Source organism: Aegilops tauschii, chromosome 3 (assembly GCF_002575655.3).
Source record: "Aegilops tauschii subsp. strangulata cultivar AL8/78 chromosome 3, Aet v6.0, whole genome shotgun sequence".
Lineage (NCBI taxonomy): Eukaryota > Viridiplantae > Streptophyta > Magnoliopsida > Poales > Poaceae > Aegilops > Aegilops tauschii.
In genome coordinates this window covers 6880394-6951170 of record NC_053037.3, presented here as the reverse complement: position 1 = coordinate 6951170, position 70777 = coordinate 6880394, and the positions used below count along the sequence as shown (strand labels likewise).

Sequence of the window (70777 nt, the reverse complement as noted above, 5' to 3'; positions counted from 1 at the left end):
TTGACCGGTCATTAGATTTGGTAAATAAATGCTAGATCCACAACATGTAGAAATTACTTTTGCATGAGTATGTGATACAGGACTAAAATGCCTGTTAAGTAGCAGTATGGAGCATGCCAATATTTTGAAACAAGGTATATGTCTATATGATAACTTATTGCATAGAAGACCACAGGAAATCCCAACACGTTGATCATGCAAATTAAATTCTTTTTTCTTACCAAATCATCCAAATTAACAGAATTGAACTCAATTATCTATGTATGATCTTGACAACTTCAAAGATGACTAAAGGTCAGTACTAGCTTAGTGTTTGTACTCCACCGTTATCTGCAGAGAAGACCAGGGGTGTTTCCTCAGAGTGTCGGCTGCCGTCTTCAAGGGGATGTCGGATCCTGAAACTGTTGAAGCTTTCGCATCTCGGGAAGCACTAGTTTTGGCTGAAGACTTGCTGCTGAGGAAGATAACCATAGCTATTGACTGTCTGAGAGACTGAAAGTGACCACTGAGCTCAGGTCAACCAATCTACTGAGCTCAAGTCAATTATCTATTACATGATTACAAGTTAAGCTCCTGAAAAACATTCTTTCAGGCATATGATATACGAGCCGCGTCGGGGTCCGTCGTAGGGTGTGTGCGTGCGGGTGTGTGTTAGTTGGCGTCATGGGCGGGGGTGTGACCGCGTCGAGCGCGTGCGTCCGCGTCGGGTGCGCGGGCCGTGGAGCGCGGGACTTGGCGAGTGAGTGAGTGGGTGCGTCGGGAGCATGGCATGGGGCATCCGTGCACGCATGCATACAACCCATCTCCCTCCTGTACATTGTGGCGCGGTGTGTTGAATTCGAGTTCAAGAAAAGTTTGCGGTAGTCGCGGTGGGCGTTCGTGTGCCAGAACTCCACCGTGTGCTCCCTTTCTACTTCTTTCTCCTTTCCGTTTGTGCCAGAGAGAGGGTGAGTTCGATGAGGGAGCGAGGGCTAGGGCACGGGCTCAGCCCCAACATTTGGCATCAGAGTATGGGGGGGGGGGGGGGGGGGGGGGGGGGGTCTTGCCAGCGGCCATGTCGCCCTTGTCCCATCTGCGATGTTGCTGCCCGTCCTGCAGTTGACGCCGGTGAACCACACCTCATGGACGATCAAGGTGGAGGTGATCCTTGATGCCCAGGGGCTGTGGGGCGTGGTGGCGCCGGCGGACGGCGCGGCGATTGACGACAAGAAAAGCAAGACGGCACAGGCGTTGTTGCTTGGCACGTTGTCGGAGGACGTGCTGATGTAGGTCGCGACGAAGACGACGGCGAGGGACGCGTGGCACAGCGTCAAGGTCCGGTTCGTCGGCGCGGATCGTGTGAAGGCGGCGTGACTCTCAATCCTCCGTGGCGTTTTTGATCGGCTACGGATGAACGACAGGGAGGAGCTGGATGTGTATGCCGGGAGGGTCAGCGGCATGGCGGCTAAAGGCGTTCGAGGAACAGACGCGGCTGTGCACCCAGAGCAACGGCGGACGCGACGGCAACCAGCTCCTGCTCAAGGTGGCTCAGTGGGCGGCACGGCCGCGTCAGGAAGGAGGCGGCTTCGACCACAACGATGACGGCGATGGCAGCACAACATCGGGCGGTGGAGGAAAGCGTCGTGGCCGATGCTACAATTGCGGGCAGCGCGGTCACTTCCGCCGTGACTGCGCGATGTCGTTGTCGTGGCCTTGCCCTAGCTAGCCCTAGCTCCTCTCTCTCTCCCTCTCTTTCTCTCTCTTGTGCGCTCACACGACACAAGGAGAAGGAATACAGGAGGAAGAAGAAGCACCCGACGAGGGTTTTTTCTGGCGTACGAACGCCACCGCATGAACGGCAAAATTTTCCCGAGCTCGAACTCAACTCCCCGCCGTTACACCGAGCCCCGCAGGTGCTCTTATACCCTGGGCATATGCCGAGCACGACCCGCACGTCCCCCGCCCTGTCAGGCCATGACCTCGCGCGCTCTGGTCGCGCCCACTCCGCGCACACACGCGCCTGGGTCGCGTTGAGCCGGCGCTAGACATGACCCGATCAACACCACCTTGCTCGCTAACGACCTCCTACCTCTACGGTGCTTCTACTGCATGCACACACGCGCACCTACGCACCACACACACACACACCCCTACGCACACACCCGCCATGGACCCAGCGCGTTCGACACGGTCAGCGCGCGCCCACACACGCGCTCACTGCGTTCGATCGCCGCCGCGGCTTATTGTGGCCAACACTCTCCCTAGAGGAGGCCGTCGTCCTCGACGCCAGCGTTCGCCAGCAGCGCCTGCTCCGCCGCTGGTGCCCTCGGCAGCTGGGGACAGTCCCGCTTGAAGTGGGCGCGCTCGCCGCACTTGTAGCAGCGGCCACGCCTTTTGTCGTCGTTGCCCGATGCCACGCTCTGCCCGGCGTCGTCGTCGCGAGCTCCTCCCTGATGCCGTTCCTGCGCCTGCCACTGCCCCATGGTCAGCACAGTTGATCGCCGCCACGCTCGCCGCCGTCTTGTCCACGGCACCGAACCCGCTCGTCGAACGCGCACAGCCGCCCGAGCGCCTCGTCGAACGTCATCTCGTCGAGGTTGCAGAACTGCTCGATGCCGGCGACGACGGGGAACAGCCGATCGGGCACCGTGTCCAGAAGCTTCTTCATGAGCGCCGCATCACCCAGCGTCTCCCCGAGGTTCGCGAACCGCGCCGTCATCCCCACTAGCCTCCCGGCGTACGCATCCAGCGCCTCGCCGTCCGCCATGTTCAGGCGATCGAGCTCCCCGCGCAGCGTCGTCCGCCTCACCGCGCGCACTCGATCGGCGCCGACGAACATCACCTTCAGGGAGTCCCATACCTCCCTAGCGGTGAGCTTCGTCGCCACCTGCAGCAGCACGTCCTCCGGCAGCCCGCCGAGGATCATCGCGTGCGCCGTCTTGCATTTTTTCCATTCATCGCCGCGTCACCCGGTGCCACCGCCTCCCACAGGGTGTGGACGTCGAGGATCACCTGCGCCTTGATCGCCCACACGGTATAGTTGTCTGGCGTGAGCATCCGCGTCGCCATCGACACTGATCCGCCCGCGCCTCCGCCATGTGGCACAATCGCCATTGCCGCCGGCGAACTCCTCCCTGAGCTCTGATGCCAATTGTCGTTGCCGTGGCCTTGCCCTAGCTAGCCCTAGCTCCTCTCTCTCTCTCAGCTGCGCTCACACGACACAAGGAGAAGGAAGACAGGAGGAAGAAGAAGCACACGGCGAGGGATTTTCCGGCGCACGAACGCCACCGCACGAACGGCAAATTTTTTCCAAGCTTGAACTCGACTCCCCTCCGTTACACCGAGCCACGCGGGTGCTCTTATACCCTGGGCCTGGGGTATGATCAGGTTTACATGTGTATATGTGTTTACAAAAACTTTCAAATCCTTTTGTGTTGCAGAAAATGAATTTTGGAAAAGGGCACCAATGTGGCCGTGCTCCATTTGGAATTTTAGGCAGAGGCTGATTACCAGGAGCAGAAGTTGCAAACTGTGAAAACAGGAGGGTAGCGCGCGGCACACGTGTAACAAGGTTACCGGTGTGAGAAGGCCGGCTGGTGTGAACGGAAGAAATTGTAGTCTGGTCGAGGGCCCAATTAAGCCCGACCCGAAACTCTTTTTTTTTTAAATCATGGATTCGTTGGGAAAATATATAAGTTGCAAATAATTTTTTTAGATTTTTTTTAAACTTCTACATATGGCTTTTTATTGTCTTTTTAAGTGTGCAACATGGTGCCCAAGCACCATAACTTCGCTCTCACTTTCTTCTCGCTATCTCTGGTGCGCCGGTGACGACGGCCGGAGCAAGCCCGTCTCACCACTACCGTTGCTATCCCCTGTCCACATATCGCTGCTAGACAAGGTTGGATTCGACTGGAGCTACGACCCATGGTTCGCGGTGCTGCGGCCGTACCCGGTGGTTTTTGACTCGCCAGAATGCCCACGAGGAAGTTGTTGCAAAGGTAGGTGCCATTTTTTTTGTCGCAAAGGTTCGAGGTGCTGCGGCCATGGGCTGTGGCGATAAGGAGGCATCGTTGGTCGTTCCCTTTTTTTTTTGCCCCAGGTAGGTACCAATGTTACAGCCGGTGTTTGTTTTTTCTGGAACCATAGGTGATTTTTGCTGGAACCGGCTACTAATTTTTCTGGGGATCTGCAGTGGATGGTTCTTTTTTATGTCACCAGCGACGGATTTGTTGTGACCAGCGATATTTTTTGTTGGAACCGACGATGATATTTGATGCAACCGGTGGTGTGCCCGAGCCACAACAGCGCCATGGGGAGTGCCGGAATTTGATGCGATGAATTTTGTTGTGACCGGCGACAAAGTTTTCTGGAACCGGCAACAAATTTTGTCACAATCGGCCACCAGCGATTCTACAACCCGCGTGGGGGGAGACGCTGAGATGCTGCAACCAATGCCTTCAACAAGGCCACTGCGAGGCACAACCAATTAAGGCCAGACCTTGGGTTTCACCCTGAAAGCTAAGACTCTGAACTCGTCCTGTATTGCCGTCCCCTCTTGCCGATACTACGAGTCACGAATCACCAAGCAAATTCCTCGTCGCCTCGAAGACTTGATCCGCCGTTACTAGGCCTCTGACCCTCAACCATCATGACGTTCTCTGCCACCGTCTTCATCATGGAAATCGAAGTAGCGACATGTCCCATAATGTCAACAATTAACGAAGCTTCACGTCACGCCCTCCGGAAGCCACACGAGTTGAATAGGTACGCACACGACTGAATCCCGATCCAATAATCTGTAGTCGTCAAGCACCTAATGGAGATCTCCGGCGAAGCCTTCCGGAACTCATCAACGGCCAAATCAATGAGGGCCAGCATCAAGCAGGACACCATCTTGGCGCTAGAAGAACCCTAGGACCACCTCCATTGTGCAAGCACGCGTGGCCCCTCTGCCAAGCCTCGTGACCTTCAGATCTGGGTCGCAGCACACACAGAGGCAAGGGAGCTTCTGCCAACACCGATTCAGTAGTGAACCGACGCACATCCAAGCCCCACCACCGCATCCCACCACCACTCGCCGAGCCCCGCCGCCGCACGCCTCCTGAAGGCCGCAGCCATCGCAGCCACGGAGCACCGGCGAATCCCGTCGGGAACCACTGCCAAAGCCCCAGGGGAGCCGCGAGAAGGAGCCACGCGGGCTTCGTCCGGCGGCGGCGCGTGGAGAGGAGGAGAAGAAGCCGGCACGGTGGTTGCAGGCGTTCTGTTTTTCGTAGGATGTTCTTGTTGGACATATGCCATGAGGTCTTCCGAGAAAGGGTTTCCCCCGCTTTGTATTTCAAAGCAACTAACCGATACATCCAAGGATAGGTGTTGGGGCGGAAGCAGCACAATCACACCCAAAAGAAATGAAAGAGAAACAACAAGAGAAAAGAATGTCGACAACGGCGGATCGATGGAAACGAAGAAGCTTCACGACCACTGCACCCACCGAAGATCTCCCACCAAGCTCCAAGGGTCCGAAGCACCGGTACCAATCAGCACCTCCAAGAAGGACCGCGACGATGACGACGTGATACGTTTATAATTTATGAAGTATTCATGCTATTATGTTATCCATCTTGGATGTTTTATGGGCTTTACTATGCACTTTTATATTACTTTTGGGACTAACCTATTGACCCAGAGCCCAGTGCCAGTTTCTGTTTTTTCCCTTGTTTTAGTGTTTCGCAGAAAAGGAATATCAAACAGAGTCCAAACGGAATGAAACCTTCAGAAAAGTTATTTTTGGAAAGAAAGCAATATGGGAGACTTGGAGTGCATGTCAGGGGATCAACGAGGAGAGCACGAGGCAGGGGGGGCGCCCACCCCCTGGGCGCGCCCTCCACCCCCGTGGGCCCCTCGTGGCTCCCCTTACCGACTTCTTTCGCCTATATATTCCCATATACCCTAAAACCTTCGGAGAACAGAATAGATCGGGAGTTCCGCCGCCGCAAGCCTCTGTAGCCACCAAAAACCAATCGGGACCTTGTTCCGGCACCCTGCCAGAGGGGGGAACCCTCACCGGTGGCCATCTTCATCATCCCGGCGCTCTCCATGACGAGGAGGGAGTAGTTCACCCTCGGGGCTGAGGGTATGTACCAGTAGCTATGTGTTTGATCTCTCTCACTCTTGTTCTTGAGGTGATACGATCTTGATGTATCGCGAGCTTTGCTGTTATAGTTGGATCTTATGATATTTCTCCCCCTCTACTCTCTTGTAATGGATTGAGTTTTCCCTTTGAAGTTATCTTATCGGATTGAGTCTTTAATGATTTGAGAACACTTGATGTATGTCTTGCGTGGGATAACCGTGGTGACAATGGGTTATTCTATTGATTCACTTGATGTATGTTTTGGTGATCAACTTGCGGGTTCCGCCCATGAACCTATGCATAGGGGTTGGCACACGTTTTCGTCTTGACTCTCCGGTAGAAACTTTGGGGCACTCTTTGAGGTTCTATGTGTTGGTTGAATAGATGAATCTGAGATTGTGTGATGCATATCATATAATCATACCCACGGATACTTGAGGTGACATTGGAGTATCTAGGTGACATTAGGGTTTTGGTTGATGTGTGTCTTAAGGTGTTATTTTACTACGAACTCTAGGGCTGTTTGTGACACTTATAGGAATAGCCCAATGGATTGATCGGAAAGAATAACTTTGAGGTGGTTTCGTACCCTACCATAATCTCTTCGTTTGTTCTCCGCTATTAGTGACTTTGGAGTGACTCTTTGTTGCATGTTGAGGGATAGTTATATGATCCAATTATGTTATTATTATTGAGAGAACTTGCACTAGTGAAAGTATGAACCCTAGGCCTTGTTTCCTAGCATTGAAATACCATTACGCTCACTTTTATCATTAGTTACCTTGCTGTTTTTATAATTTCAGATTACAAAAACCTATATCTACCATCCATATTGCACTTGTATCACCATGTCTTCGCCGAACTAGTGCACCTATACAATTTACCATTATATTGGGTGTGTTGGGGACACAAGAGACTCTTTGTTATTTGGTTGCAGGGTTGTTTGAGAGAGACCATCTTCATCCTACGCCTCCCACGGATTGATAAACCTTAGGTCATCCACTTGAGGGAAATTTGCTACTGTCCTACAAACCTCTGCACTTGGAGGCCCAACAACGTCTGCAAGAAGAAGGTTGCGTAGTAGACATCAAGCAGTTTCTGGCGCCGTTACCGGGGAGGTGAGTGCTTGAAGGTATATATTTAGATCTTGCAATCGAATCTTTTTGTTTCTTGTTTTATCACTAGTTTAGTCTATAAAAGAAAATTACAAAAAAAATGGAATTGAGTTTGTCTCATACGCTTCATCTTTTTAATATCTTTCGTGAGTATGATGGAAAGGAAAATTGTGCCAAAATGTTAGAAGAAGAATGCATTAAAATATTTGGCACTGAATCTTTGAATGATGAGCATGATTGCAATGTTGCTAGTATGAACTCCTTGAATATCCATAGTACTAATGATGATTGCACTAGTCATGATGAAAATATCTCTTATAAGCATGTCGATTTTTGTGGAGTGTATTGGGTTTGCAAGTACACACCAAATAGGGAAGATAGATATTGCAAGAGGCATAAGCATTTAGAAACTAAATTTTTGCAAGAAAGGCTAGATGTTTGTGCTGAAAATTTATTTTTTCTTAGCCGTACTTGTGCACTTTGCAATGAACATGATCATTTCAGTACCCAATGCAAATTGTTTCATGATCATATCGTGTCCAAAAATTGCGATGACTTGATTTCCCTTGCACATCATAATGAACTTAGTTTGCTCTTGGGTTATGAAGAAATGAAACGTATAACTAAGGTCATTCCAGAATTTGCCCTTGATAGAGTTCTTCATTTTGATCTAGAAGAAATTTATATGTATTGTGCGGTGAATTGCATTGAAAATCCTTATATTGCCAACTACATAAAGAAAAGAAAACAAATAGAAGATGAAGAAAATACTAATGAAAGGGAAGAGACCTCCCAATATCCTCCTATTATTTCTTATGATGAATCAGGTAACGAGGAGGAGCCTTCTATTCAACCAATCTCATTAATAAGGAGCTCCAAAAAGAGGATTGAACCCACACATGATGTGGTGAAGAAGAAGAAAAGAAAAAGGAAGAGAGGTAAAAAGATATCTCTCCCAAATAATGTTGCTCCTATTATTGTTGTGCCTCATGAAAATGAATCAAAAATAGTTGTGGAAGATGATGCACTTGATGATGATCTCGTTATGCCTATTGCTTGTTGTGATGATTATGATTGGGAAGATAATTATACTTCTTATGATCTTGAAAATCTTTTTGGCACTTGATTGGAAGAATATGATAATTGCTATACTATTGGTGCTATCCATACTATTAACGATGAGAGTGATTATGCTTATAATATGAAAAGGCTCAAGCTTGGGGATGCTATGTTTGATGAAGATGATGTTTTTGAGAATATATTTGCTGCAATTAATGTTTGTCCCAAGCTTGGGAGGCTACGTTTAATGAAGATGATATTTTAAGTCTCCCAAGTTTTGATATGCAAATTTATAATGATGATAGCATGCCTCCTACTTATGATGATTATATTGATGAAAGTGGGTTTGGAAGAGTGTCAACTTTAGGAAGTAATGATCCCACTATTTTGGAGGATGTTGAATCTTATAATATTTATGAAAGTGGATTTGGAGAGGTCATGACTTTATTTAGTGATGTATCCACTATTTCGGAGGAGGTTTCAACTGATTATGATGAGAACAAAGTTGCTACTTATGATGATTATTGTGATGAAACTTATGCTATAAAAAGTAGTTATGATTATATTTATAAAACTTGTCATGATTATGATTACCCTTTTTCTGAACATTACTCTTTTAATGTGGAAACAATTTATAGTATTCAAGTCTCTTATGATACTCCCACTATTCCGAATGAGAAGAATTTTGCTTATGTGGAGAGTAGTAAATTTTTTATGCAATTAGATCATGAAAAGAATGTTTTAGGTGCTGGTTATATTGTTGAATTCATTCATGATGCTACTGAAAATTATTATGAGGGAGGAATATATGCTTGTAGGAATTGCAATAATATCAAGTTTCCTTTCTATGTGCTTAAGGTTTTGAAGTTATGCTTGTTTTGCCTTCCTATGCAAGTTGATTCTTGTTCCCATAAGTTGTTTGATCACAAAATCCCTATGCATAGGAAGTGGGTTAGACTTAAATGTGCTAGTCATGTTCTTCATGATGCTCTCTTTATGTTTCAATTCTTATCTTTTATGTGAGCATCATTGAAATCGTCATGCCTAGCTAGGGGCGTTAAACGTTAGCGCTTGTTGGGAGGCAAGCCAATTTTATTTTAGTTTCTTGCTTTTTGGTTCTGTTTAGTAATAAACAATCCATCTAGATTCTGTTTAGATGTGGTTTTATGTTTTAATTAGTGTTTGTGCCAAGTAGAACCTTTGGGAAGACTTGGGTGAAGTCTTTATGATCATGCTGTAAAAAACAGAAACTTTAGCGCTCACGAGATTAGCTAAAACGTTTTACTGGAGAGTGCTATTTAGTTGATTATTTTTGCATATGATTACTAGACAAATTCCTCAGGTCCACCAATTTATTTTAGAATTTTTGGAGTTCCAGAAGTTTGCGTTAGTTACAGATTACTACAGACTGTTCTTTTTTGATACATTCTGTTTTTCGTGTGTTGTTTGCTTATTTTGATGACTCTATGGCTAGTAAAATAGTTTATAAACCATGGAGAAGTTGGAATACAGTAGGTTTAACACCAATATAAATAAAGAATGAGTTCATTACAGTACCATGAAGTGGTGTTTTATTTTCTTTCGCTAAACGGAGCTCACAAGATTTTCTGTTAAGTTTTGTGTTGTGAAGTTTTCAAGTTTTGGGTAAAGATTCGATGGGCTATGGAATAAGGAGTGGCAAGAGCCTAAGCTTGGGGATGCCCAAGGCACCCCAAGGTAATATTCAAGGATAACCAAGAGCCTAATCTTGGGGATGCCCCGGAAGGCATCCCCTCTTTTGTCTTCGTTCATCGGTAACTTTACTTGAAGCTATATTTTTATTCACCACATGATATGTGTTTTGCTTGGAGCGTCGTTTATTTTCTTTAGCTCTGCTTGCTGTTTGAATAAAATACCAAGATCTGAAATTCTTAAATGAGAAAGAGTCTTCACATAGCTACATAATTATTTAACTACTCATTGATCTTCACTCATATCTTTTTGGAGTAGTTTGTCATTTACTCGTGTGCTTCACTTATATCCTATGAGTAAATGGTTGAATGATTTGAATGTCATAAATCTGAAATTATATATGTTTCATATGCTTTTCCCATGGGGAGTAATGCCTTTACATATAAGAAGTAGATGTGGTAAATTTATTGAAGGTTAGCAAACATTGTATTGGTCACTTGAACAATTCATGAAAGAATATTGACGGAAGAGAGATTTCACATATAAATATACTATCTTGGACATCTTCTATGATTGTGAGCCCCATTAATTATTTTCAAACCTGAGCAAATTAGTTAAAGTTGGACAAGGAAGACAACATAATGAGTTATGCTTGGGTATATTTCTATAGAAGTTATATTGTTATGGATCCTCTAACATGTGGTGCTTGCTATTTAGAATCCTTTGCTAGCCAAAATATCTGTACTAAGCGGGAATACTGCTTGTGCATCCAAATTCCTTGAACCAATTTTCTTCCATGAGTGTCCACCATATCTACCTATATGCGGTATTTACCTGTCGTTCCAAGTAAATTTGCATGTGCCAAACTCTAAACCTTCAAATAATAATCTGTTTTGTATGCCCGAATCGCTCATGTAGCGACTAGGGGCTAGCAGTATCTTCCATGCTAGGTGGGTTATTCTCACGATGAGTGGACTCCGCTCATCATTCACGAGAAAATGGCTGGTAACTGGGATGCCCAGTCCTATGATCAAAAGATCAAAAACAAAATCACAAGTAATTTAAACAAAACTCCCCCAGGATTGTTGAAAGTTGGACGGCACCCGTTGTTTCGGACAAGCCGTGGAGTATGATCATTGGTGGAGGGGGAGTAAAATCTTTACCTTTCTGCGTGGGAACCGCCTATGATGTATCTAGTATGGAAGATATTGGAAACTCTTGGTCGTTATGTTGACAATGAAAGCATACCTCTCAAAATTATTTTCGTCTCTATTTTGCTTCGAGCTCTGGCACCTCTGCAAATCCCTGCTTCCCTTTGCGAAGGGCCTATCTTTTACTTTTATGCAAGAGTCAGTAGTACTCCTTCTCATTCCAACCCAGTCTTTAGTTGGCAAGCATCATGTGATGGAAAGATCTAAGCATATATGGCCATTCAAATATATTTGAGTATGAATTATTATTGTTGACATTACCCTTGAGGTAAAAGGTTGGGAGGCGAAACATTAAGCCCCTATCTTTCTCTGTGTTCGATGGATGCTATTTGTTCTAAAAATATGCTTTGAGTGGTAGCAAGCATGGAAGAGTAAATGATAGTTGAGTATGTGAAGTTTGCTGAATCAAAGCTCTGACATAGACTCTTCCTGAAAATAAGATGAATTGTAATTGTTTGATGACTAATAACACGGTTTGTTAGTTTTCAAGAAAGTTTGTGATCTATACTTTAACATGTGAATAGCTTGTTACTTGTTCATGAAAAGTTCTATGAGTTGAACTACTATTATGACATATAAAGATGCTAGAAAAGGTGATTGAAATTATCATTGATCAAACTTATGCATCTGCTAGCATTCACACTTCATAAATTATTTCTTTTATCATTTACCTACTCGAGGACGAGCAGGAATTAAGCTTGGGGATGCTGATACGTCTCCAACGTATCTATAATTTATGAAGTATTCATGCTATTATATTATCCATCTTGGATGTTTTATGGGCTTTACTATGCACTTTTATATTACTTTTGGGACTAACCTATTGACCCACAGCCCAGTGCCAGTTTCTGTTTTTTCCCTTGTTTCAGTGTTTCGCAAAAAAGGAATATCAAACGGAGTCCAAACGGAATGAAACCTTCGGAAAAGTTATTTTTGGAAAGAAAGCAATACGAGAGACTTGGAGTGCACGTCAGGGGATCAACGAGGAGAGCACGAGGCAGGGGGCGCGCCCTCCACCCTCGTGGGTCCCTCGTGGCTCCCCTTACCGACTTCTTTCGCCTATATATTCCCATATACACTAAAACCTTCGGAGAACAGAATAGATCGGGAGTTTCGCCGCCGCAAGCCTATGTAGCCACCAAAAACCAATTGGGACCCTGTTCCGGCACCCTGCCAGAGGGGGGGAACCCTCACCGGTGGCCATCTTCATCATCCCGGCGCTCTCCATGACGAGGAGGGAGTAGTTCAGCCTCGGGGCTGAGGGTATGTACCAGTAGCTATGTGTTTGATCTCTCTCTCTCTCTCTCTCTCTCTCTCTCGTGTTCTTGAGGTGATACGATCTTCATGTATCGCGAGCTTTGCTGTTATAGTTGGATCTTATGATGTTTCTCCCCCTCTATTCTCTTGTAATGGATTGAGTTTTCCCTTTGAAGTTATCTTATCGGTTTGAGTCTTTAATGATTTGAGAACACTTGATGTATGTATTGCATGGGATAACCGTGGTGACAATGGGTTATTCTATTAATTCACTTGATGTATGTTTTGGTGATCAACTTGCAGGTTCCGCCCATGAACCTATGCATAGGGGTTGGCGCACGTTTTCGTCTTGACTCTCTGGTAGAAACTTTGGGGCACTCTTTGAGGTTCTATGTGTTGGTTGAATAGATGAATCTGAGATTGTGTGATGCATATCATATAATCATACCCACGGATACTTGAGGTGACATTGGAGTATCTAGGTGACATTAGGGTTTTGGTTGATGTGTGTCTTAAGGTGTTATTTTACTACGAACACTAGGGCTGTTTGTGAGACTTATAGGAATAGCCCAATGGATTGATCGGAAAGAATAACTTTGAGGTGGTTTCGTACCCTACCATAATCTCTTCGTTTGTTCTCCGCTATTAGTGACTTTGGAGTGACTCTTTGTTGCATGTTGAGGGATAGTTATATGATCCAATTATGTTATTATTGTTGAGAGAACTTGCACTAGTGAAAGTATGAACCCTAGGCCTTGTTTCCTAGCATTGAAATACCGTTTACGCTCACTTTTATCATTAGTTACCTTGCTGTTCTTATAATTTTAGATTACAAAAACCTGTATCTACCATCCATATTGCACTTGTATCACCATGTCTTCGCCGAACTAGTGCACCTATACAATTTACCACTGTATTGGGTGTGTTGGGGACACAAGAGACTCTTTGTTATTTGGTTGCAGGGTTGTTTGAGAGAGACCATCTTCATCCTACGCCTCCCACGGATTGATAAACCTTAGGTCGTCCACTTTGAGGGAAATTTGCTACTGTCCTACAAACCTCTGCACTTGGAGGCCCAACAACGTCTACAAGAAGAAGGTTGCGTAGTAGACATCACGACGCTGCTGCCAAGGGTTTCCCTCGGTACACGACGAAGCGAGAGGAAGGGTCGCCCCCGACGCCCTCCAAGAAGGTCCGACGGTACCCACCGGCGTCGCCGCGTCGGTGTCGGACAGGCCGACAGGGGTTTCCCCCGATCCTAACCTTCACCTCGGGTGCTCCAGAGCCTACCACCAAACCGACCACCATCTTGCGCCACCATGGTCAAGAAGCCTCCACGCCGTCTCACCACGGCACCACGAAGTGAGGTCTGCACAACAAGGGATAGGAGCCGGGACTAGGGGCTGCAGCACCGTCGGCACGCGGGAGGGCACAACCTCCACCGTCAACGACGGTAGCCGACCGGACACAATAGCAGGAGCATACCAGGCCCGTGGGCCCACAGGCCCGTGGGCCCACAGGCCCGGCCGGGAACTCCATGCCCGTAAAGCTCCCGCCATCGCGCTGCAGCAGGCACGCCGTCGGCATCGCCGCTCCCCGTCCGAGCTGCTCCTCCTCCTCACCACACAGACGACGACGAAGCCACGCCGGGGACCGGCCCGCTAGGACCCAGATGGGGCCGGGGACGCGCCGCCGGCCACCGCACGCCACCACGCCGCCCTGCTGCCAAGGGCAGCACCACCACCGCGCCTACCGCCGGCGACCGCCGTCGGGTCGCCGGGCTGCCGCCTAGCCGAGCATCACCGCTGCCGTCACCAGCCCCGGGAAGCCGACGAACGCGCGGGTACAAAAGGGCCCGCCGTCGCCGGCAGCACCCGGGCCAGCGCCGGGGCACCCGCCGGCGGCGGCGGGGGAGATCTCACAGGGGTGGGGGCCGAGGGAAGGGGAGGGGCGCGCCGCCCCGGCCACCTCCCGGGGCACGCAGGGGCGGGAACGGGAGGGGGAGGGAAAGAGGGGGGCGGGGCGGAATGTTCTGCTTGAATGTGTTAAACCTTTCAGTCAGATTATAGGAAGTAGAACCTGAAAATCTGTTACTATTTCAGCACATAATTGGGACCAAGTCAGTTGCTTGTTGAGTAACCCTGACCTTCTCAGCCAAATGTCTGCTCTTCTAGTGACATATAATTGTGTTAAGCTCACCTTGTATTCACTTGGTGTTCCTGCCATCTAAAAGAACCTATCACACTACCTGATCCAGCCCCCGGGGTTGGTGCCATCGAACCGTGGAAATTCCATTCGGGGTCCTGCCGGTGATGACTTTAAGAACTGTGTTCTCATCTCTCTTTCATACTCTCTGTAGTAATCCTCCCACTGAGTTCTGACTGGAGGTGATTGAAAGTTATGAAATGCTGGTGCGTGAGGTGTTCTGATTGGCGCGGTAGGGGTAGCCTATCCTAAATGAATTTCCTGCACTGAAATGTTGGCGAAACCTGGTGGAGCTGTTCGTCTAGTTGTGTTGAGAGGAGGAAGATTTGGTGGCACTTGTGCTGCCAACAACCGAGTGTTCTCCTACTCCATCTCAAGTCGTTTGTGTAGCGCTTGAGTGACAAGTCTGGAAACTTGATCTGCCCTTTCATGTGTTCCAGGGGATTTGGGACTGTTCCTTGTCCTTGGGTGGAGCTTGGGCTGTCTGGGCAGATGTGGATGCATTCGTCGTTCAGAATGATTTCAGCCAGGTTGATTGCGTGAAGATCTTTAAGGATGCCTTCGACCTCATGCAGCTCTGTTGTCTCCTCGTGGGTTTGGATCACTTGTCCGTTCATGGCGAGGAGATTAGCCACTTCTGCTTTGCCGAGACTTGGATCAGAGCACTCCATCTCGTTTGCAGTACTAGGAGAGGAATTTTACTGCCGGATCTACCCGTAACGCGAACCTAGTGTCCAGACCCGCCGCTACCGTAGATCGTGCCACCGTGCACAACACCACCTACTGTTGACCTGGGATTTCACACTTGAGAGGTGTGCTCAAGCAATCAGTCGAGCACCCACAGGTTACCGACGAATTTGTCTACCATCGCCCGCAACTCCAGAGCTCACCTTCCCCAACCCCTCCAATCACCACCACCAGCGCCACCACACAGCCGCCAGCACGTAGAAAGGGTGGGAAGGGAGGGAGAAAACACTACTATTCGTAGAGATCGGTCGCGCCGCTGAGAGAAAGCATGGCTCATGATACTGATTGTCACGCCTCGATCTGGATTCTGAAGTAGAGGGAGGGGGAAACTGGGGTTTGTCACTCGTACATGAGGGGAACGTAGCCCAGTGAGCTATATGTATTACAATATAGGATGTGTGTTTGTCCATAGAACTGAGATCAAAAAGCAGAATGCAAGAAAAGAGAGGCGGGCTAGCTTATAAGGGCGCCAGTTGACAACGGTACAGTTAAATTGGAAATGCTATGAGCCATCCGGTCGTCTTAATACGTACCGTCCGTTAGTTGAATCACTTGACACTATAACGTATTTGGTTTGGGGTAATTAGAGGTAGGGAATGGGAATTGAAGGGGTACGAGATTTCTAATCTCTTGTTTGGTTGGAGGGCTTGGGAATTCATAGGGCAATACGCATGGGACTTGAAACTTTAACTCCCATCGTTTATTAATAGGGGAGGGGGTGGGAGTTGGAAGGGAATCGTTTTCGTGAGCCAATCTTAACCCTTCATCCTAACTTCCCTCGTCTAGCCCCATGTCATTTTCCATAAACCGGACAAGGGAGTACAATTTCTCCTTAAATTTTCACACATAATTCCTACCATGCATGAAACAGAGGATTGGGAATAAAATGGCTCATCCCATGTCTAATCTCAACACAACTCCCTAATCTAAACTCCCATTCCCCTTAACAAATATTGCCAAACACGCTGCAGGAATCTGAATGTATTGGACTGACAATCTGGACGCCGGCCGCCGCGCCTCTAAATAAGGGTCCCTCGCTGTTGTCGAACGCAGGGTCCTGGGAGAAGAACGGAGGAGGCGGAGACTATGACCCAGCAGCCGCGGGACGCATTAGTTGCCACCGCACTGCACGTCGTTGTGTAGAGGGTTGTGGTCGCCCGACGGAGGCGGGAGGCCCGAGAGCTCGACCTCATCGTCAGAGCCAGTGTTGCCGGCCAGCGAGGCCATGAGGGGGGGTGTGAATGGCTGCAGTCACGAATGGATCATGGATCTTGGCGCCACTGGGGAAGAAGCACCGCTTACAGGGGAACATCGCGTCACCTGTGCCTCGCCTCGCCGGTTCCTTCCTTCCTCATGAAGCCAAACTAGCTTTGCGCTCAGACGAGTCGTCCTTTTATCGTCTCCACTGTAGGGTGTAGGCACATGTCCACAGATCAAAATTTCTTCTCAAGGAACCGGCAGGAACTCTGCATTTTCATATAGAGCCTCTTTTTGGCTCAAAAGATTTTTTTTCTTTTCGTGAGGATTTGAACCCTTGCTCTTTGTTTTGGATGTCCGCATTATAGAGCTCCATAATTGAATTGCACTGGGATTCAAAGTCAATGAGAAACTGGAATGACATGAATACGAATTCGCATGTTTGGTTGTGAACTGAATTGGGCCTTAAAATGCCTCTGATGTTTCAAACCTAATCTTTTTTGGATGACAAAATTTGGAATTGCATAGCTACATTGCCATGAAGATTATACTACCTTGTTCTACATTACTCAAAAATTGCAATCTGCTCGCATGTAACTATAATTGAATTAATATATAGCGGTATAGGATAATAATTATTCTAGAAATGAATCGCAACAACACAAATGGTCACACAATAATAACAATATTCTCTTCCGATAACATAACACAAATTCTAAACAATTATAAAAAGTGAAAAATTGCCTAGATCTCATGCGTTGTGTTCGATTCCATTGGGGTTTTCTCGTCTACAGCGAGAGAGGAGAGCAACGACTACCGAACGGTGGCACTAGCTGTCTCTGGTACCGACGCTTCGAGCTGTGAAGTTGCAATGACAAACCCTTAAATGATTATCCCGTTGCTCGACTCGAGTGAAGCTGCTTAGTCTCGCGAAGGATGAACTAAGGAAGAAAGCTGAACATATACAATGAATAGCAACCTGAACGAAAAGAAACACAGGTTTGGAACAATTGGGGAAGCTGGACAAAATGTACAGAAACATAACGTAGAGGAATGGTTGCACAAAGTATTACTAGAAGTCTATCAGTATATTGTGTCGTATTCACGGGATTTCTATTTTTCATCCGTATCAGTGGAAACAAGTTTCTGGATGACGATACACATTGACGGCTGTAGACGGATGCGCATGTGTGTATCCTTGTGAATTCCCCCCCCCCCCCCCCCCCCCCTCTCCTAATAAGCATGGGGTGTGGGTTATCCTTAGCAAGGTCGACCAATTCCTAGAGATAAGCGGATTTACCCTTGTATTGGGCAGCTACATGTATAATTGTTAGCTCTATTTCGGAGGTGGAATTTGACACGAAATTAGTCAATTGAAAAAGCTAACAAGTCCATGGTTGTGATCTGTATATGAAATAAGATTCGTTTTGACCTTCCACGAGGTGGTAAACAATGCCATGTGTAGTCAAAATTACCCGACAAATGATCGAGGATGTACGATGGGAGGTCACGTTTACCAGCCTCAAAGATTGTTACAAAATCCTGTCCATGTTAACACACACTACCCTGTGTTTTCTTGCGTTCATCCTATCGGTGGACTGAAGCGGATGATAGGCCATGGCATGCTATGGAGAAGATAAATTTTGTATAACATAAACCACACCAATGGACTAAATCTTGGTCACATTTATATCTCAAGAAAACATGCACCCTATAAACTAGGGCAGATCATAAGATCCATGTCTCTTAATAGCACCACAAAAAGATGAAACTACGTTTTTGTAAGCAGCTAGACATCACAATATAATTAGAATGAGCAAACGTAACCCAAATCCTGATCAATCAAGCAACATATTTGGAGTGGTAGCTAGCTGCAACATATTTAAATTGCTGCGTACACCCATTGGCATTGCAACCAAGACCCATCATTCCTTACCAGCAATGTACTAGTCCTCTCCTCACGTCAAAAAAAAAAAACAACGTACTAGTCCAGTTCAAACTGAGCTTAAGAAGACAGCATAGGACCACCTGTATGTTACGATCAGGATCACATCCTGTCAATGCGGACGTCGAGAGATACCTCCTTGGACGCCCCAGAACCAGCCAGATATGTAGGCGGCACCCCCAAGAAAGACGGCAGCTCCACCACGGCGACCTCGCCGGGCCTAGTGCTGCTCGTCACTGGCTTCATGTCCAACAGAATGCTGCCTTCTATGCTGCTCGGTGGTGGCGGACCATTTGCCCGAAGCTCGACCACATACTGCGGCCATGATGACGCTCCAGCTCTGATGCACATCACAGACACGACGGTGGCCATGCAGAGCGCGCCCATGACCAGGAGGAACACGCTGCCGTCCCCTTGCCCATGGAGCAGGCACCGCGGCTGCCGCTCCGACAGCCGGAGCTAGTGAACATTGCCATAATGGACCTTGTGCACTGGCATTTCATGCAGGGTACCCATGTGGCTCAGGAGTGCCAGCGGTGCACCGAAGAAGCCACAGCCAGGCTCCATGCAGAACCAGGGCGCGTGCTGGCATTTGCTCTGGTGGTCGTCGAGCTCGTTGTAGGGGACGTCGCTCCCGCAGCCATCGTGGCCGCACATCACCGTCAAGGACGAGACGACAGCGTCTATCGTGGGGCAGCGGCTAAAGCCACCGCCGTGCTCGCATGCCTGGCACTGTTCGCATCTGCCGCATGCTAAATGCCCGGCATTGCACTGCACAAAAAATTGTATCGGTTACCGACAGTGACATACCTCAGGGTGAATGGAACAAGAGATTGATGTATAGAATGAAAAATAACCTGGAAGACAGGGGGGCTTGATGGGGCGGGAGCAGACGCGGCAATTAAGGAAACTCATGTCCATCTTTATGGTAACTTCTCCGGCTGGCTTCACTTGGCCACTGCCGGGCAGCTCCACCCTCGCTTTCTTGGCGCTCCGATTGTCCTTCTCCATCGTTGACGGCGAACCCCTGTTCCTTCCCACATCCACTTCTGGAGGAGCCTGCACCCCGTCTGTAATCTGGCAAGAAATCATGGAGGGGAACACAATTACATCATGAACTGGAACCCACAACGACGTAGAGATATTCCTTCTGTGTAAGTCAAATAATACAGTCAGGGTAGTGGAGTGAAGAGCGTTGACAAACTTGTACAGAATACGGTTCAGAAGAAGGACCAGCAGACTGCAATTGCTCGCCACTTGTTGGAAAAATTATGCGTTCTTCTGTCAAGGAGTCTGGTGCTGCAACTGTAAAAGTAACATTAGTACACGCTAGAATTTTTCCTGAGATATATAAAACCAATGTTAAAATAAAAGATTTGTTTCGAATTCATCACGAGAGTGGAAATGCCAGTGCACAAGGTCCACGTTGGTTACATGCATCTCAACAGGGACAGGTCATGTTAATAAGTTTATTAAAGAGTGGAAATGTTTACGAAAAATCTGTTATAAGTTATAACCTGGCTATAGAAAATGCTTATGTACCTGATGATTGAGCTGATGTATTATGTAATACTACAGGTTCAACAATGACCGAGCTTGCCATGTTATTTTTTTCGAAAAGGGGGTTTGCCCCGGCCTCTGCATCAGATAGATGCATACGGCCAAAGATTGCCATGTTATGGGTTGTTCTAGCATTGCCAATCTCTGCTGAAACTGGATGCTTGTTATTCTCATCGGTGTCGGTGATAGCAAACTGATCGACCAGAGCATCAGTATTTGTCTCAGAATCAGCACATTTTCCCCCTTCAGCAATGTTACCATGTCCCATGTTGTTAAGCACAGGAGCATAGACAGAGTCTTTTAGATGATGTACCTAGTTGTATCAGAGCATGCTTAAAGTTATCATCTGTTGCAAAAATAATATGCAACTTCAGAAAAAGAAAAGTAAGTACTTTGAAAGAGGTCGCCCGGATATCATTTCATCTACTCCTTCGGTCCCCATTTACATGGTATAAACGTATTTCATGGGCCAACTTTGACAAACGAAATGTGTGTCACGTGTCATAAAAATTATAACATCAATTCATATTGAAATGTAGATTCCATTGGTATACTTTTTATGAAAACTATTATATATTGCTGGTGAAGGTTATGGTCTAAGTTTAATCATGGAAACTGAGGCTGAAATTTAGGGAGAGTAATAAACCTGGCCAGTCATTACATTTGGTAGAAAAAATGCTACTCATTGGATGAATGTTTGTTACAAGAATAAAAATATGTTTATAGAGCACGACATTATTTTAAAACATGACACGAAACTGGAAATAGTGTATTTCAAATAAATAGAGTATCACAATTTGCTTTCAAAGTTCAGGGCACAAGTCGCAATTACCTGCAAGCTACCAAAGGGATGTGAAGCTACCCATTTGTTATGTTTCGTAGTGACAACGCTCAAGCGTGGAAATCCATTTGGTACTTCGAAAGAAGCATGTTTCACAAGATCGATAAAAATGACCTGCATTTCAATGAAAATTATGGAAATAAATTTTGTAAATAAAGAAGTGACATTAGCACATTCAAGCGATTTGTTATCCCGTAATAATGAATAATTCTGTTAGTGTGGTGAAAATGTTTCTTACGCTCAGTATGTGCACGCAACCCTTTACATGGACAAACAATGCGTCAGACTCTTTGTATTCCCTGATTCCTTTGATTAGGCAGTCAGCAACCAAATTGCACCAATCCATCTGTTTGAGGTTATCAACCTGTCGAGCAGCTCCTAGAAAGGACCTGTTGACAGCCACGGATGTATTTGGTGCTAGATAAATCGCAAGTATCGCAATCATGAAGGCTATACAGAATGGTTCCCCCTCAGTCATGGCACACATTTCTGTTGCCACCATCTTCGCATTCTTCGCTCTATTATTGTGAGAATACTGATTGTAAAGAGCGTCATCGACACCGAGATCCTCTACAACTTTTATCGGGCCTGAAGGGATTCCAAGGACAAACTTCACAAGTGGCCTCACTGGAATTGATATGCCTCCTTCAAATTCAAGAGCTTCAGTGTCACAATTGAACTTATCAACCAACCATAGGGTAAGGCCCTTATGTATCTCAAAATCTGCCATGGACAAGAGGCTCTCAAACCCAATTTTCTGACGAAACCTCTTTGCTTGTCACTTAGAAGCTTCATAAATGGCGGAAGGAAGTGCGGCGGACATCTATACGATATGTTTTCGCCCTACAAGGTACGAGACTGATTAACTGAACTGGTTTAGGCATAACGTGAACTGAATAAACTATGGCCCAATATTTTTCCTCACAAAAAAAATATGGCGATGAGGATGGGATTCCAGCAATGTATGTACCTTCCTGGAAATCCTGGCAGATCCACTTTGTAGATTATCACCATCCATGGCACTCCCCCGCTTTCGGTTCATACTGGGATTAGTAGAACTAGCAAGCCCGGAACGCATGGCAGTGAAACTGTTAATCTTGGGAAGATAGTAAAAATTAAACAAAAATTCAAAACTTGATATGACATGGGGTATATGTCAGGATAATGAACGGGCAACATCCAAGACAGATACGGAAACTAGTTAGACGGCGAATACTGCTTACTAAGAAGGCGATCACGGATGCACCTAAACTAGGGTTTGAGATCGAGATGAGGGGAAATCGATCATGAAATCCCGCACGCAGGACGGGCTGTAGCGCCAGCACTCACCGGCAGGGTAGGCAGTGGGCACTGAACTGGATGATGAGCGGCACAACTGTGGGAGTGGGAATGAGAAGAGGTTGAAGAAGGTTGACGTTTCCTTAGAGCAAGTATAATAAGCCTAGTCAGCTGGCTATAACACATGCCAGGTCATTGAAATCCTAGCTGGAATGGTGAGAAAGAAGGATAGAGAGTGCAGTGGGCGCTTGATCAGTCGCCAGGCGCTAGCACAGGTTACTAGAAAAAGTGCTTGCATGCAGCGTGTGAACAAGTGCAGTCTTCTTTCCTCCCAATCAAATATGTTTCTCTATGTGTCTTCACATGCATATATTAAATACTATAGCCAATCTAATAGTCGGCTTATTATATGAGTGCACTTTTACAAAGGCTATATGTGACATGGCACTAGTATATAGCCAGCAGCAGGCTCTATTATTAGCCATGCTCTTAATAACGAAGCCAGATGAAGGGACGCGCCTCCGTGTTGGGTACGCATTCACACGACCTGTCACCTGTGTGTTGGGACTTCACACTCGAATTTACTACTAGTGCACACGTCTCAAGGTACACGTGTGCATGGCCGTCAAAGTTGTGCTGGTGAAGGTTATGGTCTAGTTTAATCAGACTAGCCATAATGGATAGTAACATATGTTTGCTCCGCTGTTTATGTTCTTGAGACTAGCCACAATGGAGAGTAACATACACTAGTAACATCACACATATCAAGGCAAGATGAGTAACATCACACATATCAAGGTAAGATGAGTATATAGCCTAATAAATGAGGTATTACATGTTACCACACATATGTTACTCCCCACTATAGAGGTAGTAACATAAACTAGTAACATGGTTACGGATGGATGTGTCAATTATGGTTGGAGATTAGGAAAAGAGTGGCCCAACGGTGAAAATCAGGGAAGTGATTGGTGGCACAATGTTTGGTATGACTAATCCGTAGCAATTTGTCCGTGAGTGTATCACTTTTTTTAATGTGGTGTTTGGGTGGATCTTTTTGACCATGTGATTGGAGGACGTCTTTTAATTAATACAAATACATGAGAAAGTTACATATATTGTTGGCCGTGTGTATTATGCCAGTGCTAAGAACGTTATATGTGCCATAGGCGACACTTTCCATTTGTCAACAAAGGCCCAAACCATCCAGACTTACCAAGGGACCCATTCATCAAGATATTTCACCGCGAAGCCTAGGTCAAGGTCAATGACCCAATCGATCGTGTATCAATTTTAAATTGAAGACCTGAGTTGAATGAGGGCTTTAAAACTAGGGAGCTTAAAAGTTGAAGATTTCATTGCCACAACCAACGATTGACTGGGACAAAATCAAGGCATTAAAATTGTATAGCTCAAATGAATGGGTCAGCTCTAAAATTAGGTAGCATAGTGTATTAAAAAAATGAATGGGAGAGCTCCTTGTGAAATTGTTGACCCGCTCAAAATTGGATGACCCAATTTCAAATTGGAGACCTCAATTGATTGTGAGGCCTTAAATACTAGGGAGCTTAGTGTTATAGTAGATATACAATCAAAGTTGTAAAATTTATCTAAAACTTGTGTATGTGGTCTTTTGGCTAATTGTCTTTTGCATGGTTCTTTTTAACATTGGCCAGAATGTGAAACATTGTATAAAGCCAATTAGCCGTTTGATACAAACCACTTCGCGGGCGATTGTGTGACATTTTTTGACAAATGTGGATTTTAACGACTCCAAATGAAGCATCAAAGGAACAAAAACACAATGAGTCTCTGTTCGACTAGAAATGCACACAATGACGCCAACGCATGCACATAATGAAACACATCAGCAAATAGCAAAGTCTTACAAGACCAAAGCTATGCCTAGACGGAGGAAAAGGACGGGGAAAAAACTCCGAGGAGACTGAAACAACGATCGGTAAACTACAATGGCGACCTTCTGCATCAATCATCTCTTGATATCATAAAACCGCTTCCATAACAGCAACTCCTCTGATAAGGGAACGGTAATAAAGCACTTTCAGCACGGGCTTGAACCATCAAAGGCCCAATGTCGGGTTTTTTTCTTCAAGATCAAGTCCAAGCGAATCGAAGCAATGCCTTCAATAAGGTAATAACACAAAAACACAGTTATTTTAATGTATAACCATATAGGGTCAGACCTACAGTATTCATCCCGGAGCTTGAGATCGGGTATTCAAGAATTACCATAGGATCCAAGTCATAAAATGATGTGGCTACAACTTTTCACAAGCCAAACAGGTACTCCCTCCGTCCCATAATGTAGGATGTTTTTTGACACTACACTAGTGTCAAAAAAAGACATACATTATGGGACGGAGGGAGTACATTCTTAGCACAATCTTAAACATAAGATGCCATGTAAGTGAAGGACACGCCTCGCACAAGCACATAGTCATGTTGTGACAAAGAGTTGGCCTCCACTAATGGCCTCGATAAGATCATCTCCGCACATGCAATGAAAATTGATGGTCGAGGAAGGTTAACGACGTTGCCAAAATTTCCAACTCGGGGCGGTCCAATATTCCCGCGTCGCCCCTCTCACTTAAACGTCCAAGACCCTCGGCCCCGTCGAGACAACCGCCGAGCGGCCCAGGACCACAGCGCCACCTGAGGACCGTCTCGTTGGGTCCCAGAGGCCTCCACCAGCATACCTGCAGACGATATCATGATCAACGATGACCCGCCACAAAAGACCGTCGGCCCGGCCGAAAAAGCCGCCGCTGCTACACAACCATGTCCTCTTCCTCAAGTCATCTGCCATATATCGCATCTCGCCTCAGGGTAGCCTCTTCAGTGCCTTAAGTGTCGAATTGCGGCAGTTGCATCGGCGCTCATGATTACAGCTAGCGGGTCGTGGGTCCAGTAATGCTAGCTCATTGTCCCGCTCGCGTGGCTAACTTGCTTCGTTCTGTTTTTGTGTGTGCTAGCTTTAGAAAAACCATCCAACTGATAACTAAAGAACACATCAACTACTAGCTAAAAATATAGCTCTCGATTTTTTTATAGATTTTGAAAAATTCACGAATTCACAAAATGTTCATGAATTTAGGGGGAAATCTGAATTCAAAAACCTCATGAATTTTAAAAAATGTCTATGAACACAAAAAAAATATTTGTGAATTAGTAAAACTATTCATGAAATTTTAAGATATTTACACATTTGTGGATTAAAATTGTTCATGATTTTTAAGAAAAACACAAATTTTAAAAATGTTTGCAGATTTAAAAAATTGAAAACTATTTGCAGATTTTTAAAATCTCTTGACTTTGAAGAAAGTTCATTTAATATGGGAAACAATTGGTGAATTTGAAAATGAAAATAGAAATGATGAAAAAAGTAAGGAAAGAAATAAAAAGCGAAGAAAAAAGAAGAAAGAACCGAAAGAAAAAACTGAAAACAATTGAATGGAAAACAAGGAAAAGATAAAAACACGCATGAAACCGGAAATTCATTTCGGCTCCTGGGAGCACATGCTCCCGGGCACAAAAATAATTTTTCAAATGTCAAAAAAATCAAGACCAAAAATTTATGTGTTGGTAGTCACATCCAAATGCTACCTGCAAATTTTGAGGCAAAAAAGTTAAGCATTTTGGCATGTTCAAAAAAACAAAATGAACACCAAATGTTACCAAAAAATGCCACCCTAAATTTGTTTTTTATCGAAAAAACACTGCCATTTTGTTTCGCATGAAAATTGTCAAGCATGCTTGTGACACTAACACTAACATCCACAAAAATATTCAGAATTTTCTAAAAATATTTAATATATTTTTCACATAACTGTTCACCGGGGAGCATGTGCTCCCAGGAGCCAAAACGCCCCTCCCGCATGAAACCTTCTAAAATCTTCACCAAACCAGTTGGGAGCTCAACCGTACCCCCCTTAGTTACATGGGCCGGCCCACTTAGGACCATCGCTACTGGACACTACATGTGTCACCAACAGAAGTATTAATAATTTGCCTCAATTTTCTCAAAAAAAAAGCCTCAAAAAAAGTACTAATAATTGGCTAAGAGGAAACGCCGACCTTCAGTGGATGGCTAGAGATAACCATTCAAAGTTCCTTCAGGTGGACGTAAAAAAAAGTCCCTTGAGGTGGGACCGGACACCTCGTCAGCAAGATCGATTCAAAAAAATAATGCTAGCGCACAATGGCTACACACATTTATCGCTCACCTTCAAAACAGTGGCGCAGCTAGGCAAGGTTGATGGGGGGGGGGGGGGGGGGGGGGGGGCAAATGAGAAACTACAATTTCTAGAGGGGGCCAGAGCTCTATTTTTTCCAATGTAGAACTCCATACAAAAATTTTCTTCACTAAATTACCCTAGGCTGGGGGGGCCACGGCACCTGCAGAGATGCACGTAGCTCCGCCAGTGCTTCAAAAGCTCCCTATGACCCCTTAGTACGGAGCACTCAAAGTTCCTCACACTGTCGAGCAAGACTTTGATATCGATTTGAGGGAGCAAACACATCTCAGACGTTCCTCCTCTGACTTGTCACTTTTGGGCCCGTCGGTGGAAGTCCTCGTTTCCTGCTCGGCAGCGGTCTCTACCGACGTTTGCATTGACCAACAAAGCATATATGCAACAATAATACACCACTAAAAGTTTATCTCGAATAAAACTTCAATGGTATGTTTTGCGGCATGCAATTTACATTTCATTAGCAAATTGAGGGCCAAAAGTGTGGGCGTGTGATATACTTTGACGCGGCTGTATTTTTTTTGACACGTGTTAGCAAAAGGGACCCAAACCACCATGCGCGATGCGCCCTCGCCGACCTGAACCATACACGCCGATCGATCGTCTTATTCCGCACGGGGACATACGTGGCTAGGGGCAAACCGTGCAGTACAGTAGGCTCGTGTGTCCTTCCGTCCTGAGGTGCATGCATGCATGCAGGAGATGAGATCCCGTCTCCTAGCTCGATCGTCGTCGGGTCGGGTGAAGACGAAGACGGGGGTAGTCGGCGCGCGGCGACGTGGCAATTCGAGGACCATGGAAGAATTCGGCGCGACCGCTGCTGCTGTAGCAAGCTGGCCTTCTGGGGGTACGTGCGTGCAGCTGGTGCGGCCGGTGGAACGCACCTTCGTGTCCCCCGTCCACGTGCATCATCCCGCTGGCCCGCCACTTGCCAGGATCAATCAGCCGCGCGTGTATATTACACGAGCTCGCTGGGAGCAACATGATATTCAAAGCTGATACCGTTGCCACTTTCAGGAGAGTCCGTCGAGGTCCATGGCGCCCATGGAGAACATCGTTGTCCAGATGGACGGCAAGCCGGGCTTCCCGGCGGATGTCGTCGGCGGTAGGACGATGGAGACGCCTTTCTCTGTGTCGCTGAGCGTCCCAGCCTCACCGTCGAGCGAGACGAAGCTCGGTGTCCACCACCTCGCCGTGCCGCTGAGGCAGGCCCGTCAACACTCGCTGCCGTCCCCGGCAGTCAGAGGCAGCGCCGAGGTGCCGGCCGTGCCACGGAGCAACACCGCGCGGAAGCGGGACCGGCGATTCGACCGCTTGAGGACCTTCTCCGGCCGCCTCGACCGCCAGCTCTCCACCCTCCGCGGCCTGTCGCAGGAACTGCCAGCTGCTGACCTCGAGCGTGGCAGCGCCAAGATCTCCGAGGAGGACACCGACGATGATCACGACGTCCCCACCGCCGGCCGCTACTTCGACGCCCTGGAAGGCGCCGAGCTCGACACCCTTCGGGTATGTCGCATTTTACCTTTTCCTGCAAGCAAAAACCAGAGGGTCTCGTTCCTCTGTTTCTAACAGCGGATTGAATGTGTGCAGTCGACGGAGGTGGCGGTGCTGCCCAAGGACGAGCTGTGGCCTTTCTTGCTTCGATTCCCCATCAGCGCGTTCGGGATGTGCCTCGGCGTCAGTAGCCAGGCGATGCTATGGAAGACGCTCGAGTCAGAGCCCTCCATGGCGTTCCTCCGCGTGTGCCCCGCCGCCAACCATGTCCTCTGGTGGATCTCCGTTGCCCTCACCGCCGTCGTCTCCATCGTCTACCTCCTCAAGGTCGTCTTCTACTTTGAGGCCGTCCGCCGCGAGTTCCACCATCCGGTCCGCGTCAACTTCTTCTTCGCTCCTTGGGTCGCCTGCCTCTTCCTCGTCAAGGGAGTGCCCCGCCCGGAGTGGGAGATCCACCATCTCTTCTGGTACTTTCTCATGGTGCCCATCCTATGCCTCGACCTCAAGATCTACGGCCAGTGGATGTCCAGCGGCGAGCGGCGCCTCTCGAAGGTGGCCAACCCGTCCAACCACCTCGCTGTTGTTGGCAACTTTGTTGGTGCGCTACTCGGCGCCAGGATGGGCCTCCGGGAGCTTCCCATCTTCTTCTTTGCTGTCGGGTTGGCCCACTATGCGGTGCTCTTCGTCACCCTCTACCAACGCCTCCCCACCAACAAGCAGCTCCCCAAGGAGCTCCACCCGGTCTTCTTCCTCTTCGTCGCAGCACCTAGTGTCGCGTCCATGGCATGGGCGAGGATCTCCGGCGAGTTCAACAACGGCGCCAAGCTCCTATACTTCGTCTCGCTCTTCCTCTATGTATCGTTGGTGGTGCGGGTCAACTTGTTCCGGGGGTTAAGGTTCTCGTTGGCTTGGTGGGCCTACACGTTCCCGATGACGAGTGTTGCCCTAGCGACGGTGTTGTATGCGTCAGAGGTGAACAACATGCTGACACTGACGCTTGCCGTCGGGCTATCAGGAATTGCCGTTCTCACCGTCATCGGCGTGTTGGCCACCACGGTGTACCACGCCTTCGTGTGTGGGGACCTGTTCCCCAACGACGTTTCCATCGCCATCAAGCAGAAGAGGCCCAAGTTTAGCAACATACTTGCGCACCTCCGCTTGCCCACTCCGGCATCAAGTAGCAGCTCATCCGCTAACTCTAGGACGACGAGCAGCATCGGCGAGTCTCCGGTGATATATGGGCACGAAAGAGCAGAGTGTTAGATGGTCGGTGAACAGCAGGATGCATGTTGTGAATGCACACAAGAGTTTATATTGATTAGTACCAACTTATTTGTACAAAGTTCCTTCTCTTTGATTTCTTTTGTTCTTTTTCCATCATCTGCCAATTTGCATTGATATCCTATAGCAATTTGCATTGCCATGGTACGATATATAATTTCTAGAATTAACATTTGTGTTTGCAAACTGAGTGGCTTCTTGAGAAGTTTAAATTAGTATAGTATTGGTGGCCTTTCTAAGACTCTATTCTCATCTCCAACAATTCCATATACTGAATAACTCACAAGCTGAAAATGGCGCGAGGCATTTCCTACTAAACTATCTTTTTACCATGCAAGCAGCAGGGTGTTCCTACAATTTCATATAGATAGGAAAAAGAAAGAAAATACAAAGTGGCCCGGTTTTTTAATAGGGAAACAAGGCCAAAGACCGAAAGAGAACAAACAAAGAGAAAACAAGTAAAAACAACTAAGCAGGTACCGGACGAACAAGAACAACATCACCAGCATATCAACCTCCTGAACAAAAGTGAATGGGTTCTTCGAAGACGCCTTCAAAAAGGAAACAACGCGTCCGCGGGCACCGTTGCCACCGGCATCGCCCCATGTTGAAGACTAAGCTTTCGCGGTTTCGCCCAGAGTCACCCACGCCACGTAGCTGAAACCATGTGAAAGGGTCTGGCCACGCCACCTTCAAATTCAAGAGCCTCGATAAATTGATGTGTCACCTTCAAATTCAAGAGCTTCAATAAATTGATGTGTCACCTTCAAATTCAAGAGCCTCGTGTGAAACTTATCAACCAAACAAACTTATGAGAACCTATCAATCAACCTATCCATGGGGCAAGAGGCCGACTTATTTTTGGCTCTATGCGCCATGTTAATTATTGCGAGGCGCCAAAGCTGATGGACCCAAACATACGGAGATATTTACGGGACAACAGCAGCGCACAGATTCAGATTCCATCTCGAATATTATGGGGGAGCAATCCGAAAATGGAGAAGCAGCCAATTACCGTGCAGCAGACACGATGGCTTGGTCGGCAGGGCGCCAGGTGGCACCAGGATAGGGTGCTCTCGCTCGCCACGTCGGCCATGGCGCACAACAAAACCCTCGAAGGAGAGAGAGGGAGAGGGAGCAGAGCAGAGAAATGGAGGCCGACATGGACGCGAGCTTGGACTTCTTGGAGCTGGAGGCCCATCTGGTGTTCGATCTCGGCAACGCCGATAGGTAAGTGATGAGATGAGATGAACACCGCGCGTGGTTCAAGAAATCACGACCACTCTGCTTCTCAATCTCTCTTGCGTCAAACCATTGCATTGCTGACGACGTCTGTTTCGCTCTGCCCTGCCTAGCAAACGTTGGATGAGCCTGGCGGATTGCTGCAGCTCGTACCTGCCGGCCGAGGACTCGCTCTCCGGCCTCGACTCCTCCGGCTACAACGACTCCACCAGCTCGCCGGACGGCGCCACCAGCTCGCGGTCCACGGCGTCGACGAGGGCCACCAGGGCGAGCAAGAACATCGTCGAGGAGAGGGTCCGGCGCAGGCGGCTCAACGAGAAGCTCTACGCCATTCGCGGCGTCGTCCCAAACATCACCAAGGTTTGCTTCTTCATACTAGTAGGTGAAGAGGACTTGCGTCTACTTCATACTCCCCTAAATATAAGCTTTTTTAGAGATTCCAGTATAAACTGCATACGGACATACTTTAGAGTGTAGATTCACTCATTTTGCTCCGTATGTAGTTTATATTGAAATCCCTTAAAGGGCTTATATTTAGAAACGGAGGAAGTACTAGCTAATACAGTTTCATTTGATTGAGTTTTCTGTTATAATTTGTGCCACGTTAGATGGACAAGGCGTCCATCATCCAGGACGCCGTCGCATACATCGAGGAGCTGCAGGAGCAGGAGTGCCGGATCCTCGCCGAGGTGTCCGACCTCGAGGCCGGCGGCTGCACCGCCGTGGTCAAGTCGGCGGCCTCGACCGGTAGCGAGGGGGTGGAGGACACCGGCGTTGGCTTCTCGCCGCGGAAGAAGATGAGGAGGACTACCTCCTCCTCCTCCATCAATGACGCCGTCACTTCTCCTGCCACGCATCCGGTCCTCCTTGAGGTAAAGTTTGCTCGCCGGAGAAGTTGGGTAGCATTTTTCGGGTCTTTGTATGTAAATTGATCGAGAAGTCAAAGTGTAAATCTAGTGAGAATATTTCTGATGAAAAGAATAAAAAACCTTGTGTAACAACTAAAATGTGAGCAAAGAGAAATATGTTGTTAATTATATCCAAACATTTTATAGACAACGAAACGCTTCCAAGATAACATGGCAAATGTGAAACATTTTGGGGCAACTCTATGAAACAAGACCGAGGATGTCAAAACACACCATCGAATAACCGTGTGGTTTATCATTTCTACAGCTGGAAGTGATGCCCATAGCGGAGAAGCTGGCGGTGGTGAGCATGAGGCACGACAATGCTCAGCATGTCATGGCGAAGATATACAAGGCGCTCGATTCGCTCCGTCTCAAGGTCATCAACTCAAGTGTCACCGTCGTGGACGGCCGCACAGTCCACACTATGTTCATCGAGGTAACCATCCGTGTGATTTGCTGCATTTCTCGTCCAATTAATTTCCTCTATTTTCTCCACCTGATTTCATGAACGAAAAGCTTGCTCCCATCTCTTTCGCTCGGTCACTCACAAATTCTTTGAGTGATGTCACATGGATGACATCATAAGGAATGTCACTGTTAGTTATGGGAGTTTGTAAATTTAGGATCCTGTTTTACTTCACAAGGGAACCAAGTCCCTAGTTGGTTTCAAAGGAAAATTACGGCAATAGTGGAGAAACACAATTCATACAGAAGATTTTCTCTTCAGCCCACTTGGAACGTAAGATAGCCTCAAGAATCTCACATGATAACAACTCGTTTCCTTATTTATTTTTTAGTAAAACCACAGGATTCCCAACATCCACTCCAACCTCCCCCCCCCCCCCCCCCCCCAAACCCAAAGTCACGCTCGTTGATGGCAGCCGTTGCTCGCCAATGAACAGCCAAAAGAGAGAAAGAAGGAAAGAGAAAATGTGTAATCATGTGTTTCCTATTTCTCTATTTATTTAATCATATTCCTATTTATTTTCCTATCTTGTGCTCCAAACCAGGCCTAAGAGGGTTGCCATCGTCTCTTGTTCTTCAACCCTGTTCAATTTTTGTATGTTGTGCATCTTTTGCTTTTATCATTGGATAACTGAGACGAATTGCACATACTCGGAATCCTGCCCAGCAGGTGGGAGATATTTGAAAAAACATTGTGAAAAAACGTAAATTTATAGGCATGATTTGAAGGGTTGGATACAATTTTTCTTGTCTATTGTTTAGTTTCATGGAGACGATTATGAAAAATGTTACTATAAAAATAACCATAAAAGAATGTATGATCTAACAAATTTTCATCGACATGTCATCCTAATGGAAGACCCCAAAGAAACAATGGGCACCGATAGACAATCATTCACCATTTCAATCTTGACAAGTTCCCCACATCACAGACACCTCATCAGTCGGTGAGAGGCAAGGGAACCACTTATCAATGCTTGGTGTTCATTTCTTATATGTTCTTTGTTAGGTTTTGTGTGCTTTCGGTGGTTGAGATGGTGTCATGCGGAACATAGATATTTTGGCTCTATCACTTCCCTGGCATTGTTATCATGGTCTAGGTCTACCATATAGAGCCAATGGTTCTCATTAGTAGTCGCTTCATACTTTTGATATTCTTCCTCCTCAATGCCGACTAGGCATCAGTTTCACAAGTTTTCCTTGTGAGACGTGCGACCCTATATGGCTCATTAAAAAAACATTCTTGAGGTGTGCGGCTCTTAAGTCTCTTTAAACCTTATGAGGTTGGCTCTTTAGACCTTATGAAGTTAGTCCAGCTTGTATGGAATTTGTAACTTCATCATCAGGTACTCGGCGAAACATCAAGATGGGATCTAAAGATGCCGGCTTTGAAGGACCTTGACATGATCTTTGGTCTTGTTGTTGGTGTTCATTTCAGGTCTTTCGATCTAGCGGACTTTGTGTCATGAATCAATAGAGCCATACTGATGTTCTGAAAAAGGGATTACCAGCAAACTTATTGCCTAACATATTTTTCCCAATTACATTGATCAATGATCGTGTTGCTAGTTCATATGGCTATGTATTTTAGTCACACTTGCTTTCATACAACTCATTAGACATACGTTGGCTTGACTTAAGCTTGTGAACACATAGATTACACATATGCATTTGGTAGCATGCACATAATCTCACTATATTTTGTGCCAATATCAACACCATTTATATTCTTTGAAAATCTAGCTATTATATTTTTCAGACGGAAGAAACGGATAGTGTTGAGACGATCAAGGAGATGGTACAGGCTACACTCAGCCATCTCGAATTCTCGATGTGAGAAGAAGCCCACCAAAGTCCATGAGTCACTGAGGAAGATCAAGTGTGTCAAAGAATGTGTGATGGGCACCCCAACTACCGATGCTCCATCATGCTCACTAGATCATGGAGGAGAGCGCATGGTTTGGTCCAATCTGGTATTACAACATTCTAATAAAAGTGACTACAATTGCAATCACTTATATGGCCCAAAAAATAGTAATTGTGCCTAGAATTTATGTAAGCTCGTAGTATTAGTGCTCCCTCCCTTTGGATTTGTATGGGCATCTCCATACATAATTATAGAACTTCAGTTCAGCTTACAACTTTGTGCACCGCAACTACTGGTATGAAATCCGCACTTTAACTTTACCATGGTCGGCATTGCAGATTCTTTTTACATATTGATCAGGGTAAAAGGTAATATAATCTCGAAAGGCGATGGTGTGACCCTCGTCATCACGATCATAGTGAGTTGCAACGTGCAGGTCCAGGTAGAGTATCAGGAGTGGCTCCATGTATATCGGAACAGCCACACACTTCCGTGATAGCGGGAGCTCACCATCGATGACCTCCGCCTTGTTCTCTTCTCCACAAGAAAAGAGCACGACATTCTCACCGTCATAGAGTTCGTGGTGCGCGGTGATCTCGCCATAGACATGGTAGACGGTGCCGCTCCCAGTGGCACCGGGAGGTGCGAGATCGAGGTTGACGTACACGTTGGCATGTATAGCCTTATGCAGCGCCATGAAGGTCATGTCTATCTGGCGGCCGTGTCTTGTGGAGATGGTGTGGGTGATGACTTTGTTGCACGCGTACGGGTTCACCGTGAACGAGAAGTTTCCCTTGTGATCTTGATTTTGATCCAGAAGGTGTCCGTCAGGGCGCTGCTCGACTCGAGTATCAGATTATCCTGTGGATCGACGGTGTCTCCTCTCTGCGAGGACCAGAGGTGGCAACCAAAGCCGTCGGTGGCGGCGAAGGACCCCGTGAAGCGGAAGCGAGGACGCACGGTGAAGAGCTCCACCCGATACTGAGAAAAGGAGTAGGCTAAGTTCAGGTTTTGGCTGTCTCCGTTGTAGCAGATCATGTGACCCGGTGGTGGATAGTCCCTCTCGTCGCAGCCGTCGTCCTCGCTGATGTAGTTGGCCATGTCCTGCGGTCTGTAGAACCCCCCATTGTCCTCATCGTCATACTCGCTGCTCCTGCGGTCGTCGTCGTCATCATCATCGCCGCGGCCGCTCACGATGAGGCCATCGTTGCCGACGCCATGGAGCCTGCTGCCATCGTTGTCTCCCCCGGCGCCATCACCACCGATGCCATGGAGCTCTTTCTGGTTGAACTCGGCAGCAGATCCTTTCGTCTCTGCCGTTCCTGTTCCTGTAGCGGACTCAATGGTGCATGCCTGCAGGTCGCACAAGACGGCCCTCGAGAATGGCCTTTCCGGCGGCCCTCCGGCGGCAGCCATACCGCTCACGCCCTCGCCAAGATCGCCGGCGGTAATGAAGCCCTAGATCGATCTGCAGGTTGATTAACTTCCGTCTCCTGAGACAGACCTCCTAATTTATCCACGCCATCCCAATCAAACCTGGGCCGGGCCTGGTTCTGTGCACAGTTCCTGGCCCAGTCGAGGAGGGGGAGACAGGAACCTGGACCGAAACTGGTTCGGCGCACTATTAACTTCCGTGGGCCAAGACCACCAATCCGAAGGGGAAAAACAAGAGGGTACAGCGAGAACGGCGGCGGCGGCGGCGGCACACTTGCCGGCGATGTACGCGGAAACGGAGCCCGGGGCCGCCGCGGAGCGCACGGCGTTCCGGCGGGCCGAGAAGCAGTACAAGCTCTACAAGCCGCCCAGTCGCAAGGGCAGGTCGAAATCCAGGTCCAGGTCTCTCTCTCTCCCCTCTCTCTCTGCCATCTCTGTGCGGGAACAGCAGAGCAGAACCCTGACTTTTCAAGCGCTACAGGGGCAAGCAAGCCGGTGGTGGTGGATTTGGCGGCGGCGGCGGCGGCGGGGACCTGTCCGCGGTGGTCGACTTCCACGCGCTGCTTGCTGCCGGAAAAGGCGAGCTGCCCGCCGGGATCCGGAGGTGCGACCGCGCCGGCTTCCACCTGCCCGTGTTCTGCTTCCTCGACCGGCCGGGTAACTCCACAATTCATGCTCCAGTTTGGATTTTTGTTCTTACAATTTACCAAGGCAGGACATTGCATTTGAACAGTGGCAACTTGCAAAAAATTACAACTTTTCAGTAATTATTAGGGTTTAGCTTACCTATTTATGTCAATATTTCAGCCTCCAACACTTGATCGTCATACCTAATAGGCATCAATCATCCTAATCTCATTATACTGTTCATGTGAAATAGTACTGATACCCTTCGCATAACTCTGTAGGATTCTATTTCATCCCTGGTGCTCTATCTACCGAGGAACAGTGCTATTGGATCAGGGAAAGCTTGAAAACATTCCCACAGCCTCCTAATAGAACCAACTTGACTGCTACATATGGTCCAATTTCTGACTTGCTCATTGCTGCTAAAAACCAGAAGATTTTGGTTGAAGTGGAAAGTTCCAGTGGCAAACCAAGAGATGAGCAGAATAATGTTGGGGAAAATGCACATCCGGGTAAATTCAAATTTGTGGATGACTCAGAGATCCAAAAGGAGGAAAGACCTAAGTCGACCATGGCAGCTGCTCTTGTGCGCAAGCTCCGGTGGAGCACCCTTGGCTTGCAATTTGATTGGTCAAAAGTATGTATGTACAATTGATGTGTCTTTATTTTCATTTTTCTTGAATTTAATTCTTTTAGCTTCTGATGGTATTGAAATATGCTACTTTACATGTGAATATGAATAAACCAGCAGGCATATTTTTCTTCCAAATTTTCTGCAGTTGCGACGAGCAAGCCCAATTCATATAATTATATTATGATGACGATGAATTCATAATTCCATGTTAGCGCATAACAATATTTTATTACTTAAGGAGCTTTGTTTGATTACGATAGTCCTTCCTTGCAAAGCTGTTTTTAAGCATGATGATCCCTGAAATCGTTATGCATCCAATCCTAGTGTGCATACATCATACACTAATATAATGATGTAACTTATTCTCATACTCAGCCATGAAACTTGATAGCTGCAATCTCTTGCGCGGTGCTTGCAGTTAATTAGAATCATGTACTTATTGCACTGTAAGATACACTTTTGGTTACAACTGCATATTAACCATTTCCTGTTTATGTCAGCGTAACTATGATGTATCGCTTCCACATAGCAAGATTCCAGATGACCTTGCTACTCTAGCAAAAAAGATGGCCGTTCCAGCAATGCCTTCTGGAGAAGAATTCACCGCAGAAGCGGCCATCGTGAACTATTATGGTCCAAGTATGTAGCTTGTCTTTTCAAACATGAATAACCTCGTAGATATACACCATGGCACATTACCTCGAAGTTGCATCCTTCCCTCTCTGTCCATACTGAAACAATAAGCTTTGACTTCTGTAGGCGACATGCTTGGTGGCCATGTTGATGACATGGAAGCAGATTGGACAAAACCTATTGTGAGCATAAGGTACTACGGTTCAGTTGCTTATATAATGATCTTCGTTTGAGTGTAGTCTCTTACTTTTTTGTTGTTTTAGTTTGGGTTGCAAGTGTATTTTTCTTCTTGGAGGGAAGACAAGGGATGAAGCTCCAACACCAATGTTCCTGCGAAGTGGTGATATTGTACTGATGGCTGGGGAAGCACGAGAGCGCTTCCATGGTAATTTATTTATTTTTAATGGGAAAAAGATTATGTCTTAATAAGAAAGTTAACTGAAATACCATGGATCATCAGCTTTCTAGAATAACTCATGGCCTCTATTCTACAGGTGTCCCACGGATCTTCACAGAGGGTGACCAGCAAGATATCTCTGGGCTGGTATCAGAACTATCTGATGATGATGACCGCTTTATATTGGACTACATTCATAATTCAAGGATAAATATCAACATAAGACAAGTATACTGAAGCTACTTTAGTTATTATTGAAAGTTTGCTCTCCTGCCGCCTCTCGGGCCTACACTAGATGTGCAATTGTTTGATTAACTGTGTCTGGAGTTTGTTTCTGAAATGTTCATGGAAGATGGGGTAATTTATTGACCAGGAGAAGCATTCATCTTCCTTCAAAGGGTAGTCCTTTCATGGATAGGGCATTTTTGATAGTTTCATACCCTCAGCAAGACCTCAGTTATCATTAAAAAATCTGGCTAATGTGAGAGAATGTAAATCACTTAATGGCTTAGTGCCTGATGTGTGAGAAGTTGTTCATCTTGTGTACTCTTTTTTCAGAAAAATTACTTGCCAAGATCTCTGTTGATTCTTTGAACAAAAACTTACCTTCTGCTGTGCAGATGGACAAGCTAAAATGGTGAGATGTGTTCATATTTTTCAGCCTGTAATACATTGAATACAGTGTCCTATCAAAGATAGAAACGTCTGTATCATGTTTGGGCACAATTCAAAGTCATGGAGAACAGGAGAAGTCAGCAATTTGAAAAATGTGATCTTCTTCTGTTGGCCCTTAGTATTACCATAGATCCTTCTGTCAATATTCAGTCGTCTCCTTAACTGCCTTCCTTTGTCGATCGATAATGGCAACTCACTGTCTCCATGGAAAATAAGAAAGAAAATTGTATTTGCTTAAACTGGATGTTTTGACAAGGTTGTGTCGTCAAGGCTAATTGTATGCATTTGGGGTGAAGTGAATGTATAGCAAGAAGCTGTGTACACTATTTGTAGCCTTTCTGGTGGCAAAATGCAGATAATATTAAGTAGAACACTTGTAGTCTTTTCACTTAGCAAAGTGCAGATTACATGAAGTAAAGCTGGATGGCAATTATATGCTTGGTGTATGGGCGGAATACAACCATCAGCTATAGTAGAGGGGAGAAGACTGGATGGGATGTAAATCTCTCATCTCGTCAAACATGTGAACTATTTCTCAACAATCTCTTGGATCTGCTCCGGAGTCAAGATTGACGCACTGGTATCGAAATCAGCACTCTCCAACTGCTTGCGCAACTGCATTGGCAATAATGTCAAGGTAAGCGTTTTGCATTGCTTCTTCTGCTGATAAACAGTTAAAACAAAACTCTGGTTGTGTATGTTTTACTGAAAGGGGAAGAGCATAGAGAACGTACAGTCTCAAGTATGACAGATTGGCTCTCGGGGCTGTATTTTCTAATTTGAACCAACATCTCCAGTTGCTGCAACAGCAATCAAAAGAATGTAATTAGCATCTTCAATACAGTTAAGATGGATGTTTTGAAGAAGGCACTATAAAAACATCTTTGCCTCACCTGTTGTTGCAATTCCTGTTGAGTGTGCATTTTCTCGGCAAACTCTAGAGGCTCAAGCTCGGCCTCATCAATAGCCATCTCTTCTCTATCAAATTAAATGGGAAAATAATCAGAACATGGCTTTTAAACAATAGTTCAGGTCAAGTTTGTAAACCACAAACTATTCTTGCCAGAGAGCAGGTAATTGTGGCTGTATATTCATTTGACTTGTTCTGTTTTATGACTGACGCATTAACTGATACAGCTCTTTTCCTTGAAAATAAATAAATAAAACAACACACCACTACACAGATCAGCATGGACTATATTCAAACTTGCACTACCATATAAGTTGATTTCTTTAGAAAAATTAATATGCCACTATGTCACTAAATTATGTAAAGGCTATGCAACATAGGAACTAATACATGAAACTATGGGGTGTAACATACACAAATGCAATTGGAAAACTGCTAAATCCAAAATAGTGAATAAATAAACTAAGCATTGCTGGCAGGTCTCTTACCCCACTACTACCTCTGTCCGGGTTTATTAGGCCCTCTCTTATTCTTGGCTAAAGTTTGACAATAAATTTAACTAATAAAATGTAAAATATATAGCACAAAAAATTATACTACGAGGAAGCTCTTTCAGATACAAATCTAAGAATATGTTTTTTGTATCATATAACTTATATTTTATTAGTTTGATATAGATGGTCAAATTTTGACCCAAAATACGCGCGGGGGAGGGGGGGGGGGGCAATAAACCCGGACGGGGGTAGTAGACAGTTTTACATAGCGGAATAGTGGAAAATATACAGGGAAAAAAATATGAGGCTCTCACTTGGCAACAAATTGGTAGAATTTAATCATCAAATCCATGTCATTCTCATACACGACGTTCACCTTTCCCAGACAACTAATACCAAAACCTGGATCTGATGTTCAGAAATTACATGTCAGCATAAGTCATGTCAAGTCAAAGAAAAGCATGATTCATTCTGAACCCTTCTACAAGGAAAATGAATTAGCAATCTCACTTAGCATACAAGTGAAAGTAGAAGTTTGATTTATTTATTTTTAACATTTACAAAGCATTTTATAGACTTGACGCATCAAGGACTCCATGGCAGACGGTGAATTGATTCCAAAGCACTGAAGATTATAATAGGATGCACCTGGACACAGCTGAAGTAGAAACTACAAACATATGGTGATGTCTTCGCGTTGGTCAGCTATGAGCAATTGGTTGTTCAGATTTTTGACTTGCATCCAAGATAACTACACTGTTGCTGCTGTCGACTCATAGTTTTCAACCAGGACCAAACTCACAATCGATTTATCATATAATAAAAGATTGGTTTCCTTTATTATTCAGCAAAAATATTTTTCGATCGGCATCATGTATTCTGAGTACCTGAAGCTGCATTGTGTTGCAACCCATCATATGAAGTAATTTGAGAAATAAAATTCCTAGTAAATGAATACACTTATCATGGCTGTAAGCCAGTGGCAGCTACAGTGGGCTATTGGCTAAACAGTAACTCCATGTATGGCACATGTACTCACTTTCAATACCGAACATTTGACAGGAAGTATGGACCTCTTCTTCTTTTTTTTCTTTTTTTTTGGCGAAAAAAGTATGGACCTCTTCAATAAACTAATTTTTTATACATCAGGATATGTTGCATAGCTTTACAAATATGGTACTCCCTCCAATCCATTTTAATTGTCGCTCACTTACAAATATGGATCGGAGGGAGTACCAATCGTCGAAATCTTTCTACATGACTACATTCTGCATTTGGGTATCACTACAAAAGTAGACACGGTAGGCCATTGTCAATTCGAACTTGGCATCTGCGCAAGAATAGCTAGACCAAAGCAAACCAGAAAAGGCATGGAGCCAAGAATGCAGTTAGCAACATATACCGATCCCCATCTCGCGAAGGATCTCCTCTTGCACCTCGGTGGTCACCGCCACAGCCTCCTGCGGAACAAGAAGAACACACGGATACCGTAAGAGGGAGGCTCCACATGAACTAAACCATCTATCTAAGTAGAGTACTATCCAAGTCCATTATATTTCACTGTCCAAACTGAATGAAACTACAGAGGACCGAGTCAATTCAGTCCAATTGCATCTGCACAAATTACAGATGCTAAAGCTGCTAGCAAAGGAATGCGAGGGAAAGAGCCGAGAAAGATGCCCAACCTGCTTGTCACTGACGGCGTCGGCGATTCGGTCCTTGAACTCTGGAACTCCGCGCCAAAGACCACGATTAGGAAGGGGAGGAGAGTGACGGGGATCAGAGAGGAAAGTAAAGCCGCGGGGTGGGAGACCTGGGAGCGAGGTGAGGAAGGAGAAGCGGGAGAAGAGGTGGAGCAGCTGCTCCCTCGTCATCATGCTCCCGCCGCCGGCCGCCGTCGCCATGGCAGCTCCCCACTCTCTCCTCGGCTCCTACCAACCTTTGTGCGGCTCGTGCTGCTCCTCCTGGGAAGTGACAAGTGAGAGCGAATCCGGATCTCTTATGGGCCTGGGCCGTACAAGGCTCGTCTAGTTCCGCTCTGAGTTTCTCAATCTGAAGAAAAATGAAACAAGTTTCCTAAAAAAACAAACGAAATCACTAGTTAAAGGGGACTTGTCTCAAAAAAAAAAACTAGTTAAAGGGGAAACTTTTGCATAGGTCCACCCACCTTATCTGGAGTTTTGTCCTCGTTCAAATCATGAACCATTTTTATTATTGTCTGTCTCGTATCGAGATTTTCGGGATTAAATCCCATGTTAATAAGTTTCGATGCGCCTTTTGTCTGAAAAATAAAAAAAGTAAATAAAAAATAAATCAAAAGAACGGAAAAAAGTGGAAACAAAAACGAAAACCTCAAAAAATTTCCAAAAGTGCCAAAAAAATAAAAACATGGTTGTGCTTTTCATAGCACACATGGTTTCTTTTTTCAGAAAGCACAATTGTGCCTCTCGTAAAAGCACAAGTTGTGATTTTCCCTTTTTCACGAAGCACGGATGTGCTTTTTTCGGGAAGCATAGTTGTGCTTCTCATGAAAGCACATGTTGTACTTCTCGCGGAAGCACATGTTGGGTTTTTCTCTTTTCTGAAAAGCACAATCGTGCTTTTCCCTTTTCAGAAAGCACAATCGTGCTTCTCGTAGAAATGCACTGCTTCCCGAAAAGAAAAGAAATTCCACCAAAACCTAGGGAAAACCAAGCAAAGCCGGAAAAAACGAGTGTAGAAAAAAATTCCCGAGGGTGCGCCCAACACGCGACACATGGCGGCGGCTGGGCGCACCAAGTGGCGCGCTCCCAGTCCACTGAAATTACCACTGGGTTCCAAAGCTTGTTTCTGGGACCAACTAATTAGAGGAAGGGCCAGCCTTACGACAAGACAACTATTGTGGAGAACGAGAGAGGGAGGAGGCAACCTTTACGTAGAAGTTGTGTGCAAAAGAGGGGTTGCTCCACCTCCACTATATATAGGCCGCGGGAGGGGCAACCGCCTTGGAGGAGGGGTGCCCTCCCCTAGGGGGTGGCGTACAAGGGTAGGGCCCGCCTGGAACCCTAGTTGCACCAAGTCCTAACTTGGCCACCAAGGCTAAGGAGTGGCGCCGCCTCTTGGGCCTCAAAAGTCCATTCGACCACCATCTATAGGCCTTTTATATACTGACTAGCCCAGGGCACCTCCTACACCTCTGGGGGGTTTTAGAAATTCCCAGAACCCTCCCATATACCTTTATATACCCTCTGGAACTTTTCTTGTCTCCCAGTTTGAACTGGTATTTCTCTTAAATACTTCTAGTCTCTTTGAAACCCTTTCGGTTCCCCCCGTAAATATTTTTAACATTTTTGAAACATTTTCGGTGATATTCTCTTAAGCACCTAACTCATCTAGCACCTAACTCATCTAGCACTCAACAAATTGATCACTCTTAAGTGTGTGACCTTGCAGATTCGGTAGGTGATAGACATGACTGGAACATTGATGATCCACAATTATAGAGAATCGCAACAGTCTTCGAGGGTAGTATTTCACCCAAATTTATTGATTCGGCACAAGTTTTGGGAAACGTAGTAGAAAACAAAAATCCGCGCCTACGATCACCCAAGATCAATATGAAGATGCATAACGGATTGGGATCACGATCGTTACCGTCACCGAGTTGCAGCGGAAGAAGAACGTGTCGGTGTAGATTGTACTTGGAGTCCCTCAAACCGTCAATGAGTGCCCACGAACAGTCCCTCGAACCGAAGACCGAACGCACGGTCTCTCTACTTGGTTGCAAGCGTGCAACCTTCACGATCCGGCAGTGCTTAGCCGTCCAGAGCTAATCGTCACTGAAGAATTAGAGGGAGGAGATTAGAACCACACATGACTTCTAATCATGAGGATAAGAGGATTAGCCTAGCTCTAATTAGTCAACTAGGACCAACTAGAACTAGAACTAGAAGAACTAGATGAGGATCCAAAACTTGTATGTCTCAAAGGACAAAATCCTCTAGTATATATAGGATAGAGGGGAGAGGAGGGGCTGCCACCAAGGGGGAAAGAGCCCCCCTTGGGGCTTCGGCCTAGGAGGGGGAGGAGGAATCCTCCCCCTTGTCAAATTCGGCCTCCAAGGAGGCGCCTTCCCCACTTGGGCCTTTGTGGCCCAAGTTGCCTTCCACCTCCTGGCCTTTCTAGGCCCGTTGACATATAAATTAAATATAAAATGTTCTAAATACTTTCAGACCATTATATATATTTTTAACATCTTCGAAAAACATTTTCCACCTATATATAATTTATCGATAATAGCCGGTATTACCCGGTACTCACCGAAACCCTTCCGGTGACCCCGAAACACTTTCGGATCCTCTCGAAACTATTCTGAATATTTATGAAATAATTCCACAAATATATTCTCATCACTCCCGTCCTACTAACACTCAAAAAATCATGATTTCTTTAATATTGTGACCCGGTAGGTTCGGTAACTCATAGACATGAACAAAACCATTTGTTCAATGGCCGACAACGGAACCGTGGACGTCCATATCGATCCCTATGAGCACACGAATGATATTCGAGTGAACCTTTGCTTATTATGTGTTGTTCCCTTTGCTTCGTGATACTTCACAATACTCGGGATGCATCCGTATCCTCCCCGGTCATCACCATGCTCACTATACCAAAACCCTCGTTACCGGTTTTGTTCTTCTTTCTCGTTATCATGTTCCCGCATCCCCGTGATGTAGTCACCTGTGTCTAGCCATATGATGATGGATGCCATCACACCTAGAGGGCCCTAATAATATCTCTCCATTGTCGGAGGAGCAAATCCCACTCTCGAGCTATTCGGCCATTTGTCAAACTTTCTGATGAGCCTGTAAGTTATCGTGATGATCACCGTGTTACAGGTGACGTTTGAGCAACCCCAAAGACCACCGTGGTAAGAAGTGACTACGATGATCTCATGGTCTAAGGAGCAAAGTCACACGTTAACACTATGTGTTATTATAATTGAATATAGACAATATTAACTCAATTCATAACAAACAAGATTGGGTGGATTCAATATGATCGTTCTTCCAACGTCATAATCTCAATGTTGTTTTAGGATCATCGTTACACTTAACGATATCCTAAGATCTGGAAAACGTGATCACCAAAAACACTTGAGCTAGTCCCAGAGGCAAGACTAGGAACCTTTTATTTACCGTTTATCATTCCATGCGTGCATATGAGTTTTCCACTGAATCGCATATTCCAGTATCATAGTAGTTATAGCATAGAATATAACTCTATAATTATGAATATGGAAATATAATAATACAAATAGTATTGCTTCTAGGGCTTATTTCATACAGTCTCCCACTTGCACTAGAGTCAATAATCTAGTTGCATGTTTTCTAACATGCATGGTTGTCTGGTGTCTCTCATGCTTTGCCAGTGGTAGAGCCTTCGTTACTCAGTTTGATACTTTTCAAACCCTAATGTTATTTGTGTTTGTAATATGGGACATTTACATTTGTGCCCCTAACTAGAACCCACTACACCGATTTGCCCCTAATTTTGAAGAATGCTCAAATTTGCCCCTCTGCCGTTAGTTGCCCTTATAGAAATGCCCTTCTATGCCGTTACCGTCCGGTCAAAGGGCTTTGACCGTCTCAAAAAATAGCAAAAAATAAAAGCAATATGAAATTTGGTGGGATCGAAGGTACTCAAGTGCGCAAGGTGTGTGCAAATTTTCATGCTGTTTGGACACTCTAGGAGCTCATGGCAAAGGAAAAATAGTAAATTTGTACGCCTGTGAATAGTAAATTCAAAAAAATATGAAATTTTGGCATCTAATATGCTGGGGTGCGCAAGGTGTGTGCAAAATTTTGTTGTGTTTGGACATTGTAGGAGCTCGTGGAGAAAAAAAAACAAAATATGGCTTGGAAAAAACTTTGAAAATACACTATTTTGTTTTTGGCTAGAGCTCCTCGCATGTCATTTGATAACAAAATTTTGCACATACCTTGCGCACCCGAGCATCTTGGATGCCAAACAATTTCATATTTTTTTGAATTTTCTTGCTATTTTCTTTGAATTTACTATTCACAGGCATATAAATTTGTTGTTTTCTTTGCCATGAGCTCTTGGTATGTCTAAACATCACGAAAATTTGCATGCACCTAAGTATCTTTGATCCCACAAAATTTCAGATTTTTTTGCTATTTTTTCGAGACGGTCAAAGCCCGTTTACTGGATGGTAACGGCGTAGAAGGGCATTTCTATAAGGGAAACTAACGGCAGAGGGGCAAATTTGAGCATGCTTTGAAATTAGGGGTAAATCTGAGTAGTGGTTCCAGTTAGCGGCACAAATGTAAATGTCCCTTGTAATATCTGGTTTTGTGTAATTCTTTTGTTACATTAATGGTAGCACTATATCGCCATATAGTCCATCCTATAGTAACACTATATCTCTATATAGTTCAATTGTATATCTCCATATAGTCAATATTCATTTTGGAACAACCTCATAATTTATCAATGAACTCTTATTGATCCAGATAATATATTGTTTAGAAAAAACTTCTCAAGTTTCAATCTATATCATTTATAGATTCAAAATTTATGTTCCCTTTTTTAAAATTATTTCAAAATTATAGCCCTATAATTAATCCATGAAGTTGTCTTTGTGTAACCTTTACAACAAATACTTTGTGTAACTACTTACAATAATTTATTCATCTTCTCTAAGGACAAGAAAAGCTTTGTCCAATTGAGGTACTCAATCTTGAAGTAATAACCCTAGTGAATTTCTACTAGAATCACCATGGTATTCTTAATGATTAGTATTTACAAAACATATGGCTTTGTACATTTCATAGCATATATGATGAATTCAACCTCTGAAGTAAATTGAACTCTATTCATCCACACATGCTTATCAACTATTGATTTTGCACATTGCTATGCTACGTGACTTTTTTGAGAAAATAATTTTCTCCTTTTAAACTTCTTTAAAACTTTGTCACAATACATGTCTTAGTATAATCAGATGTTTACAATCTATCTCTATAGATTTTCATCCAATAATTCTAAGTCATTTTAGAAACATGATTTTAATCTTTTGTGCTAATATACTTTATATTATTTCTAATCAAGTGATATGTCATACATATGTAAAATCAGAAATGTCATAGAGCTCCCACTAAACTTCTTGTATGCACAAGCTTCTTGATAAACTCCAAATTCTCCAATTACTTTATCAAATTCCAGCTACTTGATACATTATTTCAAATCATGCTCATGACTAGAAATATTTATATCATTCCGACATTCCTGGGAAAACCTTTTAATTGTATCATATATACATTCTTTTTGAAACCTCTTTCAAATCAGTCTTGTTTGTTATATAAATAACACTCATCATTGTAATCCATTTATACTTTTAGTATTGGTACTAAGATGAAGATTTGACAAGATCAACTCTTCCTTTTTCTACAAAACTCTTTTGTAAGACTTTTCTTTCAGGATAATTATCCATGATCATTCAAAGATCCATTTATACATCTTCTGAAGGTTTCATCAAGTTCAAGACTTGTTCCGTGTATATGGACTTCTTTTTGGCTTTGAAATTATTTAAGTAATACCTCTTTAGCTGGGAGATATCACCGCTTCCTTGTAATGTGCAGGCTTCATCTTCTTCCAACATGAAATGTTCAGTAGATTCAATGATCTTTCCCGACCTTTGCACTTTGTTACAGTCTTAACTGAAACTTCTACATCTTATGTAATAGATTCTTTAGCTTAGTTATCGAAGGCTTCGCCCCCATGGAGGGACCCACCGGTTCGGGGGCATCAACCTCGGGGCCAGTAGACCTAAAAGAATCAAGTGTCTCTTAGGGTTCGGCCTTGAAGCCTGACTCCGACAGATCGTCCACAAGAACCCCCGCCGAATCGCCGAAGTATTCGACACCCCCGTGTGCCCAGCCGGCAGACCACCTTGCAAGTCTATTCCACGCAATGGGAATCTCCGTTATCAGGCCCACGGCCTATGATTAGGTCAGGCTTAAACCCAACAACTGAGAAATTAACACCCCTCCGGTCACGCACCTCGTCGCCACCGTCGAAGAGGCCCGGGAGGGGCCACAGCCTTATAAGCTAAAAATGTCTCAGTCTTTAGCTCGGAGTCAGACACTAGCCCAGAAATACGTCTAGACTTGAGCCCTAAAGCTGAATCCGGCCTCGAGCCGATCCAGCCGCACATCAGTCCGGATCCGAACCCTGCGTGGTCAAGACCGGACGCAACTCAACCTCCTATTGAGGATAATCCGGGACCGCCGCAGGTGGGAATCCCAAAAAAATTCCCACCCACCCACCATGTGGAATGCTCCCCGGATTCGGGAAGTCCGGACATATGGGACCTCATGTATGTCAAATAGCTGCCAAACGAGACAGTCCATATCATTATTGGGCTAGATTTCTCCTTGTGAAAACAAGATGGCATCTTGTTGCGACCAACGGGTAATCAAAGCTTTCCAGTGCACTTGCAAGGACGAGGGCCTCTTGAACGCCCTCGCTCGTCGCCGAGTTCAAAGCTTCACCAAACTATCAGACATGGTACGCAAGTACTGCGCCATGGAAAACATGTGGAGGGCGCAACAGATGAACATGGGGTCACCGCCCGCCGCACAACACGGAAAGTCTCGCGTCAAACGAGCATACACACATCGATCGCCGGAATACGAGCCCGACGAGAAGAAAACCAGACATAGATTAGTTTTGGATGAGTTGCTGGATAAACCTTGCCCAATACACTCGGTCTTGCTAGACGCAAACCCAACCCACAGACTTCGAGCCCGTTGGTGAAGGAAATGTGCCCTAGAGGCAATAATAAAGTTGTTATTTTATATTTCCTGATATCATGATAAATGTTTATTATTCATGCTAGAATTGTATTAACCGGAAACTTAGTACATGTGTAAATACATAGACAAAAAACAGAGTGTCCCTAGTATGCCTCTACTTGACTAGCTCGTTAATCAAAGATGGTTAAGTTTCCTAACCATAGACATGTGTTGTCATTTGATGAACGGGATCACATCATTAGAGAATGATGTGATGGACAAGACCCATCTGTTAGCTTAGCATAATGATCGTTAAGTTTTATTGCTATTGCTTTCTTCATGACTTATACATATTCCTCTGACTATGAGATTATGCAACTCCCGAATACCGGAGGAACACCTTGTGTGCTATCAAACGTCACAACGTAACTCGGTGATTATAAAGATGCTCTACAGGTGTCTCCAAAGGTGTTTGTTGGGTTGGCATAGATCAAGATTAGGATTTGTCACTCCATGTATCAGAGAGGTGTCTCTGGGCCCTCTCGGTAATGCACATCACTATAAGCCTTGCAAGCAATGTGACTAATGAGTTAGTTTCGGGATGATGCATTATGGAATGAGTAAAGAGACTTGCCGGTAACGAGATTGAACTAGGTATGAGGATACCGACGATCGAATCTCGGGCAAGTAACATACCGATGACAAAGGGAACAACGTATGTTGTTATGCGGTTTGACCGATAAAGATCTTCGTAGAATATGTAGGAGCCAATATGAGCATCCAGGTTCCGCTATTGGTTATTGACCGGAGATGTGTCTCGGTCATGTCTACATAGTTCTTGAACCCGTAGGGTCCGTACGCCTAACGTTCGATGATGATTTGTATTATGAGTTATGTGATTTGATGACCGAAGTTTGTTTGGAGTCCTGGATGAGATCACGGACATGACGAGGAGTCTCGAAATGGTTGAGAGGTAAACATTCATATATTAGAAGGTTATATACAGACATCGGAATGGTTTCGATAAGGTTCGGGGATTTATCGAAGTACCGGGAGGCCATCGGAACCCCCCGGGAAGTTAATGGGCCTTATTGGGCTTTAGTGGAGAGAGGGAAGAAGGGCCACGAGGTGGCGCACGCCGCCCCCCTGCTCAAACCGAATTGGATAAGGGATGGGGGTGAGGGAGTCCTGGATTAAGGGGTCCTCGGGCGTCCGGACTATGGTACGTGGGCCGGACTGATGGGCTGTGAAGATACAAGACCGAAGACTCTCTCCCGTGTCCGAATGGGACTCTCCTTGGCGTGGAAGGCAAGCTTAGCGCCCTGATATGAAGATTCCTTTCTCTGTAACTGACTTTGTACAACCCTAGTCCCCTCCGGTGTCTATATAAACCGGAGGGCTTAGTCCGTAGAGGCAATCATAATCATAGTCATACAGGCTAGACTTCTAGGGTTCTAGCCATTACGATCTCGAGGTAGATCAACTCTTGTAATACTCATATTCATCAAGATCAGTCAAACAGGAAGTAGGGTATTACCTCCATAGAGAGGGCCCGAACCTGGGTAAACATCGTTTCCCCCGTCTCCTGTTAGCATCAACGTTAGACGCACAGTTCGGGACCCCCTACCCGAGATCCGCCGGTTTTGACACCGACATTGGTGCTTTCATTGAGAGTTCCGCTGCGTCGTCTTCAAAAGGTTCGATGGCCTCGTCAATCATCTACAACCACGCTGTCCAGGAGGAAGTCTTCCTCCCCGGATAGATCTTCATATTCGGTGGCTTCGCACTGCGGGCCAACTCGCTTGGCTGTCTAGAGTAGATCGAGAGCTACGCCCCTGGCCATCAGGTCAGATTTAGAAGCTTGAACTATGTCGCTGATATCTGCGGAGATTTGATCTTCGATGGATTCGAGCCCACGGCAGCCACTCCCTGCCACCGCGATGAGCATGACCTACATCTGCCATCGGACCATACCCAGGAGATAGCGCCATCCGAGGACGGGAAGCTCAACCCCGCCATGGAAACCGCAGACTCAGCGGCGTTGGAGCCGCACACAGACCCAACCTCGAGCGGGATCTGCGTCACCGGATCCTCAGATTCGTCTCCGGCCATAGGTTCCGAACCACATGCATCCGCGGCCATCGAGCTTGATCGGGCACCGATTGTCGAATTCAGTGTCGTAAACATCTTCCGGCACTCACCTTTAGGTGATGTGCTAAAATCATTAAAACCCTCTCCTTAGCAGGGGACTCACAGCCGAATTATATCCGGTTTGAGCTGGGGGTGATGATGGGGAATTTCGCTTCCCACCCACCTCCCACTTCATAGCCACTGTCGAAGACTTAACCGACATGCTTGATTACTGCTCCGAAGACATCGACGGTATGGACGACGATGCCGAAGGGGAGCAGGGCCAAAACCCTCCGTTTACCGGGCGCTGGACGGTCACTTCTTCGTACGACGTGTACATGGTGGATTCACCTAAAGAGAACAATGGCGATAACGAGAAGGATCCAGTCGAGGATAAACCTCCTGAGACGCAGCCAAAACGCCGACGTCGGCGGCGCCACTCTAAATCACGCTGTGGAAAATATAGTGATACCGGCACGAGGGAAAACAATACTCCGTACGATGCCGAAGACAAGGAATACCCCGTCGAGCCAACCTCCGAACAGGACGAACGGGAGGACGGGCGAGTCAGCCCTGATGAACAGGCCGTAAACGAAGACTCGGAGGACAGTAATTATCTTCCACTCTCCGAGGATGAGGTGAGCCTCGGCAACGAGGATTTCATCATGCCTGAGGAACCTCTCGAGCAGGAGCGCTTTAAGCGCCGGCTAATAGCCACTGCGAGGAGCCTGAAAAAGAAGAAGCAGCAGCTTCAAGCTGATCAAGACCTACTCAACGACAGATGGACTAATGTCCTGGCAGCCGAGGAATAAGGCCTTGATCGCCCAACTAAAAGTTACCCGAAGCGCAAATTGTTACCCCAATTCGATGACGAGGCGTTGGAGCCCATACCATCAGCGCGTAATGCGGCTGACCGACCACCACGTGGCCGGGATAAAGCGGCACCTCAAGCCGAACACCAGCCCGTCCTACCTCACCGTAAAGGAAGAGATAGAATGGCTCGGGGTTATATATACGACCTGCGGCAGGACCTAAAGAACAGAACAGGTCAGACCAGATCGATCTACGGATCGCGGGGGCGTGCCCTGACGCGCGACGACGGCCATTTTGCCGGACATGACAAACATAACCACGGCCGGGCCGAAAATCGCGCAGACAGACTACATCCGAACTACGTCGCGAGTTGGCCCGATACAGAGGCGCCGCACACCCCCTTTGCTTCACTGACGAAGTAATGGAGCATGACTACCCAGAAGGGTTTAAACCCGTGAATATCGAATCATATGATGGAACAATAGATCCCGCGGTATGGATTGAGGATTTTCTTCTCCATATTCATATGGCCCGCGGTGATGACCTTCACGCCATCAAATACCTCCCTCTAAAACTCAAAGGGCCAGCTCGGCACTGGTTAAAAAGTCTGCCTGAAAACTCTATTAGCAGCTGGGAGGACTTGGAAGACGCCTTCCGCGACAACTTCCAAGGTACATACGTACGACCTCCAGATGCCGATGACTTAAGTCACATAGTTCAACAGCCCGGAGAGTCAGCCAGGAAATTCTTGACCAGGTTCCTAACTAAAAAGAACCAGATCGTCGACTGTCTGGATGCCGAAGCCCTAGCGGCCTTTAAGCATAGCATCCACGACGAATGGCTCGCCCGTCACCTCAGCCAAGAAAAGCCGAAGTCCATGGAAGCCCTCACGGCACTCATGACCCGTTTTTGTGCGGGCGAGGATAGTTGGCTAGCCCGTAGCAATAACACTGCAAGCGAAGCTGGCACCTCTGAGACTAAAAACAACAACGGCAAGCCCCGACGCAACAGGCATAAGCGTCGAAGCAACGGTGACAATACCGACGACACGACAGTCAATGCCGGATTCAGTGGCTCCAAGTCCGGCCAGCGGAAGAAGCCATATAAAAGAAACAACCCAGGTCCATCCAGCTTGGACCGCATACTCGACCGTCCATGCCAGATCCATGGCACCCCAAACAAACCAGCCAATCATACCAACAGAGACTGTTGGGTTTTTAAACAGGCCGGCAAATTAAATGCAGAGAACAAGGAGAAGGGGTCGCAAAGCGAGGATGATGACGAGGAGTCCCGTCCGCGGAACACAGGGGGGCAGAAGAAGTCCCCACCCCCAAGTTAAAACAGTTAACATGATATACGCTACCCATATCCCCAAGAGGGAGCGCAAACGCGCGCTCAGGGACGTCTACGCGATGGAGCCAGTCACCCCAAAGTTCAACCCATGGTCTTCCTGTCCGATCACTTTCGATCGCAGGGACCATCCGACCAGTATCCGTCACGGCGGTTCAGCCGCACTGGTCCTCGACCCAATCATTGATGGATTCCATCTCACGCGAGTCCTCATGGATGGTGGCAGCAGCCTGAACCTGCTCTATCAGGATACAGTGCGCAAAATGGGCATTAATCCCTCAAGGATCAAGCCCACAAAGACTACCTTTAAAGGAGTCATACCAGGTGTAGAGGCCCGCTGTACGGGCTCAATCACACTAGAGGTTGTCTTCAGATCCCCGGACAACTTCTGAAGCGAAGAACTGATCTTCGATATCGTCCCCTTCCGCTGTGGCTATCACGCACTGCTGGGACGAACCGCATTTGCTCGATTCAACGCAGTGCCACACTATGCTTATCTCAAGCTCAAGATGCCCGGACCACGTGGCATCATAACAGTCAATGGAAACACGGAAAACTCCCTCCGTACTGAGGAGCACACAGCTGCTTTAGCAGCAGAAGTACAGGGCGGCCTTTTCAAGCAGAACCTTAATTCGGCGGCCGAGCTCCCGGACACTGTCAAACGAGTCTAGACTACTCTGCAGCAGGACAGACCAGCTCGTCAAGAGCTCAACTAGCAATTTGGCCTCTGTCTCAGTCCCGACCAAGTGGCGGCGTTCGTACCGCGCGTACATAATTACGCACTCAATATACCATGGGCATAGACGGAGGCATAACTAGATTGTGATCCATAATACGGCTCGACCGCCCCTGGACACACATACTTTCACTTTTTCTTTTTTCTTTTCCTTTTCAGGTTTCTTTTCTACAGGCCTTTCCTGACGGCCTGATCACCGGTCCTTTCGAAAGGATAGATACACCAAGACGGCAAGAAGCACTGACGTATAAGGGAATTTCTAGGTGGTCTCTTTAACGATCACTCTACCTGTTTTCAGGACCCGCACGCGGCTCTCCCTTGGTTGTGGCATATTAAATAGCCTGTTGCTTATTGCACTACTTGTACAAATACGCTTTGACGTATTAATCAAACTATATTGGACACAGTTTGCGGCCTAACTTCTGCGGCATTAGCTTACTACACCTTTTTCTTTTTTTTCTTTTGATAATCTTATCAAGTCGCACCCATACACTTTGGTAGGCGTTAATCCGCCAGGGGCTTCATTGCGCCCCATAATATGGCAACAAAGTCCGAACACTTTTTACAGTATAGTTCGGCACCCCGAATTTAGCATTATATGCATTGGCTCTGAATCATGTCTTTGGTCAATAGTTGGGTTGCCCGGCTCCTGTGCTTACTACCTTACGTTCCGCTATATCGGCTACGGTAGTAAAGGGAGAACTACTGCGATTGTGTCCTGGTTCATCTGGATGAGCACCTCAGTAGAGAAAGCCGAAAACTGACTGTCATGATGCGGCGTGTGCCGGTCAGCTCTTCGGAGGTTTTAAATCTTTAGCGATTTTTTCCGCATTACTCGATGAATCGGTTCTTACCCGATCAGGTGTTTACAGCACCCTAGTCCGGATTAAATGCTAACTAGGGGCTGCGCCTACATTTTTATTGTCGAACTCCTATGGCTAAGTGAGGGTGATAAAGCCACATATTCTGATTGCCTGGTTCGTTGCGCTAAACACCTCCTTCAAGGACCAAACAATTGGATCAAGAGTGTTTAGATTCCATCCCGAACACCCCCATACTACCTACGTGGGGGCTGAAGCCGACGACTGCCAACTCTCAAATTTAATAAAAACGGCTGAAAGGAGGTAAAATATTAACAAGCATTATATTACATAATCGACTTTGTTTCATAATACAGGGCAAGATAACATGAATATATTCATTCAAAGATTACATCTTTTGCACATTGCTTCGCTATAATGCGGGATCCCTCTAGGACATCGCTAAAATATCGCTCTTGTGTGCGGTGCTCCTTGCCCTCGGGCGGTCCCTCGGGCGCGAGCTTGACGGCATTCATCTTCGCCCACTGCACTTTGACACGGGCGAAGGCCATCCGCGCATCTTCGATACAGACCGACCGCTTGATGGCGTCAAGCCGGGGGCAGGCATTGAATAGCCGCTTCACGAGATCGAAGTAGCTGCTGGGTATGGCTTCGGCAGGCCACAGCCGGATTAATTATTAAGTCCTTCATGGCCAGTTCGGCCACCCTATGCAGTTTGACCAACTGTTTTAGCTGATCGCTAAAGGGCACCGGATGTTCTGGCGCAAGGTATTGCGACCAGAACAACTTCTCCGTTGAGCTCCCCTCTCCAGCTCGTAAGAATTCAGCAGCGTCAGAAACGCTGCGCGGCAGATCCGCAAACGCCCCTGGTGAAATCCAAATCCGGTTTAGTAAGAGATACCTCTTCTTCACATACTTGCTTTGCATAATAAAAGCCTTACCCGCCGTGATTTTCTTGGCCTCCTGGATTTCCTGGAGGGCGCCCTGGGCTTCAACCCGGGCCTCTTGTGCGCTCTGGCGAGCCTTGGCGAGTTCGATCTCTTAATCCGCAATGTCACGCTCCAAGGACTCACATTTCTTGACGGCGTCCTGGAGCTCTTGCTGGACCTCACAAACCCTGGCCTCGTGTTTTTCACGGGCGGCTTGCTCCTTGGCCGCTTTCTTTTTGGCCTCAGCCAGCGCTTTCTTGAGGGTTTCCACCTCAGAAGTCGCTCCTACAAATATTATGGCACTATGGTCAGCATAAATCATTCATCCTTTCCGGATATACACAAGGTGATCACATACCTTGCTTGTCCTCCAGCTGCTTTTTTACACGGCCGAGCTCTTCCTCGGCCCGCTCCAAACTCTGCTTTAGTCCGGAGACCTCAGCAGCATGAGAGGTTGCGGCCAGCAACGACGCCTGCTTATTCACATAAGACATATTTAGTTATTTTCCTACGAAAATTACTTGATCCTTTGTCCGGCTTTTCTTTTCGAACACCGGACAGTGTCTCAGGGGCTACTGTCTATACTGTGACTTTCTTTTTTGCGTCACTTACCTCAAAGCCTGTCATCAGGCTGGTGCAGGCTTCGGTCAGTCCGCTCTTAACGGACTGAACCCTCTCAACCACCGTACCCATAAGGATACGGTGTTCCTCCACAATGGAAGCACCTCGCAGCGCTTCCAGCAGATTATCCGATTCCTCTGGATGGACAGAGGTCATCGGCGGAATAGGCGCACCTCCTCCCTTCGAAGGAGGCTGCTTGCTTAATTTCAGAGCCGTGTAGGTCTCCGGGATGGTATTCGGCTGGGGGCCGAATTGGATATGGCTCCCATCACTAGTCTCCATGGGGGTTTTCTCCCCCAGGTGTCCGGCGGCCGAGGGGTCACCCTCTGGCGCCACCCTGACGGCCTCCTGAACCTCTCCCTGGCCTGGGAAGGTCCTTTGGGACAACACCTCGGCATCGCCCTTGGCCTTGGGAGAGTAAGCCGCCGGCGGTGACTCGCTGGCCATCGCCTTTGAATCCAGCGAACCCCCTGATGAGGATCGCAGGGAGCTGTCGTGGGTCAGACTGTAAGTGCATGATTCAACACGTTAAAACTACGAACTGAAGAGGCTGAATACATGAATGTGTCAGGGTCTTTGAGTACTTGATAATCCCCAAGTGCAAGGAATCATCATAGCAATTTCCAAAGGTGGAAGTGATAAGTATGGAGTGTCGAACCCACAAGGAGCTAAAGGTAAGATCAATATTCTCTCAAGCCCTATCTGCCACTGATACGACTCTACGTACACCAAATGTTTGCTTCCAACTAGAAACGAGAAATAAAACTACGTTGTGGGTATGAAGAGGATAACTTTGCATGGTATCGGAGAGCTAAAATATAAAAGTAGGTGATGTTATCATAAAGTTAGAATATATTACTAAATATTATAAATAGCGAGTGTGGAATAATGGTGGATCGGTGTGCGGAATTGTCCTAGGCAATTGTTAACAAGACCGGTAGTCGTCATTGCAATTTCATATGAGGGAGAGGCATAGGCTAACATACTTTCTCTTCTTGGATCATATCACTAATGATTGGAACTCTAGCAAGCATCCGCAACTACTAAAGATCATTAAGGTAAAACCCAACCATAGCATTAAAGCATCAAGTCCTCCTTATTCCCATACGCAACAACTTGGGTTTGTGTTTCAGTCACTCACCAACCCACTATAAGCAAATCATGAACGTATTGCAACACCCTACAGAGGGAATCCCTCACGCTTGCGCGACACAGAGGGCACCATAGGACAGCACCAAAATAAAGCATACAACTCGTACCAATCTAGATCATCAATCAACCCAAAGACAAAGGATATCTACTCAAAACATCATAGGATGGCAACACATCATTGGATCATAATATGTGGCATAAAGCACCATGTTCAAGTAGGGATTACCGCGGGGTGCGTGAGAGTGGACCGCGTAAAATAGATGAGGATGGTGATGATGATGGTGATGTTGATGATGATGGTGATGTTGATGAAGACGATCACCGTGGCGATGATTCCCCTCCCGATGGCACTCCGGCGCCATCGAGAGAGAGGAGGAGAGGTGAGGGAGTCCTGGACTAAGGGGTCCTCGGGCGTCCGGCCTGTTATCCATGGGCCGGATTGATGGGCTGTGAAGACATGAAGGCCGAAGACTTCACCCGTGTCCGGATTGGACTCTACTTGGCGTGGAAGGCAAGCTTGGCGACCGATTATGAAGATTCCTTCTTATGTAACCGACTCTATGTAAACCCTAGATCCCCTCGGTGTCTATATAAACCGGAGGGGTTAGTTCGGAAAGGACACACACATTACCATAGTCATATAGGCTAGACTTCTAGGGTTTGGCCATTACGATCTCGTGGTAGATCAACTCTTGTAATACTCATATTCATCAAGATCAATCAAGCAGGAAGTAGGGTATTACCTCCATAGAGAGGGCCCGAACCTGGGTAAACATCGTGTCCCCCATCTCCTGTTACCATCGATCCTAGACGCACAGTTCGGGACCCCCTACCCGAGATCCGCCGGTTTTGACACCGACATTGGTGCTTTCATTGAGAGTTCCACTGTGTCGTCGACAAAAGGTTTGATGGCCCCTTCAATTGTCGATAACGACACTGTCCAAGGGGGAACCTTCCTCCCCGGACAGATTTTTGTGTTCGGCGGCTTCGTACTGCGGGCCAACTCGCTTAGCCATCTGGAGCAGGTCAACAGCTACGCCCCTGGCCATCAGGTTAGATTTGGAAGCTTGAACTACGTCGCGGATATCCGTGGAGACTTGATCTTCAATGGGTTCGAGACCGCGACAATCGCCCCTCCTCGCTCCGATGAACATGACTTAAATCTGTCATCGGTCACATCCAGGAGATGGTTCCTGTTCCTGCAACGGCCTTAGATCCGGAGCAGATCGTACCGTCCGAGGCCATATAATCCGTGGCATTAGAGCCGCACACGGACTCAATACCCTACAATATCTGCGTCAACGGAATTCCGGACTCATTTTCGGCTATAAATTCTGAACCACGTATGCCTGCGGACACCGAGTTGGATGGGTTATCGATCTTCAAGTTCAGCGCCGCAGACATCTTTCAACACTCGCCCTTGGGCGACATGCTAAATTCATTAAAAAACATGTCCTTGGCAGGGGACTCACAGCTGAACTATGTTTGGTTCGAACTAGGGGCTGATGGAGAATTTTGCTTCCCACCCGCCACCCACTTCATAGCTACTGTCGAAAACTCAACCGACGTGCTTAACTGGGGCTCCGAAGACATCGACAGCTTGGACGGCGATGCCGACAAGGAGCAAGAAAACGGGCAAGCCAGCCCCGACGAACAGGCCCTGCCCAGCGACAATTCGGAGGACGACAACTACCTTCCACTCTCCGAAGACGAGGTAAGCCTCGATGACGAAGACTTCATCATACCCGAAGGACCGCTCGAGCAGGAGCGTTTCAAGCACAGGCTAATAGCTACAGCAAGGAGCCTGAAAAAGAAGCAGCGGCAGCTTCAAGCTGACCAAAACCTGCTCAATGATAGATGGGCCAAAGTCCTGGCCGCCGAAGAATACGGCCTTAGTGGCCCAGCCAAAAGCTACCCGAAGCATAGATCGCTACCTCAGTTTGATAACGAGGCGTTGGAGCCCATACCATTATCACACCATACGGCAGGTCGACGACAATCCGGTCCGGATAAAGAGGCAACTCAAGACAAACTCCAGACCGCCCTACCTCGCCGTAAAGGCAAGAATAACACAGCTCGTGGTTGTACAGACGACCTTCGACAGGACTTGGACAGTAGAGCAGGACACGAAAGATCGATCTACGGATCGCGATGGCATGTCCCGATGCATAACGATGGCTACCTATTCGGACGTGACAAACCTAGCCACGCCCGAGCCGAAAACCACAAATGGACTCCTTCGGAGTCACGTCGCATTGTGGCACACATAGAGGCGCCGCACACCCTCTTTGCTTCACCGATGAAGTAATGAATCATGAATTCCCCGAGGGATTCAAACCCGTCAATATTGAACCATACGACGGAACAACCGATCCCTCGGTATGGATAGAAGATTTTATTCTCCACATCCATATGGCCCGTGGAGATGACCTCCACACCATTAAATACCTCCCACTAAAACTAAAAGGGCCAGCTCGGCACTGGTTAAACAGCCTGCCTGAAAATTCCATAGGCAGCTGGGAGGACTTGGAAGATGCCTTCCTTGGCAACTTCCAAGGAACATATGTCCGGCCACTAGATGCCGATGACCTAAGCCACATTGTCCAGCAGCCCGGAGAGTCAGCCAGGGAGCTCTGGACTTGGTTCTTAGTCAAAAAGAACCAAATTGTCGACTGTCCGGACGCGGAAGCCCTTGCGGCCTTCAGACACAGCGTCCGGGATGAATGGCTGACACGCCACCTCAGCCAAGAAGGACCTAAATCTATGACAGCCCTTACTACTCTGATGACCCGCTTTTGCGCGGGAGAAGACAGCTGGCTCGCTCGCAGAAGCAACAGTGCCAGCGACCCGGGCACTTCCGAAATCTGAGACAGCAATGGCAGGCCACGACGAAGCAAATACAACAGTGGCAATGATAACGAAAGATCACGCGACACAGCGGTCAACGCCGGATTCAGCAATCCCAAGCCCGGTCAGCGGAAGAATCCATTCAAGGAAAATCGCGACGAACCATCCAACCTGGACAGGATATTGGACTGACCCTGCCAGATTCATGGCCACCCCGATAAACCAGCCAATCATACTAACAGAAACTACTGGGTCCTTAAGCAGGCCGGCAAGCTCAACGCCGAACACAGGGGAAGGAAGCCGCCAGGCGACAGGGATGACAGAAAGGTCCACCAACGAAGCATCGGGGGTAAGAAGCAATCTCCACCAGAGGATCAACTACTCCCAGAACAGAAATAGCAACCCGGCTTCCATCACCCACTTCGTACACCTACAAAATTTGTACCGCGCATACATCATTATGCACTCAAGATACCATGGGCATTGGCGGAAGCACAATACGGACAACCCTGCAAACACCCCTGTAACATTTTTTATTTATTTTCCTTTTTATTTTTTCTTCCTTCGCTATCCTTTAAAAACAGGTGACGAACAGGATATACGTCGGAAACTGGCTCTATCGGAGTCCGGATCCGCATACTCACCTAAGGGGCTATTTCCATCAAGGATTCCCCAACCGAGGACGGGCGGTGCAGACGTGCGACAGGAGGTCCAAAAAAAATTTTGTAGACCGCACTCTATATTTCTCGAGCCTATACTATGCCTGTTCCTCCGCCTCCAACCCCGAGCATGTCAAATAGCCGGGAGGATGGCTTTTATATATATCATAAATAATCATTGGCACACCACTCAGTTCCCAGTAAACCATATCCGAACTAATCATCCGTGTTGTCTCGCCATGGAATACGGCTGCCACAGTTGTTTCACAAATATACCATGGCATAACCTGCCAGGGGCTCGGTATGGGAACAAATGAGTTGCCAGCAAAAGCCCGAACAGCTTTACAACACACTTCGGCGTCGCAAGTTTGGCCTTATATGCATCAGCTCCGAATCATTGTCTTGGGTCAATAGTTGGGTTGCCCGGCTCCTGTGCTTGCTACCCTACGTTCCGCTCTATCGGCTAGGGTAGTAAAGGGAGAACTACTACGATTGTGCCCTGGTCTAAACCGGACGAGCACCTCAGTAGAGAAAGCCGAAAACTGACTGTCATGATGCAGCGTGAGCTGGTCAACCACTTGACGACTTCCAGGAATCTTTAGCGATTCTCCGTGTCACACGAAGGATCTTTTTCAGATCAAATATGTAAGGCACCATACGCCGCATACATACCAGGGGCTATGTCGTAGTACCACCATAAAACTCCTATGGCTAAGTGAAAGTGTTAACGCCCTATAGTCCGATTGCCTGGTTCGCCGCATTATCACCTCCTTCATGGACCAAGACGTTGGATAAAGAGTGACTAAATGCTTTTCCGAACACCCCCGTACTTCCTACGAGGGGGCTGAAGCCGATGACTGGAAAACTTTCAGATTATATTAGAACGGCCGCACAGGAGGAATCCAAGCTTTCGAGCAAAACATAAAAATAGATTAACTATAAAAAATTGTCTTTTACAATTCCCATACATCTCACTCGAACATTATGCCTTTCGAGCACTGACTCTCTATCAAGCGGGCAGCCTCTAGGACGTCGTCAAAATAATACTTCGGTTCCGGACGGTCCTTGCCTTTGGGTGGAATCTTCGCCGCAACATCGATGGCCTTCATTTTCCCCCAGAATGTCTTGACTCGGGCGAAAGCCATCCGTGCACCCTCGATGCACGTTGACTGCTTCACAGCGTCGATACACGGCACCGCGTCAACAAGCCTTTGCACCAAACCAAAATAGCTATTCGGAACAGGCTCGGTTGGCCACAGCCGGATTATGACGTTCTTCATGGCAGCGCCGGATATCCTGTGAAGTTCGGCCCATTGGGACATCTGTTCATTGAGAAACAGAGGGCGCTTTGATGCGCCAAACTGTGACCAAAAAAGCTTCTCCGTTGCATACCCATCCCGCACTTGGTAATACTGCGCCGCATCGGAAGAACTCTTCGGCAGGTCTAAAAACTCGTCCGGAGAACTCCATACTTGGTTAAGATGATCATAGTCCGGATCACCAAACTTAGTTTGCAGCAGAAACGGCTTACCAGCCGCAATCTCCCTAGCTTGCCGGATCTCCTCACGGTTCGCCCTGGATTCCGACCGCGCTTATCTCGCCTCTTGTAAGGCCTTGTCCAGTTCAGCCGCTAAGGCTTTATTCTCCTTCTCAAGAAATTCGCAGCGGCCAGTAGCATTCTCCAGTTCGAGTGTCATCGTGGATATCTTCTCCTCGCCTTGGCACCGCGCAGCTTGTTCGGCCTTTAATTCAGCCGATGCCTTTTCGGCGGCAGCATTGCTACAACGGGCCTGCTCCTTGGCCCAGGCCAGCTCCGCTCGAAGAACTTCAACGGCGGCGGCGCCATCTACAGCCATGCATATTCCAGCATCTACATCTCAACATCATGCTTATACCACCAAAATGTATGAGGATGGCCCTGAATACATACCTTGCGACTCGTCAAGACGCATATTGATTAATGCAAGATCATCCCCTGCCACATCAATCTTCCGCTGCAGCTCGGCTATTGCCATAGTCTGGGAAGTGGCCAAGGGGGAAGCAGCCTGTGTTCAAGTTCATCAGGTTAGTCCTCAAACGATCCTTTTCGATCCTCCGTTTTCTTCCTAGTGGAAGGCAACCCGAGTTTTAGGGGCTACTACATATACACAGGCACATCTTTGCAAATGAAACATAACTGAAAATATTATGTCACATACATCGAAGCCCTTCAGTAGGCTCATGAAGGCTTCATTCAATCCGCTTTTCGCGGACGAAATCTTCCCAATCACCGTACCCATCAAGGTACGCTGTTCCCCCGAGACAGATGCTTTTTGCAACATGTCCCGCAATATATCCGGAGCCCCCTGGTCTCCGGAAGCCGCTCTAGGAGCACCACCATCCTCTAAAGGAATTTTTTCACCCGTCTTCAGAATCACTGTCGGCTGCGAGCCAGACAGTCTGGGGCCTTTACTATCATCAGCCCCGGACTCCCGGACGGTCAGAGATCCACCTTCGGGCACTGCCGCCTTTGTCCCTTGTGCAACTGGCTGATTAAAAGGGACCCTCCATGACGACACTTCGGAGTCATCTGCCTTATTGGGTGAGGAGGTTCAAGGAGGCGTCTCGCTCTCCGTCATCTCTGGGAGGAGACTTCCCGAAGAAGAGGGTTGCCCCGAAAAACTCTGTGCCGACCTGTAAAAATGCATGAACACGTTATGAATATCTTTGGTTAACAGCAACGAAGCGGACGCTATCAAAGTACTCTAGATTCACTTGTTTGGCCGAGGGCTTGTCCCCTTGTTGGAGCTGTTCAATGGTATCGCTTTCCAAACCCAAGCCGCTCGCCGGCGACATCTTGCCCCTCTTAGTAGACCGCACCTCCCGATCTTCGGAGGCGGCCCTTTTTCTCCTGCTAGGAGAAGGGATACTGGATCCTTTCTCGCCCCTGTCTTCAGGCAAGGAAAGGTCAATCTCTCCGAACTCAGTGTCCGACTTACCTCCAGAACCAAGGTCCTCTTGGGCTTTCTCACTCTCCTCTTTGCCCTCCCTTACCGGCGTCTGGCGTGGTGCCGGGGCCAACATCCTTATTAGCACTGGAGTAGCTGAGTCTTCGGGAAGAGGAGCCGGACACCTGACCCGTTCCACCTTCTTTATCCAGCCCTGGAAAAAGATGGATTGCTCAGTACCTTATTATGGGACGCTCGACTACAGGGTGTTCGGAAGTGTAATACTTACCGGGGTGGTCGAATGATTGCTGTGGAGGCCGATGTCTTCGGTGGTGGCTGGCCATTGCTCTCGTTCCCCGAAAAATAACCTCCTCATTCCTTCGTGCATAGTGTTGAAGAGTCCGCGGCCCTTCTGGGTTAAACTCCCACATGCGGCGAGGCTGCCGCTGGCACGGCAGAATCCGGCGGACCAGCATTACTTGAATAACGTCAACAAGATCGATGCCCTTCTCGGCAAGGCTTCGGATGCGACCCTGCAGAGTCCGCACTTCATCAACGTATCCCCAATCCAACCCCTCATTGATCCATGAAGCAAGCCGAATTGGGGGGCCGGATCGAAACGCAGGCGCAGTTGCCCACTTAGAGCCACAAGGCTCGGTGATGTAGAACCACCCCTGCTGCCATAAGTTGGAAGATTCGGCGAAGGATCCCTGAAACCAAACAGTGCTAGCGAGCTTGCCCACTGTGGCGCCACCGCACTCTTCCTACTCCCCCTCTATCACTTGCGGCTTTACATTGAAGGTCTTGAGCCACAAGCCAAAGTGCGGAGGAGTTCGGAGTAAGGCTTCGCACGTGACGATAAACGCCGATATAAGAATAATAGAGTCCGGGGCCAGATCGTGGAAATCTAGCCCATAATAGAACATGAGCCCTCGGACGAAGGGGTTGAGTGCAAACCCTAACCCGCGGAGGAAGTGGGACACGAACACGACCCTCTCGCCTGATCTGGGGGTGGGAATAACCTGCCCCTCGGCAGGAAGCCGATGAAGGATTTCTGCTGTCAGATACCTCACCGCCCGAAGCTTGGCAATATCTCCCTCCGTGACAGAAGAAGCTACCCACCGGCCTTGACGGCTGGATCCGGACATGATTGGGGTTTCTGGCAACTGAAATCCGGGTGCTGGAACTCGGAGGAGCAGGGGTTGAGGGAAAAGCAAGCGTGAAAAAGAAAGACGGGCCTGTGCCCCTATATAAAGGCCGCGAATATCAAACGTCTCCTCCTGGGTCTCAAAGCTTGCCTATTCCTAAGGAGTTGTACCCAAGCGATGGTTGGTTTACCCACGTCCGGGTTGACAAGAGTCCCCTAAAAAATGGGGAGACACGATCTCCGCTTGGATAAGACATGCCAATAAAACCACGTCTCAAGACGTGGTGCGACGGGCTAGCTAACGGTTCGAATATAATGGTCGATCAGGCACGATGTCGTATTACCAAAAGGTTGCCAGTGGATTGAACTCGTGAAATATTATATACTCTGCAATTGTGTATACTGGTGCAGATACAATCATTAGATCTGGAGACTATCTTGGAGTTCAGAAAGGGGAACCTGCCTTGCAATGCCGAAGACAATCCGCGCGCCGGACTCCTCGTCATTGAAGCCAGGTTCAGAGGCTACTGAGGGAGTCCTAGAATAAGGGGTCCTCGGGCGTCCGGCCTGTTATCCATGGGCCGGACTGATGGGCTGTGAAGACACGAAGGCCGAAGACTGCACCCGTGTCCGGATTGGACTCTACTTGGCGTGTAAGGCAAGCTTGGCGACCGATTATGAAGATTCCTTCTTATGTAACCGACTCTATGTAAACCCTAGATCCCCCCGATGTCTATATAAACCGGAGGGGTTAGTCCGGAAAGGACACACACATTACCATAGTCATATAGGCTAGACTTCTAGGGTTTGGCCATTACGATCTCGTGGTAGATCAACTCTTGTACTACTCATATTCATCAAGATCAATCAAGCAGGAACTAGGGTATTACCTCCATAGAGAGGGCCCGAACCTGGGTAAACATCGTGTCCCCCGTCTCCCGTTACCATCGATCCTAGACGCACAGTTTGGGACCCCCTACCCGAGATCCGCCGGTTTTGACACCGACAAGAGGTTCTCCCCCTTGTGCTTCCTCCTCCATGGCCTCCCCCCTAGATGGGGAGAGGTTCTCCCTCTGGTCCTTGGCCTTCATGGCGATGATGGCCCCTCCGGGATCCTCCCCCATGGCCTCCGGAGATGATGGCCCCCTTCGGCAGGGTGCCAGAGAGGGCCTAGATTGATTTCTCATGGCTACAGAGGCTTGCGGCGGCGGAACTTCCGATCTAGGTTATTTTCTGGGGGGTTCTGTATTTATAGGAATTTTTGGCGTTGGTTTCACGTCAGGGGGGTCTCCGAGTCGTCCATGAGGCAGGGGCCCACGCCCAGGGGGTGGGCGCGCCCCCCACCCTCGTGGACAGCCCGGGACACTTCTGGCCCAACTCTTTTGCTCCAGGGGCTTCTTTTGGTCCATAAAAAATCAACAAAAATTGGCACGTCAATTGGACTCCGTTTGATATTCCTTTTCTGTAAAACTCAAAAACAAGGAAAAAACAGAAACTGGCACTGGGCTCTAGGTTAATAGGTTACTCCCAAAAAACATATAAAATAGCATATAAATGCATATAAAACATCTAAGATGGATAATATAATAGCATGAATACTTCATAAATTATAGATACGTTGGAGACATATCAGTACTCACGATTCGGCCTGGGGCTTATCTCGGGGGCGCGGCTCTGGGCTGCTATCGATGTCCCACGCGGAGTTATCCGTGCGGGAGAGCTTCCCTTTCTTGGACACCTCTGCCTCCAGATTTGTGGAGGCCACCCTCTTCTTCCTCCCCCCTCGGGGGGGGGGGGGGTTGCTTTCTTCCTCCTCCTCGTCGTCTTTGGCGGCAGAGGAATGAGTCTCGGTGCCTTCGAACGTCACGTCCGAAGCGCCCTTGCGGCGGAGGCCACTTCTGGCCCCCTTGGCCTTCTTCTCCGGCGCCTAGTAAGGCGCCGGGACCAGCATCTTCGTCAGGAGCGGGATGGCTGGTTCTTCGGGCAGCGGAGCCGGACACTGGATCCGATCCGCCCTCTTTGTCCAGCCCTGAAAAAATAAATGGTGAGGTTTAGATATCTTCCCTGAACAAGCAAGTAAAGGATATACCTTGAAATGTGAAATACTTACCGCACTGGCGGGATGGGCCAGGGCGTGCGCATGGTCCTGGGTTGTCTCCGGCGGCGTCTCGTTGCCCTTGAAGAGCACCTTCCAGATATCTTCGTGCGTAGTTCCGAAGAACCGTTGCAAGGTCTGGTGCTCATCCGGATTGAATTCCCATAAATGGCAAGTACGGCTCTGGCATGGAAGGATCCGGCAAACTAGCATCACCTGGATCACATTGACGAGCTTGATGTTCTTGTCCACCATGCTCTAGATGCGCGTTTGCAGCACGGTCAGCTCATTCGACGAAGACCAATTCAGGCCCTTCTCTTGCCAGGAGGTGAGCCGCATTGGGGCTCCGGACTTGAGTTTGGGAGCCGCGGCCTAGGTGGCGTCGTGGGGCTCTGTGACATAGAACCATAGTTCCTGCCACCCTTTGACGGTCTCCACAAAGGTACCTTTGGGCCATGTGACGTTGGGCATCTTGCTCACCACGGCACCTCCGCACTCTGCATGTTGGCCATGCTTCACGTTGAAGATCTTGAGCCACAGTCCGAAGTGGGGTGGAATGCGGAGGAAGGCCTCGCACACGACAATAAATGCCGAGATGTTGAGGAAAGAATTTGGGGCCAGATCATAGAAATCTAGCCCATAGTAGAACATGAGTCCGCGGACGAAAGGGTGGAGAGGAAACCCTAGCCCGCGGACGAAGTGGGGGATAAACACCACCCTCTCATTGGGCTTCGGGGTGGGGACGATCTGCCCCTTGGCCGGAAGCCGGTGGGCGATTTCCTTGGCCAGATACCCGGCCTCGCGAAGCTGGGTGATGTCCTTCTCCTTGACGGAGGAGGCCATCCACTTGCCTTGCGCCCCAGATCCGGACATGATTGAGTGTTTTCTTGGGGTGGAAAAGACGAGGACTTGGGCGCTGGAGCTCGAGAATGGGAGAGCAGAGAGAGAAGGCGTGGGTGAAAGAAGGGAATCCTTATCTCCTTATAAAGGAGTGAATATCAAGCGCCTCCCCACTCGCCTTAAAACTCGCATGTTCCCAAGGGCTGTGCAGACAGCACGGTTGGATTACCCACGCCCGTCTTGATGAGAATCCCGCAATAAGGGGACACGATCTCTACTTTGACAAGACGTGCCAGTGAGACCGCATCTCGAAATATGTAGCGGCAGGCCGAAAAACGGTTCGAAATAATGACCGAGTGGTGGTGTGGTGTCACGCTACAAAAAGTTGTGAGCAGATTGGACTCGTGAAATATTATACTCTCTGCGGTTGTGTGTGGTACTTGTTTTGCAGAGCCGGACACGGTCGTTGTGTCCGAAGATTGTGTTGAAATATTCGGAGAATTAACCCGCCTTGCAATGCCGAAGACAATTTGCGCGCTGGACACCTCGTCATTGAAGCCTGGTTCAGGGGCTACTAAGGGAGTCCTGGATTAAGGGGTCCTCGGGCGTCTGGACTATGGTACGTGGGCCGGACTGATGGGCTCTGAAGATACAAGACCGAAGACTCTCTCCCGTGTCCGGATGGGACTCTCCTTGGCGTGGAAGGCAAGCTTGGCGCCCTGATATGAAGATTCCTTTCTCTGTAACCGACTTTGTACAACCCTAGTCCCCTCCGGTGTCTATATAAACCGGAGGGCTTAGTCCGTAGAGGCAATCATAATCATAGTCATACAGGCTAGACTTCTAGGGTTCTAGCCATTACAATCTCGAGGTAGATCAACTCTTGTAATACTTATATTCATCAAGATCAATCAAGTAGGAAGTAGGGTATTACCTCCAAAGAGAGGGCCCAAACCTAGGTAAACATCGTGTCCCCCGTCTCCTGTTACCATCAACCTTAGACGCACAGTTCGGGACCCCCTACCCGAGATCCGCCGGGTTTGACACCGACATGGGGCGTGGCCCCCCTTTCCTTCTCCCTCTCCCTCCTTTCCCCTTTCCCCTCTTCGTAAGATGGAAGGAGGGGCGAATCCTACTAGGTTTGGAGTCCTAGTAGGATTCCCGCCCCCCCCCCCCATGGCGCGCCTCCCCCTTGGCCGGCCTCCTCCTCCCCCTCCTTTATATATGTGGGCAGGGAGGCACCCCAAAGCACAACAGACAATCTCTTAGCCGTGTGCGGTGCCCCCCTCCATAGTTTAACACCTCTTTCATATCGTCGTAGTGCTTAGGCGAAGCCCTGCGCCAATAACTTCATCATCACCATCGCCACGCCGTCGTGCCGATGAAACTCTCCCTCGTCCTCAACTGGATCAAGAGCTCGAGGGACGTCATCGTGCTGAACGTGTGCAGAACATGGAGGTGCCGTATGTTCGGTACTTGGATCGGTTGGATCGTGAAGACGTTCGACTACATCAACCGCATTACTAAACGCTTCCGCTTTCGGTCTACGAGGGTACATGGACACACTCTCCCCGCTCGTTGCTATGCTTCTCCTAGATAGATCTTGCGTGATCGTAGGAATTTTTTTGAATTACTACGTTCCCCAATAGTGGCATATGAGCCAGGTCTATGCGTAGATGTCATATGCACGAGTAGAACACAATGAGTTGTGGGTGATAATAGTCATACTGCTTACCACCAACGTCTTACTTTGATTCGGCGGTATTGTTGGATGAAGCGGCCCGGACCGACATTGCATGACCGCGTTCATGAGACTGCTTCTACCGACGTGCTTCGCACACAGGTGGCTAGCGGGTGTCTATTTCTCCAACTTTAGTTGAATCGAGTTTGACTACGACCGGTACTTGTTGAAGGTTAAAACAGCACACTTGACAAAAAATCATTGTGGTTTTGATACGTAGGTAAGAACGGTTCTTGCTAGAAGCCCGTAGCAGCCACGTAAAACTTGCAACAATAAAGTAGAGGACGTCTAACTTGTTTTTGCAGGGCATGTTGTGATGTGATATGGTCAAGACGTTATGAGATATAAATTGTTGTATGAGATGATCATGTTTTGTAAAAGTTATCGGCAACTGGCAGGAGCCTTATGGTTGTCGCTTTATTGTATGAAATGCAATCGCCATGTAATTGCTTTACTTTATCACTAAGAGGTAGTGATAGTCGTAGAAGCAATAGTTGGAGAGACGACAACGATGCTACGATGGAGATCAAAATGTCAAGCCGGTGACGATGGAGATCATGACGGTGCTTTGGAGATGGAGATCAAAGGCACAAGATGATGATGGCCATATCATGTGACATATTCTGATTGCATGTGATGTGTATCTTTTATGCATCTTATTTTGCTTAGTATGGCGGTAGCATTATAAGATGATCCCTCACTGAATTTCAAGGTAAATGTTCTCCCTGAGTATGCACCATTGCTACAGTTCGTAGTGCCGAGACACCACATGATGATCGGGTGTGATAAGCTCTACGTTAACATACAACGGGCGCAAGCCAGTTTTGCACATGCATAATACTCGGGTTAAACTTGACGAGACTAGCATATGCAGATATGGCCTCGGAACACTGAGACCGAAAGGTCAAGCGTGAATCATATAATGATCAACATAGAGATGTTCACCATTGAAAACTACTCCATCTCACGTGATGATCGGACATGGTTTAGTTGATTTGGATCACGTGATCATTTAGATGACTCGAGGGATGTCTATCTAAGTGGGAGTTCTTAAGTAATATGATTAATTGAACTTTAGTTTATCATGAACTTAGTCCTGATAGTATTTGCAAATTATGTTATAGATGAATAGCTCGCGATGTAGCTTCCCGCTTATTTTTTATATGTTCCTAGAGAAAAATAAGTTGAAAGATGTTAGTAGCAATGATGCGGAGTGGGTCCGTGATATGAGGATTATCCTCATTGCTGCACAGAAGAATTATGTCCTTGATGCACCGCTAGGTGACGGACCTATTGTAGGAGCAGATGCAGACGTTATGAACGTTTGGCAAGCTCGGTATGATGACTACTAGATAGTTTAGTGCGCCATGCTTTACGGCTCAGAACCGGGACTTCAAAAACGTTTTGAACGCCACGGAGCATATAAGATGTTCCAAGAGCTGAAATTGGTATTTCAGACTCATGCCCGTGTTAAGAGGTATGAGACCTCTGACAAGTACTTTGCCTACAAGATGGAGGAGAATAGCTCAGCTAGTGAGCATGTGCTCAGAATGTCTGAATACTACAATCACTTGAATCAAGTGGGAGTTAATCTTCCAGATAAGATAGTGATTGACAGAGTTCTCTAGTCACTAT

General features: G+C 47.2%; 5 protein-coding genes and 1 pseudogene across 6 annotated transcripts; 3 read left to right on the top strand and 3 right to left on the bottom strand.

Annotated features, from left to right (window-relative positions):
- Positions 1-2464: 2464 nt before the first annotated feature.
- Positions 2465-2905, bottom strand: LOC141042590 (uncharacterized). The gene has a single exon (XM_073511430.1). The coding sequence runs from the start codon at positions 2903-2905 to the stop codon at positions 2465-2467; it is 441 nt and encodes a 146-aa protein (XP_073367531.1).
- Positions 2906-18588: 15683 nt separating this feature from the next.
- Positions 18589-21938, bottom strand: LOC109772435 (uncharacterized; annotated as a pseudogene).
- A 5547-nt stretch (positions 21939-27485) lies between these two features.
- LOC109772480 (S-type anion channel SLAH2-like) lies at positions 27486-29391 on the top strand. The gene is made up of 2 exons (XM_020331166.4): positions 27486-27975; positions 28060-29391. Exons 1-2 carry the CDS (start codon positions 27505-27507, stop codon positions 29224-29226), a joined length of 1638 nt encoding a protein of 545 aa, XP_020186755.1. The 5' UTR covers positions 27486-27504; the 3' UTR covers positions 29227-29391.
- An 858-nt stretch (positions 29392-30249) lies between these two features.
- Positions 30250-34052, top strand: LOC109772470 (transcription factor BHLH6). The gene is made up of 5 exons (XM_020331156.4): positions 30250-30474; positions 30600-30846; positions 31095-31358; positions 31663-31833; positions 33622-34052. Exons 1-5 carry the CDS (start codon positions 30395-30397, stop codon positions 33697-33699), a joined length of 840 nt encoding a protein of 279 aa, XP_020186745.1. The 5' UTR covers positions 30250-30394; the 3' UTR covers positions 33700-34052.
- Positions 34053-34720: 668 nt separating this feature from the next.
- On the top strand, positions 34721-38017 carry LOC109772457 (DNA N(6)-methyladenine demethylase ALKBH1A). 2 transcript variants are annotated; one of them, XM_020331144.4, is made up of 9 exons: positions 34721-35013; positions 35089-35176; positions 35293-35565; positions 35645-35820; positions 36072-36427; positions 36925-37063; positions 37184-37250; positions 37321-37442; positions 37552-38017. In XM_020331144.4, exons 2-9 carry the CDS (start codon positions 35112-35114, stop codon positions 37689-37691), a joined length of 1338 nt encoding a protein of 445 aa, XP_020186733.2. In that variant the 5' UTR covers positions 34721-35013; positions 35089-35111; the 3' UTR covers positions 37692-38017. The 2 variants fall into 2 exon arrangements, with proteins under 2 accessions (XP_020186733.2, XP_020186739.1); XM_020331150.4 differs by lacking the exons at positions 34721-35013; positions 35089-35176 and having other exon boundaries at positions 35362-35559.
- A 447-nt stretch (positions 38018-38464) lies between these two features.
- LOC109772447 (uncharacterized) lies at positions 38465-41524 on the bottom strand. Its single transcript, XM_020331132.4, has 7 exons — positions 41347-41524; positions 41219-41259; positions 40936-40993; positions 39848-39941; positions 39023-39107; positions 38864-38929; positions 38465-38744 (listed from the first exon to the last, which is right to left on the bottom strand). The coding sequence occupies exons 1-7, from the start codon at positions 41435-41437 to the stop codon at positions 38658-38660; spliced, it is 522 nt and encodes a 173-aa protein (XP_020186721.1). The 5' UTR covers positions 41438-41524; the 3' UTR covers positions 38465-38657.
- Positions 41525-70777: the final 29253 nt, after the last annotated feature.

What these genes read in the sequence shown, in the direction of transcription:
- LOC109772470 (XM_020331156.4), top strand. Translation starts at nt 30,395, where the DNA reads ATGGAGGCCGACATGGACGCGAGCTTGGACTTCTTGGAGCTGGAGGCC. An exon ending in CGCATCCGGTCCTCCTTGAG is followed by an intron (nt 31,359 to 31,662) that starts GTAAAGTTTGCT and finishes TCATTTCTACAG; the next exon opens with CTGGAAGTGATGCCCATAGC. An exon ending in TCCACACTATGTTCATCGAG is followed by an intron (nt 31,834 to 33,621) that starts GTAACCATCCGT and finishes TATATTTTTCAG; the next exon opens with ACGGAAGAAACGGATAGTGT.
- LOC109772457 (XM_020331144.4), top strand. Translation starts at nt 35,112, where the DNA reads ATGGCCTTTCCGGCGGCCCTCCGGCGGCAGCCATACCGCTCACGCCCT. An exon ending in CTGCTTCCTCGACCGGCCGG is followed by an intron (nt 35,821 to 36,071) that starts GTAACTCCACAA and finishes ATAACTCTGTAG; the next exon opens with GATTCTATTTCATCCCTGGT. An exon ending in AAACCTATTGTGAGCATAAG is followed by an intron (nt 37,251 to 37,320) that starts GTACTACGGTTC and finishes TTGTTGTTTTAG; the next exon opens with TTTGGGTTGCAAGTGTATTT.
- LOC109772480 (XM_020331166.4), top strand. Translation starts at nt 27,505, where the DNA reads ATGGCGCCCATGGAGAACATCGTTGTCCAGATGGACGGCAAGCCGGGC. An exon ending in CCGAGCTCGACACCCTTCGG is followed by an intron (nt 27,976 to 28,059) that starts GTATGTCGCATT and finishes GAATGTGTGCAG; the next exon opens with TCGACGGAGGTGGCGGTGCT.
- LOC141042590 (XM_073511430.1), bottom strand. Translation starts at nt 2,905, where the DNA reads ATGATCCTCGGCGGGCTGCCGGAGGACGTGCTGCTGCAGGTGGCGACG.
- LOC109772447 (XM_020331132.4), bottom strand. Translation starts at nt 41,437, where the DNA reads ATGGCGACGGCGGCCGGCGGCGGGAGCATGATGACGAGGGAGCAGCTG. An exon ending in ACGCCGTCAGTGACAAGCAG is followed by an intron (nt 40,994 to 41,218) that starts GTTGGGCATCTT and finishes CTTGTTCCGCAG; the next exon opens with GAGGCTGTGGCGGTGACCAC. An exon ending in AACAGGAATTGCAACAACAG is followed by an intron (nt 38,930 to 39,022) that starts GTGAGGCAAAGA and finishes TTGCTGTTGCAG; the next exon opens with CAACTGGAGATGTTGGTTCA.